At 37.7% G+C, this 72089-nt stretch overlaps 2 protein-coding genes across 7 annotated transcripts; one reads left to right on the top strand and one right to left on the bottom strand.

The window, feature by feature from the left end:
* Positions 1-37012: 37012 nt before the first annotated feature.
* LOC112193107 (S-sulfo-L-cysteine synthase (O-acetyl-L-serine-dependent), chloroplastic) lies at positions 37013-42918 on the top strand. Of its 6 annotated transcripts, none has more exons than XM_024333140.2 (11): positions 37014-37340; positions 37651-37760; positions 37962-38019; positions 38252-38515; positions 38610-38747; positions 40000-40051; positions 40144-40193; positions 41146-41205; positions 41384-41464; positions 42431-42606; positions 42712-42918. In XM_024333140.2, the coding sequence occupies exons 1-10, from the start codon at positions 37104-37106 to the stop codon at positions 42518-42520; spliced, it is 1140 nt and encodes a 379-aa protein (XP_024188908.1). In that variant the 5' UTR covers positions 37014-37103; the 3' UTR covers positions 42521-42606; positions 42712-42918. The 6 variants fall into 6 exon arrangements, with proteins under 6 accessions (XP_040371782.1, XP_040371784.1, XP_024188908.1 ...); XM_024333138.2 differs by having other exon boundaries at positions 42707-42918; XM_024333139.2 differs by having other exon boundaries at positions 42702-42918.
* Positions 42919-51892: 8974 nt separating this feature from the next.
* On the bottom strand, positions 51893-53430 carry LOC112193465 (transcription factor MYB60). Its single transcript, XM_024333618.2, has 3 exons — positions 53184-53430; positions 52948-53077; positions 51893-52821 (listed from the first exon to the last, which is right to left on the bottom strand). Exons 1-3 carry the CDS (start codon positions 53314-53316, stop codon positions 52056-52058), a joined length of 1029 nt encoding a protein of 342 aa, XP_024189386.1. The 5' UTR covers positions 53317-53430; the 3' UTR covers positions 51893-52055.
* Positions 53431-72089: the final 18659 nt, after the last annotated feature.

The raw sequence follows: 72089 nt of genomic DNA, 5'->3' as shown, positions 1-72089 counted from the left end.
GAAATGGTTTGATAATGCTACCATGCACATTCCTAAACCTCGTAGAAGAAAGAAGTCATCTAAAGGATCTCAATCAAGTTCTCGCACATCAAAGACATTTGAAACTCCATCATTTTGTGTTGATTTAAATGCAGATGAAGACGAGCAAGAGTACATCAACACTGAAGTTGCTTCACATGATCGTCCCATAGGAATGAAGATGGCAAAGATGAAAAGGAAAGTCGTCGATCAGAAAAAAAAGAATTATGATAAGATCATGGCCGACAACCAAACAATAAAAGAGTTACTTGAAAAAAGTATGTAGGAGAGATCAAGCTTCGCTTCCAAGTTTGACGAGTGCACATCAAGCAAACTCGATATTCAATGTCAGCATGATGAGAATAAAATCATGCTGACCAATTTGGTTTCCATAATAGACCTAACAAACCGTGAATTCTTAAATATGAGAAAGACAGAAGTTATGCAAAGAAGAGCTCGTGAGTCTCAATCACAAGGATCACCATCTATTACATTTGGCTACAGTAACTTTAGTAACCTAAACCAATTTCAAAGTGGTTCTGAAGCTACTTTTAATTCTAGAAATTTGGGTAGTCCCTTACAATTTTCAAGTGGATTTGGAAGAAGTGGTGGGAATGGAGTACCACATACTAGAGGAAGTGGTGGGTTTAGAACAAGTAGCGGTGAAGGAGTGCTTAAGTATAATGAAAGTGGTGGCATGGATTCAGAATAAGCGATGGTTATGGAGGAAGTGATGCTAATCTACCTGAATATTAGGTAATTTTTTTTATGTGTATTTCAATAATTGTTGTAGTTTATGTTGTTGTTTTTGTTTGTGTTTTAGTACTTCACATTCTATTACTCTTTCTCCCAGCTCGGAATATATCTCCGAGTATGGTATTGACCAGGCTATCAATAAAACTAGTCGATTTACTTAAATAGAAATAAGTATATCATAAAAATTAATGATTACACATTTATTTTAAAAATTCTAAACATATCAAATATTGGGCTCATATTGAAGATCTCAACAAAATATTTACAATGATATAATTTAATATTTAGTAACATTATAAATAGCACATGTATATAGGAAAATTGATTTCCCTTAAATGTATAATACATATTCTTAAAGGAAAAAAAAATTAGTGTGGCCCACCATTTGTCTTACCAAAACCAAGCCTAAATTTGGCTAAATTTTTTTCTTGATCCTTAGGAAATAGCTTACTGTGGGAGATAGTTTTGGGCTAAAAATGGGTTTTTGGCCTATCATGGGAGATGCTCTAATGAGCTTGATGAAGGAGAAGTGAGATTGAGTTGGTAAAGCTTTAACTAAATAAAACTAACAAAAAAAAAACTATCAAAACATGAGCCCAAACAACAAAATATACCTTCACTTGCAACCGTTAATCTAGATTTCACCAGAGCGGATTTAGATCTATATTTGGAGGGAATGGAGACCAAGAAGTGTGGCTAAGGTTTTTCTTTTTCTTCTTTATAGAGACAGGGCCGGCCCTGTGAGTTTAGAGGCTCAAGGCAGGAAAAAATTTGAGGCCCCAAAATAAATGCTCAAACATTACAAAAGAAAATAATATCCCAATTTCAAAGTATCACTGAAATATGACTCGTCTTGCATTTTTAGATGCAAAGGTACTAATCAAATTTACATAATCAAGTTTTCCAACAATATCTTTTTCAATAGATATCATAGCCAAACCACTCAATCTCTCTTGTGACATAGTAGACCGAAGGTAAGATTTGATCAATTTCAACTTTGAAAAACTTCTTTCTGCAGAGGCAACTGTGACTGGTATAGTTAGCAAAATCCTATAAGCAATCCAAGCATTTGGATAACAGCCATCAACTTCTTTTATGTAATTCAACACATCAATAGCTCTTTTTGTTTCATTGGGTAAATCTTCACTCAACATTCGTAAGTCATGATATAGATCATCTTCATTAAGATCAGAAATCTCGCCATGCTTCAATAAATTTGTAAGGTTAGCACAAAAACTCTTCAAACTATCTCTATCTGCAGACCTTAACTTGTCCAAATCAAACAAAAGCCCAAAATTCTCTTCAAAAGTCTTAAATTGCTCAAACCTGGTTTAGAAAAAAAGAAGAAGATGAAGTTCAATAAACTATATAAACATGTCTCACCCAAAACAACGGCTTCTCTGCTTGGATTCTCTTTGCTATAATCTGCTTAGATATCATTAAGTTGGATAAATCAAGTGGTAGGTACAGAGTTGTTCAATTTGAAGAAACTCACAGCTATGATCTTGTAATACAAGAGTGTGCTCACAGTTACTTGGTCAGTGACATGGTCAGTTACGTGACCAGTTACATGACCAGTTACAGTTACTTGGTCAGTGACATGGTCAGTTAAATGGTCAGTTACGTGACCAGTTACATGACCAGTTACTTGGTCAGTGACATGGTCAGTTACATGACCAGTTACCTGACCAGTTACTTGGTCAGTGACATGGTCAGTTACGTGACCAGTTACATGACCAGTTACTTGGTCAGTGACATGGTCAGTGACATGGTCAGTTACGTGACCAGTTACATGACCAGTTACTTGGTCAGTGACATGGTCAATTACGTGACCAGTTACATGACCAGTTACAGTTACTTGGTCAGTTACATGGTCAGTTACGTGACCAGTTACATGATCATCAGCTTGCTCAAAACATCATGCCCATTAACTGATTATATTAAATTTGAATGAAATTGTGCTAACCTGGTTTTGAATGAAGAAATAGCTTGATCAACTATGTAGAGAAAATAATTGACTTTAAAGGATTCTGCAGCTGATTGTGTCACCGCTTCGCTAGAGCTTTCACCAAATTGTCTCTTTTTGTGAATTGTCCGTTTTTCCATGAATACCGGTTCAATCCCCATCTCACTTGCAATCTCTTTAGCTTCAATCAAGGACTCCTCAAATCCAGTTTCTCTAAACTTTTGAAGAAAGGAAAGAAGACGTTCCAATTCTTTGATGGCAGTATCAACATGCATATCTTCAGTTTGCAGAACTTTGCTGACATTGTTAACAGCATGTAACAATTCATACCATATAATCATACCGAACAAGAACTCAAAATTCTGAAGATTATATGTTGCTAAAGTCTCAGCATCACTTTTTGTCTTGACATCTTCTTTACCATTCACCAAGTGAATCAAAGCTTCTCTTATTTCTGGAGCTTGATACCTTATTGCTTTAACACTCTCCACACGACTTTCCCAACGAGTTTCTGATAATGGCTTAACGGTAAAACCTGTCACATGCTCTGTAAAAACCTGCCATCTCTTTGTAGAAGCTGAAAACAAGGAATAGATTCGTTGAATTACACCGAAAAAGGACTCGGCTTTGGGACAACAATGAGCCATATCAGAAAGCACAAGATTTAGAGAATGACAAGCACAAGGTGTGTAAAATGCTTTTGGATTTATTTCAAGTAGTCTACTTTGCACACCTTTGTTTTTTCCTTTCATGTTGGATCCATTGTCATACCCCTGTCCTCTTATATCATTAACATCAAGTCCAAGAGTCTTCAATGCAGTTAGAAGTTCATTAAGTAGTCCAAGACCTGATGTGTCAGATACCTTTAAGAATTCTAGAAAATATTCTTCAACCACAATAGGAGTAGCCGAAACATTGACACTTCTTAATACAAGAGACATCTGTTCCTCATTACTTACATCTGGAGTACAATCAAGTATAACTGAAAAATATTTGGCTTCTTTGATTCTACTAATAATTGAGCTTTTCACCTCCCCTGCCAACAATTGAATCATCTCATTCTGAATTTTGTGACTCAAATAATGATATTGAACCTCATGTTTATTAATACGTCGAACATGTTCTTGCATAGTCGAATCAAATTCAGCAAGCAGTTCTATCATCTGTAAGAAAATGCCATTGTTCTCCTCATATAGCTTTTCACTATCTCCACGAAAAGCTAAATTATTTTTCCCAAGTCTTTTCACAACTGCAAGAATTCTCTCTAATACTTGCTTCCAGTGTTCCTTTTCTTGATTGATTTGTTCTTGTAGACTTGCATCAATTGTTAACTTCAATTTCAGCCTTTTTGCCAACTCCATCCAACTTGTCATTGAGCCAATGTGATACCTACTTCTTTCATGACTTTTAAGTCGATCAGAAATATTGTGCCAATCATTCACACCTTCATCAGCTAATTGCCCCACAAGATGTTTCTTTGCAAACAATTTACAACAAAAGCAAAAAACTTTATCCAAAGAAACCGAATATACCAGCCACTTTCTTTCTTGTTTCTCTCCATTTGGTAATTCTCTGAAGTAATGCTTTGAGGAAAAACATCTGTCACATTTATCTCTCGGAAAGATGACATTATTGTCTCTTTTCGGGCCTCTTTCAACCAAGAAATCTGTAATATTTTGGTCTGTCCTGTTCCAATTCCCTGGATCATCCATGTCAAAAAGAATTTCCTCAGTTGAATTTGTAGTGTGAACATCTTCATTGATAATGTCATTAATTTCCTCATTCTCTGACTGATTTGGCTCTGCATTGTGAACATCTTCATTGAGAATTTCATTATTTTCCTCATTCTCTGATTGATTTAGCTCTTCTGCCTCTTCAATATGATGATCATTCACCACCTGCTCTGGTTCCTCACTTGTATTCTCATTCACAGCTTGACATGCCTCTTCTTTGTTGCTACTAAAATACTTATTAAGAGAACCAACTTGAGTTTTACGTAAAGCTTCTCTCCTCTCTTTCTCTTTTCTTTTCTGCGCCCCGGACTTAAACTTTCTAGTAGGAGCCATGATAACAACTTCAAATCCAACCAACAATCCAACAAATTCAACAATTGAATGATTTGAACCCCTAAAGAATATCATATAGAAAGCCTCAGGCATATAGCAAATTTTCAACAGAGAATGAATGAAACAGAGACGAAAGTTGAAACATGCATAACTGATAACTCTAAAATCCCTAAAAACAAAGATGAAACAAAATCATTGTTCATTGTTCTGCAATATATTAAATAGTTCACAAGTCTTAAATTTTCAATAAATGTTATAAATCATGATTTCATAATTACATGTTTCAAACCAAAATTGAAAAGGAATGGAATACAAGAGGCCAAGAGCATCAAAAACACAAATAGAGAACGAAAAAACCAAAATTTCTTCAAAATCGAAAATAAAAACCTTCAAAGATCTTACCTTTTTGCGTTTTTGGAAGATAAAATCAACTCTTCAGTCTCTTGAATTTACTTTTTCATCTGATCCTCTCAATCACAATTGGATTTTCGATAGCCACCGAGGAAACCTTCCGAGATGTTCAATCATAATTGGATTTTTGTCTTGGATTGAGAAAGAGCTTCAAAAACTTGAACTTAGAAAGAGGAAAATCATCTCCTCTCTACTGCTTTGCGTCTCAATCTGATGGAACTATGGAAGTATTGAAAACAGAGGGTCATGTTGCGTGTACGAAGACACAAAGTGGTTTAGATTGATTTTTTTTTTTTTTTTTTTTTCTGCAGGCCTACATAATAAAAATTTTTGAGGCCCCTAAAATATGAGGCCCTAGGCTTGGGCCTGCTTCGCCTAGCCTCAGGGCCGGCACTGTATAGAGAAGATGCACTTTCTTTCTCTAGCAGCACAAAATATCTCTTAAATTATAATTTAGACAAAGCCAAAAAGAAATGCTTGAAGACGTACTAGGCTTTTAGGTCATCTCCAATACAGAGGCTATGGACCTCTTTGAGCCCTTCAATGTCAATTTACCATCTCCCATAAAATGGTCAAACTAACCAAATACCTTTTTCAGAGTCCAAAGGGCCGGAAACTGGATACACATAGACCTTGTGTTTAGCCCCCAAGTGATAAGCAAAGCTAACCCATGTGAAAGGATTTGCTTGCAGGAAGAATTTTCTCATAAACCATGTGGCATTTTGCCTTTTGACACAAAGCAAAGTAGATTTTGAAAATAAATGGATATATAGCTGAAGTGGATGTACTATAGTTTTATGTAGTTTCATTTTTGGGGTTTAGTTATATCAATCTTTTCTTGTGTTTCTTAGTTAAAGGGTTAGTGTAGTCTTTTCCTAAGTTGTAAGTTTTTTTTATGTTGGAGGGTTTCCTCTTTGTATATATATTATCTCTTTGGGCTTCTGCTATGATTAAGCAAGCCACCACTTTCTTCTCTCTCAGTATTTGCTTTACCATAATCTAACATGGTATCGGACCCAATCTTCTTCTGCTTTCACTTGGCATAGCAAGTAAGATATTCCTCCTCTGTTACTTCCATTAGCATAAGTAGTAATTTATTTCTCTCTTCAAGTCATATTAGTTTCCCTTTACTTCTCTATTCAAGGGACGAGCTGTGTTTCTCTAGTAAGTTGCTACCTACTCTATTAAGTTTCATTCCCTTTCAGCAATTCTTTTTTGGCTGCATAATAGCTTCAAATGATAAGATCTAATCTATAAGTATTAGGTTAAATAGAGATAACTATTCATACTAGTCAATTGTGATGGAAAATTTTCTAGTTGGTGGAGGTAGATGAAGTCATGTTCCTAGCATAATAGTCAAACCTTCATATCCCAAAATTCAAACTTTGAAAAATCCATTGCCATATGAGAAATAGAGAATGCTCAGGTGCTTACTTGGTTTCATAACTCTGTTGAATCAAGTATTGGTCAAAAATTTTCAAAGTTTGAAATTGTAAAAAGAGTATAGGAGTATCTGTAAACTATTATATCAAGAATTTAGTTTTTCTAAGTAATATCAGTTGGAAACAAAAATTCGAGGCGCCCAGCAAGGTGATAAGATTATTTAAAACTTATACAATCATGTGACTTGTTTTTGGGATAAATTAGCACTTATGGAACCAGCTGACCTTTTGGCATTAGATAGTTAAGAATTAAATACTATTTATGTAACGTCCCGAACCTAAATTTACCAGTTTACAAGTCTTTCGATAGGTAAACGACATTTACATTTATTTTTTGGCTCCGTTTCGACATTTTAGGGGGCCCTAAAAGTTGACTTTTTGTTCGGGTCAAAATTTGAGAAAATTTCCTTCATGAAAGTTGTAGTGGATGTTAAACCGAGCGCGTGCATATGTGGTACGTAAAAATCGGAGCTCATATGCTAAAGTTATACGCGAAAATGTGAAAGTTACTGTTCACGGTAAGTAGTATATATTTGAATTTCTACTGTTGGCCGGTAACTTTTCTTTTCTCTTTCTCTCTCCTTCTCCCCCCGCATTTTTCTCTCTTCCTTCGGCGATCTGCAACTCCGGTTTTCTCTCTCTTCCGGCCACCTGACGGCTCAAGACTGGTGGCTACGGACTCGTCTCGACCTCCTCGTGGCGCCTACGGTGGTATCTTACGATAACTTGGCCGGAAAATGACGAACCAAGTCGTGGGAGTTTACTGTAGCAATTGATCGTTGACCTCAATTCCGGTCACCTTCGGCGACAAAGCCAGACTTTTTAGAAGCGCCTTGAGGCGTACTTGAAGCTCCCCAAATACCTTGAGGCGATTTGCAGCGTGGAGGGAGAAAGCATAATTAGAAAATTTTACTCTACTTCGGTTTGCTTAATTGTTCGGCCACTTAGAGGTATTTTCTGACTTGGCCACAGTTATGAAAGACGCTTGGAATGTTGAGTTGTTGATGCTGGTAAAATTTGGTAGCCAGATATGGTGGTTGACCGGCGGCGCGTGGGGTCCAGGCGCAGCTGCCTGTGGCGGCGCGTGAGGGCGCGTCCGGCCGTTCCTGGTGAGTTGTTTTGGTTTATTGGGTAGTATATATTGTTACGAATTTATGGATAGGTGTTTGGTGGAAATTGGAGGAGGTTTGGATATTAATCGGAATTTCCAAAGTTCAATAGTTTGGTTATTGATTTATGAGAATTCCACTATCGGATTTCTCTCAGCTTTGCCCTAGAAACCTTCAATTAAAGAATAGATGCAAATGATGAAGTTTTGGTTTAATCAGAGAAGAAATAGAAATGTTTATTTATGAGAATAGGACATTAGAATCGTATTTTATTCCAGATTGTTATTCACGAATTATAATTGTGTACAGGGCGATATACCGAGTTATTGCTCGACGAAAGAACTTGTATGCGTGATCGCCTCAATAGTACAGTGAGTGGACATTTATTTTAAATTAAATGTGCATGCAGTATGTTATTAATTTCCGATTGAGGTTTAATTTATTATTTGAATTATTGAGTATTATGAGTTTATGAGCTTGATTTCTTGAGATTTATTATGCTCTATGAGTCACGGGATTTTTAGTGGATTTCCTTCCCGAGAGCTTTCAATAGATATTCAAGCTATTTATTTATGAGTTATTGAGTTGGGAAATGATTTTCGGGAAGTGACTGATTCAGAAAATATTATGAGAATTATTGATTTCGAATATCAATTTTTATGAAGATATACGAGTACGAAGGATTTAGCAAATATTTGAGCATGATTGAATTATCGAGATTTATTAAGCTTTGAGCTCCGCACTTATCAGCCTTGAAGTTAGATTGAGTTTTCTTTCCGAAAGCATTTATTGATTTACAGAGTATTTGATTTATACTTTCGAGGATGCTTTCGAGGATTTATTGAGATATTGAGGTTTGATTTAGCAAGATAATCCTGAGTTATGCTTTCGGTGAATTTTTAATGTTTTATTGAAGTAATAGCGAGTTTCTTTCCGAAAGAAAGTAATTGAAAGAGGTTGTTACTAGTTTATTGAGGAGGCTATCAGTCAGCGCATGCATACATTACCTAGTTGGCAGTCCCTTCTAGGTAATAGTCTGGTTGGCAGTCCCTTCCAGACTACAGTCCGGCTGGCATTCCCTTCCAGACTACAGCCCGGCTGGCAGTCCCATCCGATGCGTCATCTGGTTGGCAGTCCATTCCAGATGACATGAGGTAGTTAGTTGGCAGTCCCTTCTAACTGCCTGTGGTTAGTTGGCAGTCCCTTCTATCCATCGCCTCCTGTTCTGGTTGGCAGTCCCTTCCGATGCGTCTTCTGGGTGGCAGTCCCTCCCAGATGGCATGAGATGACTAGACAGCAGTCCTTTCTAGTCATCAAACGAACCTCTTGAAAATGATGTTTTAAAAGGGATTGAGGATGAGTTTTTAAGAGATTGCAGTAAAGATGATGATTAAAAGTATTTTCCAAGATTGTTACTGCATGTGAGATTTTAGAGAATAACTTGGGAAAGCATTAAGTTTTACTTATACGTTCGAAAGTACTTATTTTTCGTCCACTCACTCTAACGGTTTTTAAATGTTTTTTTTTCCTGGGCCCTTAGGTTTTAAATGCCCAGTTTGCAGGCCAGCTTAGCTTGAGGTCGAGCATACTTGGGGTTGAGGCATAGCTGTCATAGCTTCCGCATTATAAAAGTATTGGTCGTTTATCTTGTATTCTACCTTCTTGTGCGCCTAAGAAATAGATTGCTCTGATAACTCTAGAGATTAATATTCTTAAGTATCAGAATTGTTTGTGAAATGGGAAATGTTGTGATATAGGAAGCATGGTGGCTCCAGGAGAATAAGGATGGATGATTTAGAAGTGTAAAGGTTTTTCTACAGGTTTTGGGTTGTCCATTTTTAGGGGAAGTTTTGTCAAATTTTTGGTAGAATTTCTTCTAAGGTGGGCCCCGCAGGGCCTCTTTGGATTTTAGGGTGAAACCTAGGGCGGGTCCTGTCAATTTAGTCCTTGAACTTTTGGCCTAAAAACACTTCAGTCCATGGCCTTTTAATTTCACACATTTAGTCCTTAATACTAGAAATTTTGGACCAATAGGTCCACTCCGTCCAATCTCTCGGTTAAGTGGGTGATGTGCTACACACATTGACACCAACTACGCGTTGAGTATGCCAGATAGATGGCAAATTATCCATTATGCCCCTGGCTTACCCTCGATTAGGACCTGATCCTAATCCATTTCTCCCAAAACAACCCTAAATTCAAAATCATCGATCAAGCTCTCTCATCTCCTAATCCTGCCTAACCCAGAAAATCGAAAACACTAAAACCAAAGAGAAGAGAAAAATCTTCTAAATTGGGGCACGAAACCTCAATCCCAGTCATTTCGAAGCAGTCTAAGAAGCTGGATATAGAGGTGGCGACATGGTTGAGGATGACGGTGATGTTTGGGTTCCGAGAGTTGAAGACCGCAAGAAAGTGGACATCCCTAAATATTTTCAGTTTTATTTCTTTTTTGAACCACATGATGATAATTTAAACTACTTGACAGACTATTTTGGATGGTTTCTAGATAAACGGTTTTGCACAAAAATTGAGGGTTTCTTCCTGGGCGGTATCTGGGTTGTTTTGGGTAGTTTCAGTGTTGTTTCCGAGGTTTTGGTAAAGGTTTTGTGTTGGAATGGGAGTTTCGAGTTCTAGGGTTTGAAAATCAAAATTGGGTTTTATGGGTTTCTGGGTTGCGAATTGTGAGATTTCCACAATATTTTGGGTTTGTGGTATTTGTGAACTTGCTTACTTCAGGTTCAGTGCGTGTTGTATTTAAATGCTTCAAAAATCCTAATTGTTTGTTAAGAAGGCTGGGTGTGGCTTTTAATATTGTTTGAGTAGTGGGTGAGTTTTCTGCTTTTGCTTTTAATATGGTTTTGAAAGTGGTCCATTAGAGGCAGTAAAGAATGATTTTTTTTTTTTTTTTTTGTCTTTGAGACCCATGTGTGAAGAATGGCATTTGTGGTCTTAAACAATGTTTGAAAGTAGGTTTGTTTGTCTTGTACCTCTTTATGGAAGCATATATTTATACATTTGTGTTTTGGTTCATGCATGCACAGTGACTAGGGTTTAGGGAGCAAGTTTATTTCTATTTTCTTGCTTTATGAGTTTATGACTAATGTTTAGGGTTTAGGGAACAAGTTTATTTATGTTTTCTTGCTTTATGAATTTATGACTAATGTTTTTCTAATTCTTATATAGCTCACCCGATTATTTTACCGTCAAAGTGTACCATGAAGGCTGCATACAGAGGCAGTCTTATGTTGGAGGGAAGGTTGAATACTACGATAATGTAGATAAAGATAGGATGTTATTGTTGAAGGTAGATAACATGGTGAAGCAACTTAATCTGGCTTATGCATCGCAAAGAATCGACTACTGGTATAGAGTAGGTGATGAGCAAGATTCACTTATGAAGCTGGAGACAAATCAGGATGTGGTTGTCATGTGTAATGCAATACCTACATGGAGGCTTATCATATTGTTCTTGGACCATATGGAGCTTCATGATATATTTAGGGATTCAGATGATGATGTATTCATGTACGAAGATTTGTTCTTCAGTCATGGTGGTAAGAGTGGTGTTGTTGTAGAAGAGCTTCGATACCAAACTGTCAGGCTCCGAATTTCGAATAGAGAAATTCAAATCCAAAATGCGATAACCTAACAAGCCCAAAAGAACACTCAAATTTTTTTTCATTTAAACTAAGCAACAAACAAACCGAGCTCATAATGTCAATACGAGCTTATTCTTTAGAGTCATATATTACATTACAAAAGAGTTTACAAATTAAACCGGATAATAATTCAATGAGTAAGCACACATACCCTAACTCATTACACAACGGAAGACTAAAACTAAATTACTTCTACAACCAAGCTACGACAGCAACAAGCCTCAGCTTCAACGACAGTTACTCGTTACTCTAACCTGCGCAATAACCTCTGCACCATGGAATAGTGCACTGGGTTGAAACAACGAACCCGGTAAGCTTTTGCAAGCTCATGTGAGTAAACCCAAATAACCACAAAACACCTTTCTGTCTCAAGGAAAACAAATCAACTCAATGATTACTTCAAAATCAAATCCTTTTCTTTTTAAGGAAAACACAAGTCACCACCGTGACAAACCAAATCAGTTGAAATCTCAACAACGAATCCAAGAAATCACTTTTCTTCCTCTCGATAGGAAGCATTTATCACCACAATGACATGATCAATCATTTCTCAACTCACTACGTGTCTCAAACACAACTACACTCACAAATTAAACTAAATAAAACTAGTAATCCCTGCATAGAAAATTAGTTTAGGAGATCACCAAAAAGCACACAATCCAAAACCATAGTAATCACTGCATATAGTTTAATTCAGGAGATTACATTAAATTCAAACAATAGAAATCATATAGTAATCCCTCCATATGGTTTAGTTCAGGAGGTTACATTAAAATCAAATAATAAAAGAGAAAAAGAAAAAAAAATAAGGAAATCAAATAACTCACGCTAAAGCCAAGAAATCACCCTTTTTTTCAACTCAAGTGAAAACTCCCACAAATTAGTAAGAACCCAAGTCCCTCATGGGCAATGAAACAAAGAAACCACCTGAAACTCTCTTTTACAAACATGTACTCATGAGAACGATAACACAAAGTTATTCCCCAAACAGTACATTGGCAGACATACAAGAGCTCTAACTGATCGTAACCACTCACCCGGCCAAAGGTGTGGTTTCCGATTTCCTTACCTCGATCACCAATGTTGACAATAGGTCCTCAGACCGGAAACATTTAAAAAGTCTCACATAACTCAAAATGTTACACTCAACTCAATCACCACTATGATAATAGGTCCTCAGACCGGAAACATTTAAAAAGTCTCACTTGACTCAAAATGTTACACTCAACTCAATCACCACTGTGATAATAGGTCCTCAGACCGAAAACATTTAAAAAGTCTCATGAATCAAAATGTTACACTCAACTCAAGGTACTCTTCAACACAATAAAAACCAACAATTACATGATATATTGCATTCTCGAAAAGTGTAAATGTTTTAAACAATAACCCAAATAACATCACAATTATTATACTTTTCACAATGTCATACCATCATGATATATATTTCATGTAAATATATATATATAGACACACACACACGTAGTCATCCACTCAAAAATGCCACTAATACCAACTATAGTCCACAATCACAAAACTCGAGAACAATTATTTTTATAATAAAACCTCATTTTAACTTACTTATGAACTGTAGACGATCAAGTTGATATAATTTAAAATAAATATTCTTTTCCGAAAACGATTTCACAATTTAACAAATAATTCCGAATAATAAAGTGACTCCGTTCATACACTACAACAAATATGGCCTTTTTCCGACTAAATTTTTTTTTTTGTCGGAAATGACATTATTTCCGACCAAAAATATTTTCCCGTCGGAAATACAATTTTTGGATGCCCATTATTTCCGACGGTAAACAACCTCTCGGAAATAATTATAATTTGGTGGCAAAAGTTCCCACTAATTATTTTTCCGACCAAGTGTGATGTCGTCAGAAAATAAATGGTCATTTTCCGATAAGATTTTGTTTCGTCGGAAAGTCGTCGGAAATTATAGGGTTTATTTCCGACCACATATTCATCGTCGGAAATACAAAAAAAGGGTTAAAAGTAGCCAATATATAGATTCCTGCATTTTTTGTCTTCATATTCTTGCAAATTTGGTCATAACATATATAATGAAAAACCAGAAATAAGTTCATCATCATTCAATGCAACAAAGTATAGTCACAATTAGAAAGGTCATATATATAACAGTAAAAAAGTACACAGTAAGTAGTAATCCTTTTTTTTTTGAAGAAGCGAAATAAGAGCTAACTCTTCGCCCTTATTCGAAATTTTATTGATAAAAAAAAATACAAAAGAGAAGGGGGACTAGACTAAAACCACTCCCAAGAAACACAAAACAACAAAGAGATACAATTCAAATTTATGTGAACACCAACATATACATTACAATGCACATTAATAGGCCTAAATTTTGCCAGCTGTTTTCAGATGTCTAGACTTCAACCTTGCCAAATGGACAATACTGCAATCACAAAACAATTCGTTATTTTGTTAACTTATATGTGAAAAAAGAGAATACACACATACAAATCATCAATAGGGACTTGAAGCACAATACCTCATTCTTCATTATCTTCTTCCTCGTTACGGTTTGCATATTGTGACTCGTCTGAGATTCTTCTTCTTGATACAGTTCCTCTTCATCAGTAGGCATTTCAAAAACATTTCTAGGTTTAGTTTCCACCATGACACTCCAAGCACTGTTTTTTATTCCTTCAACATAATAAACCTGGGTTGCTTGGGATGCCAGCACAAATGGCTCTTGGGTATTCAACTTACCCTTATTGTTGACACTTAGTATGCCGTAACGATCTTCCTTATAACCTTTGCCTTTGGTAGCTGTGTCAAACCAATTACAGTGAAACAAGACAACTTTATTGTGATTTGTATACCATAGCTCAACTACGTCTGTAAGGGTTCCATACCAAGGCACACGGTTAATCTGGTTCTCTCCTTTGACCATAACTCTACTATTTTGTGTTTTCTTAGTAACATCATGTTATACTGTATGGAATCGAAATCCATGGATATTGTAACCTTTGTAGCAGACAGCTTGCTTTCCAGGACGTTGGGCCAAAGAACACATTTGAGCGCTCACTTTTCCATCTGCATTCAATTGCTGGATCTGAATGTGAAAAATGTAACACTTTTTAATAAAAAATATTAAATATAACTATTAACAGTTACATCTTAAATTAAAATTGTGGTTACCTTTTCAGAAAACCATTCCACAAAATTTTTTTTTGTGCAACTCATCCACCCGATCATCACCATGTTGTATACAAAGAATGTCTTTATATTCTCTGCACATAGAACACCTTATTAATTAATTAATATCACATACATATATAAATTTAAAGAATTATGGTGATAGGATTTCGTACTCAATAAAAGGCAAACACTCATCACAATTTGTTAGGACATAATGGGAAGCAGCATGATGAAGCTCGTCAGTCATTACTGTCAATATAGCTGTGCCAATAGTTTTACCCGGAAGTGAGAAGATAGATAACTGAGACTTGTCTTGCAATGGTTGACCTCCATCATAGTTTCTTTCTACTCGGTTAAATGTAGTCTCAACTTGACATAAATATCGTGAACAAAATGTGATACACTCTTCTGCCAAATAGCCTTCTGCAATAGAACCTTCTGGACGGGCCTTATTACAAACATAAGTATTTAACTTATGCAAGTACCTATTATCAAGAAACCCAATATTATATTAAAAAAGTGTCAATTAAGCATCACATAATAAAATTTTATAAAAAAATTCAATATATAAAATTATATTAGTTACTTTTCAATGGGATACATCCATCTATATTGCACAGGACCACATACTTTTGCTTCCTATGCCAAGTGAATTGACAAATGAACCATGATGTCAAAAAATGCAGGAGGAAATATCGTTTCCTACTTGCATAGAGTTGTGACAATTTGATTTTCCAGAAGTTCCAAATCCGAGACCCTCAGTACTTTAGCACACAATTCTCTGAAAAAATAAGAAACCTCAATCAATGCTTCACAAGTTTTTTTGGGCAGTAACTCTTGCACCACAAGCGGAAGTAGTCTCTCTAAGAAAACATGGCAATCATGACTCTTAATGCCAGAAATACTGCGTCATTTATCATTGATCTAACTAGATACATTTGTACAATATCCACTGGGAACTTTCAAGTTCAGTAACCATTCACATATAGCTTTGATATCAACAGCTGAGAATTCAAAAGGTGCCGGATCATAAACTAGTTTGTCATCCTCCTCTCTAGGCCAGTAAGCTTTCCTTATATCCATAACTTGGAGATTAAGACGAGCATTTAAAGAATCTTTTGTTTTACCATCAATGTTCATTATTGTGCCAACCACGTTATCGAAAATATTTTTTTTGATATGCATCACATCTAAATTATTGCGCAACAATAGTGTCTTCCAGTAAGACAATTGGAAAAATATACTACTCTTTTTCCAATTGTGAGTCGTTCCAAATCCAGGGATAATTTGGGTTTTCTTATTCTTTCCATGTGCAACTGTCTTCAAACCCTGAAGTTCATCTAAAATTTCCTCACCAGATTGTCTTCTTGGTGCACATTTCTCTTCCCTTGTATTATCAAAAGGTTCCTATTATTTACACCATTCATGATCTGGTGCTAAAAATCGACGGTGCCTCATATAACAGTGTTTTGAGCCGTATTGTAATCTACGACTAGAAGTCTCTGACGCACATGGACATGCCAATTTTCCCTGTGTACTCCAACCAGACATGTAACCATATGCAGGAAAATCATTGATTGTCCACATGACCGCAGCTCTCATCTGAAAATTTTGTTTTGTAGAAATGTCATACATTTCTGCACCACATTCCCACAAAGTGTTTGTACATGCATAGCATCTACCGGCCATAATCAGCATCCAAGACTTGACCATGTCACACTGTCGGAATGACTTATATAAGGTAACCCCCGGAAACACAGCATGACAACCTCCACCGACAAGTCAACTCCAGGCCGAAACATGCCTCGACGCGCCGACATGCACCACCCAAAGTTAGCTCTGCAGAAAAATCCAAAATTCAGCAAACTGAGGTATATAAGTCCCACATCGATCAACGGTCTCAGGTAAACATCAATATCATTGCCAGGACCCTTCGGTCCTGGTATGAGTAAAGATAAGAAGATGTAAGGCTCTTTCATACACATCCATGGAGGAAGGTTGTATGGAAATAGCAAAACTGGCCAAGTACTATGACTAACACTCATATTTCCAAAAGGGTTGAATCTGTCAGTCGCCAAACCAAGCCTTACATTTCGATGCTCATTGCCGAATGATGGATGAATTTGATTGAAAGTTTTCCAAGCCTCCACATCTGCTGGATGCCTTAAATTATGTTCGAACCCAAGTATATGCAAGTGCCACCAGTGGAGATTCTTGTGTCCAGATCCCCAGCATAATCAGAGTCACTATAATCTGTTATGTGCAAGGTGCTTGGAGTGTAGAACAGGCCATATGTTGGTGTGTGTTTGAGATAATGGAGAATCCGTTTGACAGCCACCCAATGCACATTTGTTGGTGAATGCAGAAACTGGCATACCAGATTAACTGCAAATGAGATATCAGGTCAAGTGAGAGTTAAGTACTACAAGGCTCCGACAACACTCCGATATTGGGTTCCATCAGCAAGTGGAGTGCCATCATGAATGTTCAAACGTTTGCCACCAGCTGCCAAAGTTGAAACCGGCTTAGCATCTGTCATGTTTGTGCGGTGAAGAAGATCGAAAGTGTACTTGGTCTGAGCTAAAGCAAGTCCATGAAAGGACCACACAACTTCAATGCCTAAGAAATAGTAAATGATGGACCCAAATCTTTCATGGAGAAGAGTTTACACAAATTAGTAATAAGAGTACTGATGTGATCAACATGGGCTCCAGTGATAAGGATATCATCCACATAAATAAGAAAATAAAGCTTGATATTCCCAGAATTATAGACAAAAAGAGAAGAGTCTGCTTGAGAGGCTGTGAAACCCAAGTCCTCCAAATAAGCAGAGAAACAGGAAGACCAAGCCCGTGGTGCTTGTTTGAGGCCATAGAGAGATCGGCGAAGCTTACAAACATGTTTAGGAAATTGGGGATCAATGAAACCCTGTGGTTGCTGCATATAGACATCTTCTGACAAATATCCATGTAGAAATGCATTCTGAACATCTAATTTTCTAATTGTCCAACCAAAAGAAATTGCTATGGCTAAAATCAATCTGATAGAGGAGTGTTTAATTACCGGACTGAACGTTTCACCGTAGTTAACTCCTTGCTGCCGAAAGCCTTTGGCTACTAGGCGAGCTTTGTACCATTCCACAGAACCATCAGGTTTCCTCTTGATTTGAAAGACCCATTTGTTGGGAAGGACATTCATTGAGGAGGAATAAGGAACGAGTTGCCAGGTACCAACTTGAATGAAAGCATTGACTTCAGGCCCCATGGCTGAACGCCATTCTTGTTGCTTGGCTGCCTGAGAGTAACAGCTTGGTTCAATTTCGTGAGTCAAGGAAGTTACAACCATAACATATTTGGGATTGGGTTTCATAATTCCTTGTTGACTACGAGTGACAGACCCATAGTGATGTGAAATCGGAGTGGTTTGTACCAGTTGAGATGAAGAGGGTAGTTCAGATGGTTGGGGAGCCTCAGTCGGCGTTGAAGAAGAAGAAGGCGGGAGTTGTGCGAGCTGGGATGGTTGACAGTGGCGATAGGTGATGATTGGACAGGAGGACGGTAGTGGAGGAGGTTGTCATGGCCGGCGGCAGTGATATGTGATAATTAGATTGGGGGACGAGGTAGAGGAGGTAGAGAGATCGGGTGAAGGGAGAGGTGGAACTGGTGGTGAGATGGAGGGCGTGTTTTGAGGAGGTGTGGTAGATGGGCTTGGGTGTTGGGCTGGGGAATAGGTCTGGGGGTGGGAAGTAGTAGTGGTGATGGTTAGAGGAATGGAATTGTGATTTGGAGGAGCCGCTGCAGGGTGAGTAACAATGGAATTATGGAAAGGAAAACTGGACTCATCAAAAAGAACATGACGTGAAAGATAAATACGACCACTAGATAAATCTAAACAACGATATCCATTGTGATTGAGAGAATAACAAAGAAAAACACATTTTGTGGATCAGAAATCCAGCTTATCTTTGTTGTATGGACGAATGTAGGGAAATCAAGCACAACCAAAAGTACGAAGAAAAGAATAATTTGGAGTGCAATGAAATAATTTCTCATATGGAGAGGAGAAGTTTAGGACACGGGTAGGCAGACGATTTACCAAATAGAAAGCAGTGTTGATGGCTTCGACCCAGTAAGATTTTGGAACCGAAGAGTGAGCAAGGAGAGTTAATGCTGTTTCAACAAGGTGGCGATGTTTACGTTTGGCTAGACCATTTTGCTCAGGGTGGTGTGGACAAGAGAGTCTATGATGAATACCTTTTTGACGCAAGAATTATTTAAAGTCATGACCGGTGTATTCACCTCCACCATCAGTTTGAAAAGTTTTTATTTTGGTGGTGAATTGATTTTCAATATAGGTGAAAAAGGCAACAAAGGTAGTAAAGACTTCAGATTTGTTTTTCATTGGAAACAACCATGCATAATGTGTGAAATCATCGACAAACACAACATAATATTTGAAACCTTTTTGATAAAGTAGGAGAGGTCCATACATCACTATGTATTAGTTCAAAAGGAAATGTAGTAATAGACTCAGACAAATGAAATGGCAATTTGGTGGACTTGCCCAATGGACATGAATGACATTGGGACAGATTATTATTGTCTAAAAAAGAAATTCTGGACGCAAGACGATGAAGGATTTGAGTGGATGGATGGCCTAAGCGTGTGTGCCACACATCCGCAGAAACTTGATTTGCTGCAAAGGTATGAAAAAGACTAGACTTATTGAATGATGATGGACCATGATTGATAGGATAGAATCCATTGTTACTCTGACCCTCCAAAAGCGTCCTCCCTGAGCTCAGATCCTTGACATAAAAGGCATTGGGAAAGATTAGAATATAGCAAGAGTTATCAGAAAGTAATTTATGAGCAGAAAGAATATTGGTAGAAGCATGTGGACAATAAAGAACATCATAAAGAGTTAGAGGAGAGTGGGAAGAAGGGAAGGATGTATTTCCAATTTATGAAATATGCAAACCTTTACCGGAGGCAACGCCGCCAACTGTGTCAGAACCATGGTATTCTCGAGGATGTGTTAAGGTATGAGGATTATTGGTGATGTGTGTATTGGAGCCGGTGTCGAGAAGCCAAGCAAAGGGATCATGTTGAGAGGATGTAGCCGCAGCCATGGCAGATAGATGGGTGCTTGGTGGTCGACCTTCATAAGCCATGTTGAGGCGATGGAAGCAATTAATAGCGGTATGACCGTTGTGGTTGTAGATTTGGCATGGGCCGCGTGAATCATAGGTAGGTAGAGGAGATGGAGCTGGACCAAGAATAGAACCACCACAAGAGGGAAAGCAGGAGCGGCAACCACGACCATATGTGGTAGGACCAGAGAAGGATCCATAGCCATGATTGTTAGGGCGACCTCTTTGAGAGCCAGAGAACATGCTGCGTCCACGAGAGCCACCAGTTTGGAGTGGTGCAGTTTGGCGGTTGTTAGTGAAGAGTGCAGTGGGAGTTGACTCCATTCCAATAAGAGCTTGATTTTGTAGACGACTTTCGGCACCTAAAAGCAATGCTTCAAGAGCATCATAGGTGATTGGCGTGTCACGTGCTTGAGCAGAGCTGATGGAGTTCTCATAGAGAGGGCCAACGTTGTTCATAATGATGGAGATTAAGTCGAACTCATCAACCGGGTACCCAGACAAAGCAAGTGAGTCGGCAAGCTGACTAATCTTATCCAAGTAATCAGAGATGGAAAGATCACCTCTAGTAGTGCGGAGAAGCTTGCTTCGAAGTTGGAGAATATGGTTGTGATTCTGGGAAGCATAGAGGCATGCAAGAGATGTCTAGGTAGTGTGAGAAGCAACAAAGTGTGAAACGGTTGCCAGGACAGAAGGTGTGAGGGAGCCATTGATCCAACCAAGGATCATTTGATCAGTAGCGATCCATTCCACATATGTAGGGTTCATGGTTTCAGTCAATTCACCATTTTCATTGTGAAGAAAGGCCGGAGGACATGGTTTTGTTCCATCAACAAAACCCATGAGATTTTGGCTTTTGAGGAGAGGGGTTATCTGGGCTAACTAGAGGGAGTAATTGGTGCGGTCTAGTTTGATAGTGAGGAAGTTTGATGTGGTTGTGGTGGTGGTGGTGGTGGTGTTGGTGGGGGTAGCCATGGGAAGGGAAGGAAACAGATAGGAGAGTAGAAGGGAAAAAAAAAAATAGGAAGTTGTCGTTTAGACAAAGGCTCTTGATACCATAAAGCAGATTTTGGTATAGTGTTCTCCACAACTTTCTCATTGATGTATTACAAATATATACATGATTGCTGATCAGTTTAGATCCTAGAGATCAGCTATTACAATGAATTGAAATCATGGACTACTGATCAGTTTAGATCCTAGAGATCAACTATTACAATGAATTGAAATCATGGACTACTAATCAGTTTAGATCCTAGAGATTTGCAGTTTATACATAAACGTCCTAAGATGAAGCAATGTATAATCAAGAAAAGCAAATATTAAGAAATGTATAATCAATGCAGAAAGAGAAATCAAGGTGAATCAATTTCATTGCCTATCATCTTCAAGACTCACTTTAGTGAGCCCTAACAGATTTAGGCCAAAATATATCGTTTTAATTATCCGATTCGGGATTTAATATTTTTAGGCTAGTTTTACATTTGTTTTAGGATTCTTTTTATTTAGGTTTTTATTTTCCTTTTTAAATTTGGATTCTTTAGGATTTCTTATTAGATTATGATTTTAGGTTTTGGATGCCTATATAAGCACCATCATGCTTTGTATCATGATAAGTTTATCATATCAAATTTAATAAAATTAGAGATTTTTCTCCCTTTCTCTGGTGGATTCCAGAACTATGTCTTTTAGGGTTTATTGCTTGTAAACCCAGGTTACTTCCGACTGCGTCAGGTGGTATCAGAGCAGGTCTTTCCTGTTTCTCTTATTTACCTCGATTATCCATGGGTGACGAACGTACTACCCCAGTTACAAAAGCGGATTTGGATGCCCTTACCGCTCAGATGACCGCTATCGTGAACGCTCAAATGGCAGCCATGAACGCTCAAATAGCATAATTTCGTGGGTTGTTGGAAGGAATGAACAACAACTGTAACAGAGGTGGAGAAGGACAACATGCTAGAGCTCTACGTGGTGATGGAGGTGATATTAATTATGATTTCGAGGATCTCATAACCAAGGCTGATATTCCTTATTTTTCTGGTCACATGAGAGTGGAGGATTTTCTAGATTGGCAATTGAAGTGGATAGATTCTTTGAGATCATGGAGGTTCCAAAACACAAGCAAGCTAAGATGGTTTCTCAGAAGCTAAAAAAAGATGTTGCTTATTGGTGGGATCAATTGCAGAATTCTCGTCAGAGGCAAGGAAAAGAGCGTGTTCGAACATGGTGGAAGATGAAAGGTCTTCTTAACGAAAAAATTTTGCCTAGAGATTTTTCGATCAAGAATTTCCCTCTTAAGGTTTTTGAGAAGAAGTTAAAGTCCAAAGAGTTTTCTTTGCCCGTTGAGATTCATAGTTTATCTGAAGAAAAGTAAGAAGAATTTCTAATGGAAGATGCTTCACAAGAAATCATCCGTCATGACCAAGAAGAGGTTAAAGATGAAATTGTTCATGTAGACATGGTTATTAATAATGAAGAAGTCTTGGAGCCTGAAATTAATCATTCAGAACCAGATGTCATTCAAGAATACAACCTTGAGAGCCGAGACGAATCTACTAAGGTTGCGTATGAGAGCCAAAATTCATATGACAGACTCATCTTTGGTGTTGGGTTCATGATTGTACCATCAAAATTTACAGAGGATCAGGCCAATAATCTACAGGTTCAATTGTCTAATTTTTTCTCAGGTCTTTTATCTACCTATTCTTGTTCTTTATTCAAGAGGAACTCGAGGGCGAGTTCTTTCATAGTGGAGGAGAATGATGTAGGACAAGAATGAGCCTGGTTTAGCCGGAAAACTAGAAAAATAAAGAAGCGGCATGGAATCAAGAAGAGTGATTGGAAAATAGGTAATTCACGCATAATGAGGTTACTAGCCGCTGCAATATCCAATAAAATTTGGTTTTGGACTTTTTAGGTTTCTCGTGCGAAAAGTCAGGTCTTAATTGTGAATCAGATTTGGGCTTAGTTTGGGATTGCTGTGCTGTGAGGGGAAGCACTTCCAAACTTGCTGTGAGAGGAAGCACTTCCAAACTTGCTGTGAGGAGAAGCAGCTGAGGTGTTTGGTAAACTGTTTTTAAAAGTGTTGTGAGGTCCAAAAGCAATTTCTAGGTGTTTGGTAAGTTGCAAGGCAAAAGTGCTTTGGCTGAGTATAATTACCAAAATGGTCATACATGCTAAGATATGCTACTAAAATACGTAATTTTGTTTTTTTGATTATGTAACCATACCAAATTAAAAAAAAAAAATTCTCATGTATTATTCTTGTACCCTTGGTTAGACCGAATAAAAGATTTACTTGAAACCCTTCAATATGCATATTATGTTTCACTATTACACAAAATCTCATCTAGAATATTTGGATTAATTTTCCGACCATAGTTCAACGGGAACCATTACACAAATATATTAAAGTCACTTGAAATTTGCAACTAAATGCTAAATAGATGCATTCATTAGACTTTGTGCAATTGCATTTCTTAACACCTCAATTTCTTGTCTTCCTGGACCATGTTCATTATCCTCCATCTCTTCACTAGTCTCTTCACTTGAGTAATTTCCACTTTCATCAAAATCAATATCTCGTTGAGCATATCTTCTTATGTAATTATGAAGAGCCATAGTAGCAATAACTATCTTCACTTGTTATTCATAAGGAAAATGTGGCATATCACGTAAAATACTCCATTTGTTTTTCCATACTCCATTTCAAGGATATGCCATCAACTATCCCTGAATCCCAGAAATTAGGTCCCAGGTACAGATCAAACTTTGGCAATTGATTAAGGCCATCATAATTCCCATGCACAAAAGTTGCTCTAATCAAATGCTTTGTACCACTTGTAATGCCCACTCTGTAATACTTCCTAATCCGTTGAGGAAAGCTTTTGACATGAGTTATTTGCTTATGATGGACAGCTTCACATTCAGGCGCTATGCGTTTACTACTTTACTTACACCAGTATCAATGAAGGGTTCATCTGACATGTAGTAAATCTGGTTTATGGGGCCAGAGTAGCTTGAATTTGCTGGTAGCCCACAGTCCAAGCTAATGAAGCCTGATTCGATCATCACAGAGAAAGCATTTATTCAAACAGTTGGCTAACATTAATCATCAAGTTCAATATTTCAAGTTTTAGATAATCAATCAAAAAATACCTGATTGATCAAATTGTGAATGAACTAGAAGTATAATAGCAAAACTACAGAACAATGCACAAAAGAGATGTTTGACTATAAGCTTCATCTCTCAAATTCTCTTATTCTACAACTAAGTAAAAATATACATATCCACGAACTTATCTTCTAACAGTGACGACATCTGATTAAATTGAAGTGGTATATTATAGCTTAGTATGGCACCTGCGAAAGAATAATACAAATAAATAGAGAATGATCCTAGTTTACAAAAATAAAATCAGAAAATCTACGGACTTAATTTAGCATAAGAGCATGCATTATGTAGAAATTAAGCAGTACTAAATGTTTGAGACTCGACGTGTCAGGTGATAAGAACTGAACTGCTCAAATTTGTATCATCATCGCTCTCATCGATCTCTGTAACTGTTGTTACTTGATCAGAAGTCATCTCAATTTCCAAACATCCCTTCAATTCAACATATACAGAGAGCTTATTTCTGGCCTTTGGATTGCTGATGAATGCACACATGCCATGGCGATTTCTATAGCTTTCTAAGCAGAAAAATTGTTGTAGGTACCCTGTATTCTTGAATCAACTATCTTTTCAATTTCTATGTTCTCATATCTAAGGGTCACTCATTGACATATGTGAATAGGAAAAGGTTCTACATCTCTTATTATGGCTGCTCTACAGTTTATTAGCTCTAGCAACACAATCCCAAAGCTGTATACATCACTCTTTCTGTTGAGCTGTCCTGTATTGCAATATCTGGCTGGCCAGAATGACGGAAAAAAAATGTCAAGGTCTAATAACAGAACAATTCCATGGATAGGAATATGTGTAAGTACAGGTTTCAAAACACAAATATGAAATGCTTAGAACGTAAATGTGATCCAAAAACAATCTCGGAAGTTTGGAAAACATGATATGTAGAAAACTTCTTTTTGGCAATTTAGTACTTACCCAGCATCAAGGTACCCGAATGTTCCTTTAGCATCAGTTGATATATGAGTGGCGCTTTCAGTTGTAAGAACTTTAGAAAGACCAAAATCAGCTATCTTGGCTTGCAACTTTTCATTTAACAAGATATTGGAAGCCTTCAGATCTCCATGGACTATAGGTGGCTTGCAACCATTATGTAGATAATCTAACCCTGCAAAATAACATTTCAACTATGGTAACTGATGATGATCTACTTAATTAGTTCTTACGTTGATGCTTTTATTAAAATTTCATTGCAATTTAGTGTTAACCTCGTGCTGCATCCACGGCAATTTGAAGTCTTTCCTTCCAAGTCAAAAAGTCCAATGTTAGATCTGCACCAAAGATTGGTTAGATATGGTCATGCACTAGTTACAAGTTATAGAATTCAACTAATTTTCTTAAGATAATCCTGGATTAATGAAGTACACTAGATACGCACATAGTACGTCAATCTAATTAACCAACTCATCTTAATGATCATTAATTATCACCTGATAAATGTTGCTGCAAATTTCCATTGGCTACATACTCCAAAACAAGTGCCATAGTGTCACCTTCATCGCAGTAACCAATGAGAGAAACCAAGTTTCGATGATGAGCTGTCATCAATAGTTTAACCTGCAAATCGTTATGGCCACGACAGTTAGCAATATGGCTGCAATGCGTATATACTAGTTAAGTATAACAGAGTACTAGTTAAGTATAACATAGTTAAGTAAACAAATCAAACCCACCTGATAATTCAGGTAGAATCAACAATAAGAATAACAGAGTTCATCCACCAAAATTAAATTTCTCCTCATTCCAATCTCTATCTTAAGCAGGACAATTATACTTCACAAAAGTTAAAAATTTCAGCTTTGTATCCCAAATTAAGCAAGACACAAGCTTCAATCTATCTTAAAAGCACAAACCAAACTCACAGAAGAATACCAATTACATGGGTACGAATTAAAAAAAGACTGAATCTGAAAGAGTAAGGTAAAAGATTGAACCTTTTAGTGACAGCAGAGAGAGAAGGAGGTGAAGTTCGGTGAGGATCAAACTATCCAATATTGAGATGTACAAGAATTCTCCTATATAACAATTCAATGAAATATGATCAATTTCTCGAAATAAAAAGTAAAGAGAAGCAGTCAAGCAAACTTTGGGTTCTGAAAATCTGACTGAGTGAAGCTCACATACCTTACTCCTTTTTGTGCAGCTATGGAGGAATCAGAGGAATTGGGTTCCGTTTGATAGATTATCTTCAGAGAAGAAGCATAACCCAGAAAACCCAAATTGTAGCAAGAATCCACAAATTGAAGAAGAGGAAGGAGGAGATGTGGAATAATAATGATAATGACGGCAAAGAGATGGAACCCACGAATTGAAGGAGGCGAGGCCGGCGAGAATCCACGAATTGAAGAAGAGGAAGGAAGAGATGTGGAATGATAATGATAATGACGGCAAAGAGATGGAGAAAAGATAGGGTTCTGTTGTTTCGATGTAATTATCAGAAAAGGAGGAGGACAAAATTGGCAGGAAGTCAAATTTCATTAAACTCTGCACTGTTGCTGCTCCGTGTTTTCCCAAAGCAGCTTCTCAAAGCTACAAATTGTAGCTACCCAAATTCAGCTTTACGAAGAAGCCATTTCAACCAAAAGCAGCTTTCAAATATTTTACCAAACACCATGCTCTTGGTCTAAAAGCAGAAGCAGCCCCAAAAGCACCCTAGGCTAAGCCTTGATCAACTTTTGGCTAGAATGTCCATTTGAGACGCACTTGAGTGAGCCCTAACAGATTTTAGCCAAAATATATCGTTTTAATTATCCGATTCGGGATTTAATATTTTTAGGCTAGTTTTACATTTGTTTTACGATTCTTTTTATTTAGGTTTTTATTTTCCTTTTTAAATTTGGATTCTTTAGGATTTCTTATTAGATTATGATTTTAGGTTTTGGATGCCTATATAAGCACCATCATGCTTTGTATCATGATAAGTTTATCATATCAAATTTAATAAAATTAGAGATTTTTCTCCCTTTCTCTGGTGGATTCCAGAACTACGTCTTTTAGGGTTTATTGCTTGTAAACCCTAAACCCTGGTTACTTCCGACTGCGTTTTCAAATATTAGAGAAGTTTCTCTATGTTTCTTACGGCTGTGCCCGTAATTGCTAGTGGATTCTAGCTTATCTCATATGGCTTTCAACGCTTGACGGAGCCTCTTGTTATCGTGTTCACACTTCCCGCATCATTTGGTATCAAAGCGGGTATCGCCCGCTTCTTAGCAGACGACGATTCAAGGGAGAAGTTCACTTCCACCAACCTCAATGACGTTGGTCGTAGAGTATCTATCAAATAAAGTTTCATTGAAGAGGAATATGTCAAGGGATTCGCCCTAGGACAACCTCATCAATCCAAAAAACAAGAAGAAGAAGAAGAAGAAACATAGAACATTGGATATTCACAACGCTGGATTACGACGACTTCCGAACTACATGTGTCATCAAAGACAAGGTATGCTCTGTAATAATTGACAGTGGTCTACGAGAGAACTTTGTAGCAAACAAAGTTGTGGATTATTTTCAATTTACCGACAGTGAAGCAGAGTGATCCATACTGGATTCCGTTTGGAGAGGATGAATATGCACAAGTAACAGAGGTTTGTAAAGTTCTTGTCTCTATGGGAAAAATTTTTAAAGAAAAGATTACTTGTCATGTGATTGACATGGACGACACTGATGTGCTTTTTGGAAGACCATGGCATGAAAGCGTCAAAGGTGGTTATTGCAAAGACAACACATATTTATTTAGGTGGGAGTCGCACAAAATTAAAATCAAGCCTGAAAGAAAGAACATCAAGAATGACCATCTTGAGGTGTGTGAAAAGGAACATGAAGAAGTCACTTTGAAGATTGAAGAGAAACTCATTAAGGACAAGGAAGCTGATTCATTCATCACATCGATATCCATGTCATGCATGCCTAATTGTGTTCAAGATCAACCCAAGGAGAAGTCAGTGCCCATTCTTTTTCAAGTGGAGGAGTTCATGTTTCAAGATGCTTATTCTAAACTTGTCTACGGTATTGGATTCATGGTAATACCTTTTAATTTTGAGAATATTGAAATTGATGGCTTATCATGTTTTATTCCTACTAATGATCGAGCTGCATTCAAGAGGAACTCGAGGTCGAGTTCTTTTCAAGTGGAGGAGACTGATGTAGGACGAGATTTTAGCTAATTTCAACAAAGAATCTCGAAAAAAAAAAACATCTTCACATTAAGAAGAATGATTTGAATATTGAAAATTGGTATTCAAATAGGCTTCTTAATGATGGAATTGATCATAAATTACTCTTTTGGATATATCGGGATTCTCAAGCAAAATCTTAGTTGAGATTCCAAATACATATGTGCGTAATATTCTTTAGTATCTAGGATCTTATTTCCGATTTTTATTTAATCAGGTTTAATTAGGTTTCCTAGTTTTAGTCTATAATAAATTGTTCCTTTTGTTTTCTAGTTGCATTAGGTTTATGCTATGTGCTCTATATAAGGCACCTCTTAGATTGTAATTTTCATTCAAGTTATCAGTAAAAAAACCAAACATTAGAAAATAAAAACCTAAATAAAAAGAAGGGAAAACATCACAAATGGTGTATGAACTTTAGGCATTTCTACACTTTGGTGTATGTTGGTGTCGAAAAATTCCGTTGAGGAGTTTGACCCACGAATTAATGCAGACTGGAGCGGGAGTTGACCGGGAATAACCGAGAAGCTTCCTTCGAGCTTTGACCTGGAGTTTGACCTTCGGCTCGAGGAAAAGGGCGGGTACCTGCTAAACCCTCCGATGCCTAAATCAGTACCTTTCTTAGTAGAAGAGTAGAGATAGTCGAAATCAGATATCTTACCCGGTCAGTATGCCCCCTATTTATAGGTGAGGGAAAGCTTGCACCATAAGTGGCGTTTAATATTGTTTTGATAACTATGCTTATTATCGCCATAATTTCGCGTTATTTAGTAACGCCATCACTCCGCGTTATTTAATAACGCCATCACTCCGCGTTATTCAATAACTCCATAACACCACCCGCGTTATTTAATAAAGCCATCACTCCGTGTCATTTAATAAAGCTATAACACCAACTGCGTTATTAAATAACACCATGATGCCAACCACGTTATTAAATAATGTCATCACTCCTCGTTATTTAATAACGCCATCATGCCACGTTATTATGACCGTCTTTAATAGCCTCCTTCATTGTGGTATTAACAACGGTAGTTAACGTCACATTTACGATCGTCATTACCCGCGTACTAATGGCGAAGGTGAACCGTCACAATGGTAGGCCAAAATCGTTGACTACCCCCACAATGCCCCCAAATTTTCTCTTTGGACGCTCATCCTAAGAGGAAATTTCTAAAATCTGGTCTGATGGGGCTGAAATAGCCTCACAATTTAACCCTGCAAAATGTAGTTGTTAGTATAGGATAAGCAGGGATCGTTCAGTCCGGGGATTGTAGGGTACACCTAAACAAAAAGGTCAATTTAAATTAGTAATTAATAAAACAAGTATTAACAAGTATTTATCTACAAATTTACAATCATAAAAAGGGGGGATTTAACTTTTGGTTTCTAAGTTCCTACGAAATAAAACAAAAAGATAAATATATATATGTGATCGACTTCCTCACACTCAAATCAAAATTTCCAAACCATATCAACATGCAATGAATTATTTCAATCTAAATAACCTAAAATTGTGCCAACACTAAATATCAGAAATGAATTCGAAGTACAAGTCTGAAGAGATCGAATACCACTTTAATTCTTCTTTAATCTCCTAAGTTAGGAAAAGTCTATAACTGAAAATATTTCATATAAAACATCATGTTAATACTGAAGAGCATCCGTCAACATTAAATATGAATCATTAAGTGCAATTAGAATTCTGAATCCAAACATGTATGCATCCATAAGAAGTTATAAACACACAAACATGTAGCATATAATTTCGACCATTGTACGTAGCCTTTACCACTTCAATTTATGCCCCAAAATGATTAGGTGAATTAGAACACAAATTTGGCTTTATTAACCTGCAGATTAACGTCATTATTTAACCAAAATCATATGCTTAAAGATATAAAAGGATGGCATAAAATCAGATTATAAAGATATCATAAACAAATCAAGAACATAAAGAAACAAGTCTGAAAATTACTAACATAAACTCATTCTTAACAAAAATCCAATTCCAATGATAAAGTTCATAAACGAAATCTGAAATTCAATACTAAAGAGTACGAAAACAGAAATAAGGGTCATGGATTACACTTTTTGATCTTCAAAGAAGCTTGGAGAAAGTCAAGTGAACACAAGGCTTGGCCTTTAAGAACACAAACAGCCTTGGAGAAGTCCTAAAGCTTTTCACGACAAGAGGCTTTTTTCTGAATATTTGGAGAGGGTTTTGGAGAGAAGAGAGCTAAGCTAATGAACTGAATTTTGTATGAAGAAGTGATGATTTTGGAGTAGAGAATGACTGCTATTTATAGTGGAATTCTCATCTCTTGTGATGCAATCATGGCCAATCATCTTGAGGTGATTTCTCCTCCAAATTTGCTTGATTTTCTCATGACAAAGTCTTGATTTTTCTGATCTCTTTTCCCCTTAATGACTCATTGTATATTCCTTGAAAAGTGACCAGATACATCCCTTATTCCTCTCCTTTGAATTGCACTAATTTCTTCTTCCAATTGTGCACATAATGAACTCTTGTCCTTAATTTATGCTCATTTATGCTCTTTTTCGCTTGTTTTCTCCATTTCAGTCCTTGAAGTACTTAAAAACATAAACTGTGTTATAATTATTAATTTTAAGAGAATAACTTAGCCAAATGAGGGAAAATACATATTAAAAACGTCACACTTTGTGCTCTTATCATGGCCCCGACCCGAGCCTAACTCTGAGGTTCCTTCTTTCAGAGCCGTATGATCTCCTACTCCTCCTAGCCTTGATGCAGCTATCACCATCACCTTGAACCTCGACAAGATTTGACACTCGACAAGGTGACGCTTAATGCTTTTCGAATTTACGTATCCTTTAGAGTTTGCCTCCTCAGCGATAGCTTTTTCCCTCGTCGAGAGCCTTTTTTCTTGCAAAGAGATTTTTTTTCTCATTGAGAGCATTGTTCTTCGTTAAGAGCTTTCATTTTCGTCGTTGAGAGCTTTTTCGTTGACGGTGTTTTTTCTTTTATTGTGAGATTTCCTCATCAAGAGATCTTCCTCGTTTATGGTGTTTTTCCTTCGATGAAGGCCCTCCTCATCGAAGACATCTTTTCTTCACTAAAGGCTTATTGAGGGCTTGCTTTTCCTTCATCGATAGTCCTTGTACTCCTCATATTGCCCCCATGTTTTTCTTTGTTGCGTTCTCAAAAACATAGGAAGAGTAACAGTTTGTCACCTATATATCAATGTCGTTCTTACCAAGAACCGGCGCTTAAGAAAAGTTCAATAACAATGAAAAAACAAAAATTTACTCAGAGCAACAAGAGTTCGAAATCAAACCATATATGATGAATTCATGGATTGCCCTCAAGGTGAAGAATTAGTTTTTGTATGGGACACAGAGTTGCCCCCATTTCCTTCAAGTCTAATAAACAATATATTATTTATTTTGGCCACCAGCCTCATACATTCCTTTTGGCCACCGGCCTCACACATACATTTTGGCCACCGGCCTCATGCATTATTTCGGCCACCGGCCTTACACCTATATTTCGGCAACCAGCCTTGCGCTTACATTCCTGCCACCGGCCTCATGTATTTATTATGAAATGAGATTCGGTTATAGCTATCCCCGTTTGTTCGGCGGGCAAGGTTTACCATTAAATCACATGAGTTAAGCAAATAATATTTTATTTATTCTGGCTACTGGCCACAAATACATTTCAAACACTAAAAGAAGTGAAAATCAAACAAATGATTATTAAAAGGAAGAACATCAGTCTATGTTACCTGGTTTTTGCCCCCTCGACCCGGATTTCACCCTCGACCCTTATAATAATATCATCCATGTCTCTTGGCGGGTTGCGTAATAGATTTTCATATAAGGGTGTACCTGGGAAGAGTCCTTCACGGAAGGCGATTGCCGCGCATTGAGGGTCACAATTGATGTGCATCATCTCTGCCTTGAATCTCTTGAAGAAACAATCAATTTTCTCTCCTATACTTTTTTGCTTGGTGTTGAATAAGGTCGCTATGTCCTTTTTTTGCTTGCGACTGCAGAAATATTGAGAGATGAAGGTTTGGCTCAACGTTTCAAAATCTGGGATTGATTGGGGCTTGAGGTCTTGGAACCATGTCGACGCAGTCCCTGTGAGGCTTAAAAGGAAAAGTTTACACATCAGTTTCTTGTCGGTTGTCTCGATGGACATTTGCTGTTTGTACCCCTTAATGTGGTCTACCGGGTCAGTAGTCCCATCATACTTCTGGAAAACGGGGGTGGTGAATCTGCGAGGTTTCGCCACATTGAGGATGTCATTGGTGAATGGAGACACACCGACGTCTCTTGCGATTTCGGCATCCAGTTCTCGAGGGCCGGCACGCTTACATGCAATAATCATTTTTTCCATCTTTTCGTGCCACGATCCGTTACGTGTTCTCTTGGATTGGCCTAGTCTGGCTCCGCCGTTTTCCCCCCCATTCCATGTGTCTCTCAGCCCCTCGACGAGGGGCGCTCCAGAGACTCCCCAGGTGACGCTGACGCCACTGGCACCCGCATTTGCTATTACGTTGTTGGTTTGGGGATGGTCACCGCTAGTGTTGTCATCTGATGAGTCACTGTCAAGTTGTAGAATTTTTTTGATTTTTTGCCATCTGCAGGCCTCGCGGTCCTGCTTTTCCTTCCTGAGTTGCTCGAGCTCTTGTCTCAGCCTTTGCGTCTCGTCAACAGGAGGCAAGTTCATAACACCAATTGGGTCTGGGATGGACCCATTTGAGGGTTGGTAGGGCAAAATTTTGTCACTTCCAGTCCTCAATGACAAAAATGGGATCCCGTCAAGGGCAGCTCCCGCCATCACTTTTTAGGGAAAAGTGCTTCCCACAGACAGCGTCATTTGTTGGTGTTGAAAAATTCAGTTGAGGAGTTTGACCCACCAATTAATGCAGACTGGAGCAGGAGCTGACCGGGAACAATCGAGAAGCTTCCTTCGAGCGTTGACCTGGAGTTTGACCATCGGCTCGAGGAAAAGGGGGGGGTACCTGCAGAAAACCCTCCGATGCCTAAGTCAGTACGTTTCTCAATAGAGGAGTAGAGAGAGTCGGAATCAGATATCTTACCCGATCAGTATGCCCCCTATTTATAGGTGAGGGAGAGCTTGCACCATAAGTGGCGTTTAATATCGTTTTGATAACTGTGCTTATTATCACCATAATTTCGCGTTATTTAATAACGCCATCACTCCGTGTTATTCAATAACGCCATCACTCCGCGTTATTCAATATCGCCATAACACCACCCGCGTTATTTAATAACGCCATCACTCCTCGTCATTTAATAAAGCCATAACGCCAACCGCGTTATTAAATAACACCATGATGCCAACCACGTTATTAAATAACGTCATCACTCCTTGTTATTTAATAACACCATCATGCCACGTTATTATGACCGCCTTTAATAGCCTCCTTCATTGTGGTATTAACAACAGTAGTTAACGCCGCATTTACGATCGTCATTACCTGCGTACTTATGGCGAAGGTGAACCGTCACAATGGTAGGCCAAAATTGTTGACTACCCCCATAGTGTACCAACTTTCATAACTATTAGAATGGTGTATCAAGTTTGCTCCAATATTTCATTTTGGTGTACGCAGTTAAATATTCCATTATCTTTACAAAAAAAAAAAAAAAAAAACTGACAAAGCTAAAGGAAAGATAACGGAATTTTTTTTTTTTTGCAAAGATAACGGAAAATTTAACAGCGTACACCAAAATGAAAGATTGGAGCAAACTTGATACACCATTCTGATAGTTATGAAAGTTGGTACACCAAAGTGTAGAAATGCCTAAAGTTCATACACCATTTGTGAAGATATCCCTAAAAAGAATCCTAAAACAAATGTAAAAGTGGCCTACAAATATTAAATCCGGAATCGGATAATTAAAATGATATATTTTGGCCTAAATCTGTTAGGGTTCACTAAAGTGAGTCTTGAAGATCTTGTCGTTCCCATTCTGGAAATGTATCATGAGTCTCAAACGGGCATTCTGGCCAAAAGTTGATCAAATCTGATTCACAATTAAGACCCGACTTTTCACACTAGAAACCTAAAAAGTCCAAAACCAAGTTTTCTTGGATATTGCAGCGGGTAGTAACCTCATTATGCGTGAATTACCTATTTTCCAATCACTCTTCTTGATTCCATGCCACTTCTTTATTTTTCTAGTTTTCTGGCAAAACTGGGCACATTCTTGTCCTACATCATGGGGTCGGAAAAAATGCGTCAGAAAATATTATTGCAACCAAATGAGTAGTTGAAACTAAGTCGTCGGAAATAGTTATTCCGACGAAAAAGATGGTCGCAACTAATTCGTCTGAAATACAATTATTTCCGATGGAAAACTTTAATTCCGTCGACTTTTTTTTGGAAGAAACAAACATTACTTTCGACCAAAATCCGACGGCCGTTTCCGTCGGAAATGTCCAAGAATTTCCAACAGTTGGTCGGAACCAAGGCATTTCGGACGACACCTTGTTCGTCCGAAAAACGTATTTCCGACTAAAAGACCCCATTTCCGACCATTTTTCGTGGTCGGAAATTACTATCTGTGTTGTAGTGATAAATGAACCTCGTGAGATTTACTCACCTCTAAATCCCGCTGCGTTTTCTCATAGAACCAAGATAACACAATCACAAAATAGTCGACCAAAACAACTTCGTCAAGTATCTAATCACATACGGTCTCATCTTAGTGCACGAAACACACAACGATTAAAATTTGAAACCCCTGTTTGAACTAAAATCTGAAAGTAACCCCAATCAAGACGAAACTTCATCCGAGACCACCCAAAGTCTCCGGAACACTTCTAAGATCAATATGTCTAATGACAAGTCGATCCAACAGTCGGATCCTCACAGATCAAAAATCGAGATAATTGAAATTACGGAAAAACCCTAACATTTCAAAAGATCTCCAAATGCTATAAATCATATATCAAAACACTTGTATCGACGAGTAGATGATAAATGACAAACAACTGCCCCAAAGGAGGCTGGACGAGCCGACACAAGTGGCTACATGTGAGCTGCACGCACCACCAAACCGACACCTGGAGGATCAGCTCCTACCAACCTGTAAAGCGTAACAAGGGGACTAACTTTCATGCTTGGGACTTTGGCCAATTCGACCTATATCAAGCTAGATCAAGCTCAAAAAATCTCCACCGTTGAAATTCAAATGGTGTTCCGACCACCACACTTCGAATTGCCTTGCAACGTTGGTATAGATGTGATCAGGAGGAGGAGAGCGTCAGAAATTGACCGGTTTCAAGCTCAGCCACCGCCGAAATTGAAAAATCAGACAGGGTCCACCGCCACCAAAACTTCGGCTTCGATCTGTTGGTTCCGGTGGGAATCGATGCAGGAGAATGCCAGAGGAAGGAAGAGGAAGTGCTGGTGAACTGATCTGGGTTGGTAAGCCGGGTTTAGGTCGGGTTAGGGTTTTCTGGAGGAGAGAGAACGAAGAGAAAATTTCCATTTCTGGAAATTTTGAGAAATTATGAAAAAATCCGGAAAAATCCATATGTATATAAAATTTTAAAATTTCCAAAATTAGAAACTTCTTCCTCTGACCATAACTTTCTCATACAAACTCTGATTTCCCTATTCCACATATCCACGAACTCGTATCGGCACTCTCTATGACTTTCGTGAAGGAAGTTTTCAGAGAAACCTAATGAATAATAATTCAACCCTTTGACCCCTCGAAAATAAAACGTTTTGAGTAATTATTCGTCCGAAAAACTTTAGCTCCACCCTCGAGCCACGAAATTGTACTAACAAACACTTAATAAATTTCAAGAAATTCTAAGAAATTAATAACAAATTTTCGGCGTATTACAACCCGGTTCGATTAAGCTCATCGAATCAGACATGGGAGCGTTTTGGTCAACGGAGTTGCAGACTGAGATTGAGCCATGCAGCTATGGAAATATACCGGTTTAGATTGAGCCCAGATAAATTTTTTGTTCAACCAAATCCAATCAGCAAAATTCATATTAATCCCCACCAATCATATAGAAGTCTACTCAAACAGAAAATTTCCATGACCTCTACACATTATTGAGAGGACTTAGGAGTTGAAAGGGGTTGAATGACTTGGGAGTTGGCCATCTTTCAAAGCATGGTTTTATTTCTCATTCTTTTTTATTCTTAGTAGTTCCCAGATCTTCCAATTATGTTCCAAAATAGGTTTGTCGAGTTTAAGAAGATGAACAAGAATGGGTTCAAGAACATGAAGAATTGCTGGGATTCCCCCCCTCCCCCTTTTGCTGGGTTTAAGAAGATGAACATGAATAATTGTTAGGTTCATACTTATTGGATTGTTTTTTCTTTTTTTTGAGAATATATTGGATTGGGATCTTGATCAATAGAACAAAGCAAAAAAAATTTATTCATCTTTATAATAAATTGTTCAGTTTTTATTTTCAATTTTGAACTTATTCATTTAATGTTTGATGGAGTGAAAAAGTCTTTTTTGTCCACATTTCGGCCTCACGTGCGTCACACATAGTCAAAATTGACGGTGCCGTGACAGAAAGTTGACATAGGTATTATGTTGACAAGAAAATATAAGTCCAGGTATTATATTGATAAGTTTAAAGTCATGTTATCACTTTGACAGTCCTCAAAGTGTCCATACACTGTTCGTGTATTTTTTCAAAAATTTCACTTATTTGGACTTAACATCAAATGAATTTCAAGGTCCGGCATTGGCCTGAAATTTATAGACATCGGTCTTGGGCCCATAAAAACTTGTAAGTTTTTCTTAAAAACTCGGACCGAACAGACCGGTCTGAGCCAATTTTTCAGGATGGGGTGGGTAAATACTCCACACTATAAAAATTGAAGAAGTGTGACTGGCGGCCTCCGGTCCACACCGTATGCGTATAGTGTATCTGAAATGCCGGTCTAAAACCCCTCAAAAACCTTCTCTCTAACCAATGGCTACATTATCAGTTCCTCCACTTGTTCCTCTTCCCCTGTGTATTCTTCCTCCACGGCAACCATTCGCATCCTTCAAGCTTCCCTCATCCACTAATGGAGCTCTTCTCCCGTTTCCCATGCTTACCCTCCTACCCACTAAGCGCTCCCGTTTCGTGTTCCCCAAAGCCTCCTCCTCTGTTTACGCCACCATTGACGAGCTCGACACTGTCAATATTGCCGAGGACGTAACCCAGGTTCTCTTTTGCTCTCTCTCTTTCGTCTCAATACATATTTTTGTGGGTATGGGTTTGGGTTTGAAATTGAGATATATAAATATGGTAATTCATAACAAACATTTGCAACATTTTCTCTATCTTTTCAGTTTGAACTACTTATGGGCATCAGTTTCTGTCTTTTTTTTTGTTTGGATTCCTTTTCTGTATTGCTTCCATTGTCATAATTTTTTTTTGTTCTTCTCCTGTCTTGATGAAATTTTTGTTATCTTCTAAAATAAGATTTCTCTTACTTTTTGTTGACTTTATATGTTCTGGAAAATTGATATAGTTAGTTGGGAGAACACCCATGGTATACCTCAACAAAGTTAGCGGAGGTTGTGTGGCGAATATTGCGGCAAAGCTCGAGTCTATGGAACCCTGCCGAAGTGTCAAGGATAGGTAAGCTGGTCAATTGTCTACCCCATGTTCCAAGTCTTACTAATGTTGCCACTCCACTCTTTGTGTTGGAATCAATTCTATCTTTGTTTGCCATCTCGATGATCTACCATACTAGAATTTCTACATCATCAACCTTTCCGTCTGCTGAGTGGAGATTCATTGCAGATGAACTCATTTCGTCTTTTCTTGTTAACCTTTCAGAATTGGCTGTAGCATGATATCCAATGCAGAGAAAAGTGGATTAATATCTCCTGGGAAGGTAAGCTGTCTTATTATCATCATCTTAATAATTTATGTATATTTAATTAACCCCTCGTTTGGTTTGATTTTTTTTTTTTTTTTGCAATGGATAATCGAATATGATGTTATAGCTTTTGGTGAACGCAATGGCGTTATTTTTTATATATTATTATGATTCTTATTATTTTTCTTTTGAGGGTGGTACTTTCAGTTATATGTAAGAATTGTATGTTGTTTCTGTAACCATGCAGAATGTATTGGTTGAACCAACTAGTGGAAATACAGGGCTCGGAATTGCTTTTGTTGCTGCTACCAAAGGGTATAAACTCATAGTGACCATGCCTGCATCCATAAATCTTGAAAGAAGGATTCTGTTACGGGCATTTGGAGCGGAGGTTGTTTTGACAGATCCAGAGAAGGGTTTGAAAGGGGCTTTAGATAAAGCTGAACAAATTGTTCTCAGCACGCCAAATTCATTTATGCTTCAACAGTTTGATAATACTGCAAATGCAAAGGTAGTTTATGGAACAGAGATATCAGGTATCCTAATCTTTAAATCTTATGGTATACTATTGATGTTTAATCAAGATTCACATCTGTAAATTACAGATCCATTTTGATACTACCGGGCCAGAGATATGGGAGGATACCATGGGAAGTGTTGACATTTTTGTTGCTGCTATTGGAACTGGTGGTACTGTTACAGGCACTGGGCGTTACCTGAAAGCGATGAACAAAGAGATAAAGGTCAGTATAGTTCACACAAAGACTTCTCGTATAAATGTAATGCATAATACTTGTATATAATGAAGACCTATATCACAATAATGTTGAACTACATTCTGAAACACACTCATTGGAGATTCTGGAAAAGTACGTTAAATGCAAATATTGCACATAATAAATAAAGTTAGATGTATTTCAAAATATTTTCCTTGGTCTCGGGAGGAAAGAGATAAATGCAAATATGAAATCTGTCTTTGGGTGCTGCTTTGGTCAAGTGTTTTCAGTTTTCATTTTGCCCTCTTAGTGAGGTACACTTTTTTATTGCTTTTACCTAGTGAAGGTGATATGCAGCACCTAATTGACAAGATTCGTCGTAACAGACATAATATTATGATTTCCAATCCCAACTTTTGGAAGCTCTTCTGTAGTTTTTCTCTGTAGTTATGGGTACAAGAGATGGTTACACAGAAAATTGAACTTTGTCCTGCAATTGCTCAGTCCTGAAACTCTAAAGATACTGACACTCATATAGGTGTAAAGAATCAGACTCTGTCCTACAATTGCTCTACTTCGTCAATCCTAACAGCATAAAAAATCTCCTGTTTCTCAGTTAACCTAAAATTGGCCAACAAAGCAGATCTACCAAGTTCCTGGCCCTTCTTTCTTCCTCTAAGAAACTTTGTTTTTCACTTAGTAAAGCCTCACAAGAAGATGACATCACTCAACTCAAGCATGTCTTGCTGGCTAATGGTTCAGCCTTCGAAGACGTCCTAAGTCAATGATCTCAGAAGAAGACATGAATCCTTTGATAATGTTGTCTTGGAGATTAACTTACATATCCAGTTAGGATCTAAAGATGTGTTGGGCTTGTTGTATCAGTGGCAGGAAACCATAAAGCAAGAGAGGCTTTTTCTCCAATGAGAGTAACAGGAGGCAAGTCCAAGGTGAGTGAGGGTATAGTAGTCCAAGACGAGTGTGAGGAATTGTAGACCATCCTAGAGAGAGAGAGAGTAAGAAGAGACACAGAGCAACGAGAGAGGTTCCTTGTTTTCTTATTCTTTCTAGTTGTTCATCATCTTGTTTAATTCCATAATCTATAATGATATTTGTACGTGCAGAAGCATATTTTTTACCCATTATTGATATAGTGGAAAGTTTATTGTTGCTGCCTTGTGAACACAGGCACATCGCCAGGCCATGTTATTCATGGTGTTGTTTATCTTTGTTTCTCTTCTCTTGGTTTTGTTGAGCTTGTTTTGATTTCTGTTTCCAGGTAGTAGGTGTAGAACCAGCAGAGCGGAGTGTGATCTCCGGAGAAAATCCAGGTGAAGAATCCTGTTGGTCTGTATTGTTAATTAGATTCATTTGCTGTTGCAGTATGCTTTTGATGCATAACTCAGGCAAGTCCTTCATGCAGGTTACATGCCAAGCATATTGGATGTTAATCTGCTTGATGAAGTCATCAAGGTAAGTTCATTTTGGTTGTCCTTTATTGTTTGTTGGCATAGGACAATGGGGACACAAGTTTTAGACTTCGTGTCTTTTATTCTTCTCTTGCTTTTTTTATTTTTTTTCCCTTTTGAATTGGTTGAAGGGTTGAGAAATTAGACTTAGAGATTTGCTTATTAGAGACATGTCTTCTTGCGAGTTTGATGGATTCTAACGTTATTGGGCGGTGAATGGGATTTCTTGTTTTTAAGGAAGCCATTATGATTTGATTGGGTGGACTTTAATCTGGTTTGAAGAGTATTGCACTCTAAACTAGCAAGAAGAAATTTAAGAAAGAAACATAGCTAGTCAAGGACAAAAATGGCTAAATAATTAATCTCGGACCACCCTGCTTTGGACACTGTTCCATTGTAAATCAAAAGACCTGAAATAAGATTAAGGATTATACTAGAGTATATTCCAACAAACCGAAAAATAATGCAAATATATTGGACTCAACAACTTAACTCATTTGAAATGTGGCTGAGAACATAATGTTTAAGTAAAGCTCAATACATGACCTGAAGTTGAGTGGGATGTGCTAAATTAAGGGTTGGGGATGCAGGGGCATCTGGAAAGCCTTATCAGCCCAAGCAGGAAGCAGGCCTAGAAAGCCTCTTATCTGCCTAGTATTCATTTGTAGCATAGATATTTTAAACTACGATTACAGTCAGAATGCTTCAATCATGACTTCGACTAAAAGAGAGTGATCAAATACATTTAGGCAAAGAAAATACTAGAATCAAATAAAGTCAAATTAAGTAGACTGATGGATATGTCCATTTGGCAGAAGCCTGGTCATATTCGGTAGACGGATTATGGATGTAACTATTTACCTATAAGTTTAGTTGAATGATCTATTTGGTGTTACATTTGTCTTTTGACTCTTTTCAGATTTTTATTTTCTATTTGTTTTTCTGTAAAAATGTAGGTTACGAATGATGAAGCTGTTGAAATGGCCAGGAGATTAGCATTGAAGGAAGGTTTGCTGGTAATATTGACTAATTCTTCCACCTGAAGCATTTTTTATTTATTTATTTGTTTTTTTTTTTTATAGAAATCTTGGCATTTTAACTTTGTCTAGCTTCGTGCTACCTATTGAAATGGCACATCATAATTCCCAATTCTATCCTTCTGAATCTGCTGATCCTGATAGTTCAATATGCAAGGTTGGTATTTCATCAGGAGCTGCTGCAGTTGCTGCAATAAGTTTAGCAAGAAGACCTGAGAACGCTGGAAAACTTATTGCGGTGAGGTTTCTGTCTAGTTTTTATTTTAATTACACACACACGCACATATATATTTATGATATTTATTCTTTTTTGAAAATGATTATTTATGGACAGGGCTTGGTGTTGGTTAAATCATAAATTAGTAACACAGAATGAGATAACTAACAAATAGTTGTTTTGTTAGATGATATCAATTGTCTCGAAGAAAATATGATTTGTTGTAATCAAGATATAAGGTGATTCAGAATGCATCCTAGACTCGAGTAAACTTAACTGAAGCATTGCAGATGCTTCATAGTTTGACAGAAAACAAATTGAAAGACATATATTGAAAGGCACCAAAATGCTTACATAGTTCTGTGTATTTGGATCATAAAGATTGGGTTTTTAATATGTTGGGAGTAAACATGTGAAGGACAGAGTCTTAAACAGCTCGGGTTCAAGTAATTTAGCATTTGTGAAAAAAATTCCGGATTATACTTTTTTGGATAAAGAAATTCCGCCCCCATTAAATATAGAAGTAGGACCAAGATCCTTATCAAATTCATTGTGGCGATGAGTACCCTATATTGACATAATCTCATCACACTGGACAAGAGAATATGTACCATAGATTGATTTACAAATTTCATTGATCTCTAATTCTCTATTCTTTGATGGAAGGCTGCTGGGTTGGAGAATATATTTTGTTTATATCCCCTATCCAATCAAATTTTTTGTTTTGTTCTTGAATATCTTTGTCGTTGGATTCATTTCATATTAACTGGCAATTGGCCTATGTTTCCAATCTAGTGAGCAGTAGATTTGCTGCACTCCTACTCATGAGTTTTCTGAATGAGTTAAGATGGAATGCATTTATGCCATTGCAAACAGTTTATATTGATTTGTTTAATTCTGTTGCCTGTTGCTCTACTCGGTACTTACAGAGTGATATTCTAACCTGACGTTGCATTCTTTTTATTGAAAAACAAAAATTTTTTAAAGGTTGTATTTCCTAGCTTTGGTGAGAGGTATATTCCAACTGTACTCTTCCAATCCATATATGAAGATGTTCAGAAGATGCGAGGAACATGAACAAACCATTCAGGGTAAATGAGTTGGGCAAAAGATTGGCAGCTTATATAGCATCAAGCAAGCAGTAACGAACACGTTTTTCAAAGGTAATAGATTTGAACTGTCATACTGGATAAGTATTTTCTGCTCTGTAACACGTTAATATATTTATATTGTTCGATTTGTGATTTACTGTGGGCAGTGCAGTTCAGGTTAGGTGTTAAAGGAATGCAGAGTAGCTGAACAAATATAAAGCTGGCTGATGTTGTTTCTCCACTTTCTACCCACTTGCAAATTTGTGAGTTATGTGCTTTGATTCAGATGTAGGACAAGTTATCTTTTAGTATCCTGCATTGTTTTTTGTAAGTGACAAACATCATTAGGATGTATATTTATACAAATGGGTCCTTGATATCTGATGGAGTTGGACTATTGTACCATATCATGTCAAGAAATTTGTGGTAGTTTAATCTGGAGCCATGAGGATAGGTGCCATACTTGATTTCACGGTTGTGGTAATGGTTTCCAGAAACGTCCAATACTCATTTCCACCCATGAGCACCATCGTTGTGCATAGGTGTGAATTTGAAGCTTACTGTATAAAAGAATTTAGGGGGGTGAGTATATGGAATTAGTGGAACTTTTAAAGAAATCTATGGAATTTAAAAATCTAGGTGTATTCAATATAGATTTTTAGCAGTTCATGAAAGTCTCGGGGTATTCAATTAGAATTTTCAAAGACCTTATGAATTCTACCAAAGTCTAGGGGTATCCAATTAGGACTTCTAAAAAAGAATGAAAATACAGAAGTATTCAAAATATCATTCATAGTTATGGAATTAGAAAATCATGAATAATTATGAACTTTGAAGTGTTAAATACCAAACTCCAATAATTTTCCAGCCACTAGATCAAAGATTTAAGAAGTATATCAAAGTTCTTCTTTATGCGCGCAAAGAGGTTGGTTGTCCATCATCTTTCTTTCTTGGTTTTTTTTCAATATAGATTTTTAGCAGTCTATGAAAGTCTTGAGGTATTCAATTAGGATTTTTAAAGACTTCATGAATTCCATCAAAGTCTAGGGATATTCAATTAAAACTTTACTTATGGAATTAGAAAATCATGGATAATCATGAAATTTGTAGTGTTAACTATACATAACAAACTCCAATAATTTTCCAGCCACCAAACCAAAAATTTGAAAAAGTCTATCAAACTTCTCTATGCGTGCAAAGAGGTAAATTGGTTCTCCATCATCTTTCTTTCTTGGTTTCTTTTATTTTCTCTGATCTTTTATGATATTAACGTTTTTAATACCCAACATGTTCATTGTAGTTGTTAAATGTGAATTTTTTTTTTTCCAATTGTGATACTGGGAACTTTAATAGCAATAAAAATGATTTATGAAACCCTAAAACCCAATATTGTAGTATACCCCTAAAATCTTGAATAGTGTTGCTATGAAATATTGGATTGTGTCTTAGTAATTATTATCATCAATTTGAATTTATATTACAGTTCAAAGAAAGCTTGAACAATTGAATTTCAATGGATTGATTATAGAACAAGACATTGACCACCAATATTGTTATGATGCAGTTAGAATAACTTGGATTTAGAAGCAATAAATCTTAAAACAGATAGTTCTGGAGTCCACCAAAGAAATTGAAAAAAGCTCTTGTTTTGATTGATAATAATATGATAAATAATGTCTGCAACCGTTTAAGGTTGCTTAAATAGTACACCATAAACCCAAGGTCTCTAACAATAATCCTAATAAGCCCAAAGATGCAAATAAAAATAATACCAAATCAACTGAAAGTCCAAAATTCGGCAGAAATAGAAGAACCCAATTTTTAGGCCCTAAAAGACTCTGGATGCCCGAAAAAAAAAATCCATATTTCATGGCGAAACGATGAGTTTTGCTCCTAGAGCTGTTCCCTTCTCGAAAAGGGTATAATAATTAGCAATTGGACACCGAACGCCAAATCTGCATAGTATTAGTTGTGCCTTTTCTACGCTCAAGCTGCAACAACAAGCAGCGGTGTCAGCCTCGGTTGCCCTGATCTGTAATATTAACCCCTATACCATCAAATAGTGCATCGGGTTACAATAACAAACCCGGTAAGCTTTTTAAGCTTGTATGAGTAAACTTTTTTTTTACTCCATCAACAAATGCTTATAATTTTCTCTACTCAAGAATAAATTAAAGCGACCATAATCAACTCCACAAAATCACATTTTCAACTCAAGCAAAACAATTCACACCTTGATTCCTTTCAAAACTCAACATCATTTTCTCAAAAGGAACAACACAAGTCACCATTGTGACAAAATTATATTAATTGTAACTCACAATTTAAATATGAAAATCAAGTCCCTCATGGACAATAAAAGAAAGAATACACTTGAAACTCTCTTTTAAAACCACGTATTCATGAGTCGCAAGTAACATCGCTGTTACCCCATGAGATATAATGGTAGATATATTAGAGCTCTAACTGATCGTAACGACTCACCTGGCCAAAGGCGTGGTTCCCGATATCTATGTCTCAGTCACTATTGTGACACCAGGTCTCTACAGATCAGAAAATATTTTAAAATGTGCCACACAACCTAAAAATGTTACACCACAAAGTACTATTTCAACACAATATAAATCACAATCTCAGAATACATTGATTTCCCTCAAAGAGTAATGCCTCAAAACATTATCATGAATAAAATTACAAATATTGTACTCACCACAATACCACACCACCAATATATATATATATATATATATTTCACGATTTACGTAGTCATCCTCTCAGGAATGCCATTGACACCAACTATAGTTCACAAATCACAAAACCCGAGAAGAATCATTTTTATAACAAAACTTCATTTTTACTTACCCATGAACTGTAGACGATCAAGGTAATATAATTCAAAACAGTAATTATTTTCGAAAATGATTTCACAATTTAGCAAATAAACCAAACAATAAAGTAACTCTGTTCATAAATGAATCTCAGGAGATTTACTCACCTCAAAATCCCGCTGCAACTTCTCTCAGAGATGAGATAACGTACAGAACACACTCGGTCACACACCTAAGTAAAATAGAGTTTCAACTTAGAACACAACTAGAAATGAAACTGTTTACGGTTTGAATCATGCAATTGAACCAAAAACTGAAGATTTCGTCAATTGAGACAAAAGTTTTTCCGAGACCTTCCTCCAAGGTCTCCGAAACACTTCTAGGATCAATTTGTCAAAATTATACAATGATCCAACGGTTAGATTCTCACGAATTGAAACCCGAATAAACTGAAACTACGTAAAACCTAACACGCTTCAAATGATCATAACATGACATAATAATATATCAACATGCTCGTATTGATGAGCAGAAGACAACAAAGAAAACAGAAGCTCCAAAAGTGGCCTGATGGGCTGCCATGCGCGCCATATCTACCTCAAAACCAGGTTGATCCAATCTGTCAAAATGAAGATCTTGATGAGAGGAACAACTTTTTTATATGGAGCTAAGGTCGATACGGCCTTGATCGTCCTAGGTTGCCGCCAAAGGCCAAAATCTTTAAACGGGAAATTGGATCCCCACACTTCAAATCAAGTTGCAAGGCTTGTATGGGTGTGATGAACAAGAAGATAGCTTCAGAACCCGGTAAATTTCAAGCCTAGTTGCCCCCAGAATCAGAAGTTCTGATTGGGGCAGCGTTGCCATGGAGATCGGCCTTCGATCTACCGCTTCAGGCCTGATTCGGTGGAAACCAGCCGGTAAAGAGGACAGCGAGGTGGAGGCAAGTTGGTCTGCTATGGTGGTGTCGCGGGAAAATGTCAGACGACAGTAGAAAAGTCGGGCGAAAACGTCAGACGATGGTAGAAAAGTCGGGTCTGGTCAGGTGGGTCCATGTTAGGTCTAAAGTTTACGGAGAGTTTGGAGTTTCCGGAATTCAGGTTTTTGGATTTGGAAACTTGAGTTTTATGATTTCTTTTTCGGATTTTTTCTATTTATAGAGATTTCCAAAAATAGAAGGTTTTTTCGTTGACTATAACTTTTTCATACGATATCCGATTTTCACGTGCCACATGTCCACGAACTCGTATTGACGTGCTCTACGATTTTTGTGAAGGATGTTTTGCACAAAGCGTAAAAGTCAACCTTTGAGCTCTTGAAGGAAAGCTTTTTCGAGCAATTAATTGTTCAAAATAATTTTTGTTTCACAATTAATATACGAACAAGGCATAAGCTCCCAAAGGACCCAGAAAATAACGCATAAAAAACCCTAAGACAACGCTCTGTGTGCAACCACCCAACCCTAGAAAACTGAGCGACGTACGTTGCTCCCCTTTCGATCTCAGTACTACCAACATGTCCAACATCGACGCCGTCACCTCCTCCTTTGCTGCGTCGCTGGTGCTTGCTAGTAGCGACGTCATTGATGTTTCCAAAACTTCCGGTGGAATCCAACGACGGGCCACGCAGTCTTTTCTCTTGGCACGTCCTCTAGTCAAGAAGCCGGTCGCCTTGAATGATCTGAAACGTTTTCTCCGGCGAGTATGGGTCTTGGATAAGGACTTTAAGATTCAAGAACAAGCACCAAATCGTTTCGTTCTAGCTTTTGATATGAGAAAGGATCAAAATAAGGTTCTGAAGGGTGGACCTTGGAGGTTCCACCAAGCCCCGATCGTTTTTCAGGAATATGATGGTGTTGCGCCTATTGAGGACATTGCTCTGACCCTACTCTTCTTCTGGGTTCGCATCACCAATATCCCACCGCTGTTTGAAGAGCCTGACATGATTAGAAACATTGCTTCGGTGGCTGGTAAGTTCCTTGAACTAGATGATAAGCTTTTTGCGAATCAAGGCAAGGTTCGAGTGCATGTGGCTCATGATATCTCAAAACCTTTTTTTCTGAAGAAAACTCTAAGACTTGCATCTAGGGTTGAAGCTGAAATTTCATATTTTTTTGAGAACTTGGTGGGAAAGTGTAATCATTGTAATCTGATTTATCATGAGGGTGATCATTGCCCTTTGCTTGGACGTCATACTACACTGTATACGGGTGATCAGAGAAAAGAAATTGTTGGTCCTTCGTTGAGTTTTGCTGCTAACAAGTTTGTTGACGAGACCTTTCGTTTTCAGGGTGTGCAAACACCGATTCTAGCAAATATTTGCAGGTCACTCTTCCAACCCAAGGAAGCAAGCAAACTACGCAAGCCTATTATACTGCATGAAAGAGACATCACTCCCTCTGAGACTGACAGGGAAGTCCACCAACCTTTGGCATTGGCAGTGATTGCAGCCCGGCTAATCGTGTACCAAACCCTGAGTTGACAACTCTAGATGAGTGCTTGGAGCTTGAGAAGGTGATACTATCTGAACAGGCAGAGAGCACTCAAAGCCTGCAAACTTCTGAAGATAGGTATACCTGTAGGGGTGGAGGCAGTGGCTAAGGAGAATAGGGGCGACAAGTGTCAACTACCTCCCTCTCCTACAAAATCTCCCCAAAAGCTCAAGTTCCTACTTTCGGAGCTGTTCAAACCTCTCCTCCCCAAGGTTCAAGCCAAGAAACAAAAGATGCCAATGTTCACCAGCAGGTTCTCTGCTAGGTCCATAGGGATGGTTGAAGTGCCTGGCAATATTCTTGTACCCAAGGAGATGGTCTTTGCATACTCTGAAGCAAAAAAGAAAAGAGGAAGGCCATTAGGGGCAAAGAATAAGAACCCTCCAAAGTCGAAGAAGGTGACTGCTGCACAAGAGACTTGCTCTGCTTATCTTTCTACACCTCCTAGCCCAACTATTAAGGGCAAGGAGCAAATTTAATTTTGTTATTTACTTCTAAACTTTGCCTAATTACTATGCGCTAGTTTTCATAGTTCTTAAGCTCGATTTTGAATAAGTGAGCACTGGTTGTCTAATGGGTGGTGCTAGCATACAACGTCCTAAACTTGTCATTAGTATGACAAGAGAAGGTATGTATCCGTACCATTTTAGCTTGAGCATGAATGAAATCGATGTTGGATTCAAAAAAAAAAAAAAAAAAAATACAAACAAGGCATAAGAACAATAATTTGTGCCAAATGGGACTTTAATAATTTCAAGAAAATTACAATAAATCAATACGAAAATCTAGGTCATTACACTGACATGATGAATTTGCCCAAGAGAGAATCGAAAGACAAAAAAGGGGAACAAAGGAGAGTTCCTATAGGTGGATCTTTTAAAATTGGATTTTACCAGAAGCTTAGTGAAGCTGCGTCAGAGAACACCATGTAATCGATGTCGGTGTATGTGGTTATCCTACCACTCTCCATAAACGATCAGAATCACCCTTCGTTGCTTGACCCTCGCTTCATGCTCCAAAACTTCGTTCATCAGATCTGCCAATTACGGTGAGTTTTAATTTTATGGGTTTTGTGGGTTTTATGCAGGTATGAGATATTGTGTGAGTTTTTCAATTGTTTTTTAGATTGTTCGATTAGGTTGTCGAGATGTAAGGGATTGAAGACGAGCTTCAGGATGCGATTGAGAGAGAAGACGGGCATCAGGAACGCGTTGAAGAAAAAAATAAGCTAGGGCCTGAAAGCCCCTAATTTTAGGCTCGGATATTTTAAGGTTCAGGCTCTGTCCGGGCTTGCAATGAGAAACTTTGATTTTGGGCCCGGCCCGAAAGTTTCAGTCTCGGTCCCGGGCCTGATGAAAAACAGGTTGAGCTCCTTCTGCCAGCACTCCTAAAACGAAAACCTAGATAGGCTGCCTAAAAGGGAGCTCGCTTTTTTTTTGAGACATTCTCTCATAATTTACTCGGAAAATTTTACAAAAATTAAGGTTGTGACTAATTACACCACACGTAGAGCCCACTACATCCCATAACCAACAATTAATTCAATCCTAGTAAAAAAAACACACACACACACACATTTTCCTATCACCTCGAACTCGAATTATAAGATGTATATTGATTGATGAGACTGAAAATGTTGTTGGGTTCTGAAGATAGTTTTGTTATGATGGTTTCTGAGCTTCATCTTGATTAGTATCTCTTCATCCCCAATAAGTAAAACAAATTTTGGTCATGCCTATAACTTTATGAAAAAAGCTATATGTATCATTGTGAACATGTGGGTGCACCTCAAGATGAAGGCGGCATTTTGCAATAGGCACAGGCATGAGCTGAGAGTCGAGACCTTTCGTCCTGTGAAGGGAAAGGCGTATGGCTTTTTGATTGATTGAATCTGGGCACCGAAAGGTTAAACATGTTCACATGTTTTTTGGTCTATTTTGCCCTGAAAATGGGTTAACCATTTACCTCATTTGGATGTCGAGACTTTCGTGATATCCTACCTATCTTATTTACTTGTATATCTATTTCTTTATCTTTTACTATGTATAAGTTCAGTACTGAAACCCATATATAAAACTATTAAAAAGGTATGTACTGTATGATGTCGAGAATACGGACCGTAGTTTTTTAAAATTAATTAATTAATTAATTTATTTATTTTTAACAATATTTCAGGGATTCGTCATTCCCATCCTCATTAGAAAAGGCCTCCAAACAATTCTATATATTTATTCCAACAACAGTTTATATAATGTGATAGCAATCTAAATGTTAGGGGACAATTTTTTTTCAAAAAGAGTCGGGGGACAATTTATCAAAATATATGTCTTGTGTAAATTTAAAATTATAGAAAAAGTTAGGAGGCAACTTCACTATCTAGTCTATATTAAATACTAAAGGTAAAAGAAAAAGAAGTAAATACAAATTTTGGTCTCTAGGTTTTAGCATGTGCCGCGCTCAAGTGTTGCGGTAGAGAATGAGTCCTCCATCTGGCGGCGTGCCTTTAGGGTGTGACCATCAGATGAGTCATGTTGATCTAGTTGCAAGGTTGTGTTGCCCTCGATCTTGGTGGTATCGTTCTAGACTGCCGAGGTTAAGGGAGGGGATCGGGGAGTTCATAGTGATTGGCCAGTGGTCGTTCAACTCTTCTTGGCCAGGTTGGTGGATGGAGTGGAAGTGGGTTGACGGTAGTGGCTTAGGGTCGGAGATTGGGCATTTAGCGATTGGGTGCGATTGGAATTGTAGCTGGATTGTGATAGGATCTTGGGTTCGAGATCTAGAACTTTTGAAGCTTTTTAGACGGTCACTTGGTCGGAGAGAGTTGGGGTTAGTGGTATTGGTTTTTGCCGCGGTCTAGTGCGACGGAGATGATGGCAGGTTGATTGAGGCTGTTCGACGGCAGTGGTGGCGACGCTTGGGTGGTGGCTTGGATGGGCCTGTGTTGGACTTGGCTAGTGGACCGGGATTCCTTTATCTCCTAGGGTAGTACTTGGGCTTGCCTTAGCTGATGTTATATTTTATACTTTTATTTATTTATGTTGATTAGTTTTGTTGGGCTTTATGCGGGTAATAAGTTCCTACATCTATAGTGTAGAGCTAATCGGGCTCTATGTCTATGTGTTCACTTAAAGTGCCTTGTCTACCCTAGGTATGCGGCGAGTTTCTTGTTTTGTCAAATGGTCACTACACCTAGTGACAAGGTGAAACTAAGCGACGTCGGATTTATCCTCCGGTGGCAACATAGTAGGAAAGCTGTGCTTTTGGTAATTTTGCTTCGTTGTAATCGAGTTAACTTTTCGTTATGTCATTGCTATGCCAAAGCAAATGGAGGAGCCGGTAGAACACTCTTTGCTAGTTGGTGCCTGGTTGAATACATGTATTTGGTAGAGACTTTTGATATTATTTTCGGACGTTCTCTATATGCTTATTGTAATATATGGGTTTAGGCTTAATATTCCCCCCTTGTATTAAGCAGTTTCATTAACCAATTAAGACTTGAGAGCAACCGCACCGGCCTTTTATTAAAAAAAAAAAAAAAGGTATTAAAGGAATCAAGTTAAAATGAAATATCACAAATAGGCCTTGGCGGAGTTGACGTACCTGCGGTTAGCTCAAATTATGAAGGAGGGTGAGGATCGAGTTAGGAGAGTTTGATTCTCTCTAAGGTATCAAAAGAACGAAAAATAATCAATTTTAGAAAATAAAATATAAGTGGATATATCTCATTAAAAAGAAAGCAGGTGTCCAGTACCATTTGGTCTAGTGGTATAAATTTTCTCTTTATAAGTGGGACGAACTCATGAAATACTAATCGTTGCATATGAGTTGTTTATGTGATAAAAAAAAATTGTAAAAATCTTTACAATTAATTAGCCTATCGTTTTGGAGTCGAGATCTACATGAGATAGATGTCTAAGCGCGGATTGGAGAAGAAATTGGTATATTGGAATGTAGGATTTTATAATATTCAATTACCATGGAGCAATTACTGTACTTGTAAGCTGGAATAGCAGTATTAACTAAAGAAAAATGGTGGAGCTTACTTGAAATATTCCATTCAGTTTGAACAAGGTTACAAATTAGCAAATTAATTAAGAGATTTCAACTTCTTGAAAGCTCAGCAGAAATTAAACACTAAAAACCCTAAAGAGATCAATTGAACACTTCTTTTTTGACTGAGTTCAGACCATGGGTAGGTTAGTTCACACCAGGGAAATTGGAGACAATTCCATCATTCGATCCTCTAGTACTTGTCCAGCAGCACTTTCATCCAGAAGCCATTTCTCAAGAAATGATAATGGAGGAGTGTTCGTGCTTTCACAGGCTCTAATAATGTGCTTATCCTTCTCATTTGCAATGGCAGCTGCAGTACTACATTGGGTTTGAGACACCTGCTTGATAGAACTAGAATCACAATTAGTAGTACTAGACCTGTCCCAGGAAGCAGCATTAACATTATTCAAGTTGTCGAAGGACAAAATCGATTGGAATGCTTCATGAGATAAAAGATCATGATCACAGCCTTCATCTTGGTCTTGGCCACCTTTTGGGTTTTCTTCACGATCATGAGATGGTTTGGTTACAAGGTTAGCGTAAGTACTCTTTGGCGAGGTTCTCATCCATCCTTCAAGAAGTCGCGAAATGTTCTCGGTGCTGGAGGCATATATACCACCGGAGGAGGAGGAGGAGGACTGGTTTATGGACCTGAGACTGAGAGTTGTTGTCGAGGCATGGCTTGTGATGTCATTGACATTATTCCTGTGAGGATATTGATGATGAGTAGAATTACTTGTTGTCGAGTCTGATATAGATGATCCCAATATATTATTTTGAGCCTGAGGTTGCTGCTGCTGATGATGATCAACAGCTGACTGAATCTTCTTGAGCTTCTTCTTCAAGTGGGTGTTCCAGTAATTCTTTATATCATTGTCTGTTCTTTGTGGGAGGTAAGAAGCTATAGCTGCCCATCTATATGTCATAATTATTAAATTGATATTTAGTAAGATATATAGAAAACTTGATTGAAATTAAGTGAAGAATAGCATATAATTCAGATATAATTGTAAGAGTAGCATTTTGAAGATTGGTGATTACTTGTTACCCAATAAAGCTTGCAAATGAATTATCATCCCTTCTTCATGAGGTGTGAAGTTCCCTCTCTTGATTCCAGGTCTGAGATAGTTAGTCCATCTAAGCCTGCAACTCTTGCTGCACCTCAACAACCCTTTCGATTTGATCCGACCATGACAGCAGCAAATTAAACTTCAAGAACGACATCCCAAAAATTTAATTACGTACAACAATATTAATTTAGAAGATAATTAAATTACCAGTGTTGGCTGGCACTGCTCTCCAATTGCCTGGACCATGTTCTTGGATGTAAGAAACAAGAATGATATCCTCTTCAGGTGTCCATGGACCTTTCTTGATGCCAACCTTCTCACAGCAAGGAGGCCTTCCCATCTCCTTCTCTCTCGATCTTCTCCTCTTCCTAGCTACTCAACTTTTCAAATTATACTGTTTGTCATAGACCATATTTATATATACATACATACGTGTATCACATGCTCACTTAAGACTAGCTTCAGAGGAACTAACAAGTCTATATTTCCTGTTTAATTTATTACACATTCATATTCATGATCGATCTAGCTACCTTGCTGACTCATCTGGCCTTTTTATTAACTTTAGCTTTCAATGATCAACCAAAAAAGATCTGCAAATAAAAGTCAGAGCAGGATCGAAGTGGACTAATGATATCTTTATTAACTTTCTCTTCCATCTGCGTCGATCCTCACGTGCCACTCTACATCACCAGAAATGGGAAACTTCACACACACACACTTTATTTCTATTCCTGTGATCCCCTCTTTACTTCTGGTCAAGTGATAATAAGGTGTCATCTCCTTTTTCTTTTCTTTTTTCATAACAAATAAAACAAGTGCTACAAATTAACAAAATCTCCTTGCACATCCTCCCTCCAACTGATCAAATCAGAGAGCAGTTGAGGCAGAAAGAGGAAAGGATTGGGGTTCCACCTAGAGATATCATGATAATGTCCCGCAGCTGCCAAGGAGTCAGTAGCAAAATTTGCTGCTTTGAAGATATGTTATAAAGAAATGAGTTAATTCGATTCAAGTCCTTTTTGTTATATAAAAATTAGATCTAGTTTGCGCATATTTTCTTGTTAATTGCGGTCAATTTGCTTTTTTTAATAGTCCAATTTGCCCTTAGAACCAAATAAGGTAAATAATTTCAAATTCACTAATTAGATCACAATTTTAGCTCAATTTTAAATTTTAAATTCAAATTCCAAAATTTACAATTCTTCAATAAATAATTTTCAGACAAAGAAGACTAAATGCCTTCGTATAAACTCAATATACCTAAGATGTAGGTCTAATACTTATATACCTACATTATAGGATGAAAAACATTAGAACAAAAATTCAAACATTATTGCTTCATTTGTATCTATATAATAGGTATTTAAAGTTGTATCGTAGAGATTTAATCTACCTAGACATACGAAGCAGGAAAAAAAAACATAGAATATATTCTCAATCTAATCAAAAGGTACAAATATGTATATATAGAACTTATACCTAATTAAAAGATAAAATGTATGAAAGAGAAAATGTGAAATAATGAGAGAACCTTAGATATAGAGATATAGAGAAACTTGATATTTTTTTTTAAACTTCTGAAATTTTACCTATAAATAAGGCATGTAAATATGAAATAAAAAAGTCTAATCAAATTCTAGGACAAATCTTACTTAGAACACCATAATCGATTCTATATTAAAGGTAAGCAAAAACTTCTTACCAAATCTATAATAAAGGTAGCTCCGAATTGAAGATGTCATGTTAGAAAGACATAAAAATGATCTAAGAAGGGTGAAGCCAAAAAAAAAAAATACTAATGTGAAAAAAAAAGCTAGAAATAAACAGAGAAATGAGAAGTATGTGTTGGAAATAGGATATGCATGGAACAATAAGAGAGAAAAAACGATGATTTGGTAGAAAAAAAGAGGAAGAAGAAGAAGAAGAAGAAGACAATGTGTGATAGGCAAGATCAAGGAAGAATAATATCTTAATATACATAGATTCATCTTTGAATTCAATCAAGAAACTAATACTATAAATTAAAGTCAACACATTAAATATCTTATTCAATTTCATATCAATTCCATAATTTTATACCAAATCAATAAGAATAATTTAAGAAAGATATGCATCAAATATGATATTAAATTACTAATCAGATTGCTAATTTTTAATCCTATTAATTCTTGCTTTTTATGTGCAAAGATATTCAATAAGGACATATTAGTCCTATAAAAAAGAAAAATCAATAACGATTGAGTAAGCACGATGGAAAAGGAAATAAATTTGAGGTGGCAGCTAAATCATTGGACCGCAATTAACAAGAAAAATTGATGCGGACTACAACCAATATGGAGTCTAGTTTTTGGACTTTAATCTAATTAACTCTAAAGAAAGTTGCTGGCAGATGTTTCATTGTTTTTGTGTTTTTCTTCTTGAATTTTTATTTTAAAATCATTAAAAAAAAAATTTTATTTTAAAATTTTTGTGAAATGGTAAACAAAATAATCACATAAACGATCGTAGTAAGGACTAAATAAGTGATTATTAATGTAAGAGCATCTCCAATAATACTTCTTAGTATGTTATCTTTTTGTTATATTTGTTGAAAATATAGCTAAAATCTAAATTATGAGTTACACTAAAGTTTATCTTGTTTTATAGGGTTGGGTTCTTGCGATGCAACCAATCTCCCTAATTTCAAATGGCAGCAGTAGGAGGATGCACGGTGGAGGCCATTGCCTCCCGTCTGGGGGAGGCGCTAGCTATTGCAGGCAAGCGCTCAGCTCCAAAGCAGGCGGAGGCAGAAGAAGACGCACGAGCGTCTTTCTGGTGGCTTGTTTTGATAGGAGCATGAAATATGGCGTTCATATTACTTATTTTCTCATATTTCTGTAAGTTATTTCCCTTACTTTATCATTTTTAACTTTTGTTTTGTTTTGTTTTATAGGTACTTTGGAGCAAAGAAGAGGCTAAAGTAGCTTAAAGAGGCGTGGAAATGAAAGAAATGACATGCGCAAGGCATAAGAGATGCATTAATGAAGAGAAATGGTGAAAATGAGGTACTCCTAATCCTAGTAGGAAAAGGAATCCTAGTTGGACAAGGATTCATAAGTGAATTCAAAGTCTTGAGGAATAAAAGTCCTACTTTGACTAGAAAACCTAAAATTGCTTGGATAAGGAAACCTGATGGCACCAGATGACCTAATTGGACTAGGAGAGCTTGAGAACATTCAAGAATCATCTAGAAGGTACTTATGGCGTCATATGCAAAGAAGACAACCTACTCGGATAAGAAAACCTGATAGCACCAGGATACTTGATTGAACTAGGAGAGCTCGAGACCATTGAAGAAGCATCTAGAAGGTACTTATGGCATCATATGCAAAGAAGACAAGAAGATGAATTCGTATCTGACATGGAAAGTTGAATAATCGTTAGTTTTGGATTCCCGATTCAATACAAGTTGCTTTGGCCGAAAATTCATGAAGATTCTAGAAGCTTGTGCCATTTAAAGGCTTCCCTACTCATACTTGGATATGAATTGGAGGAGATGATCAATGTGGAATTATTTCATTAGCTCTAAGGATATGGACCAATCTGAAAATTCAAAAGCAAACCTATTCTTATTTGGAGTTGGAAAACTAAAGCAGAGTTGATGACGGAAACTAGGGTGGATGTCTTGATAGGAGCATAAAATGAGACGTTAATAATGCTAAAACCCTATATTTTGCTAAGTTATTTCCTTTATCTTGATCAATTTAACTAAGTTATTTTTTTTCAGGTAAAATAGAGTCTCAAAGTCCAAAAATGGCTAAGGAAGGCACAAGTGGTGCAGAAATGGAAAGAAATGAAGAAATGGAATTCTTCCAGTTTGACTAGGAAAAGGAATCCTAGTTGGAGTAGGAATCAGAAGCTGCCTTGGATTCAAACTCTTAAGTCGCGGAAATTAGAAGTTCTACTTGGACAAGGAAACCCAATTCTACTCAGATAAGGAATACTAGTGTGAGAAGGAGTCCCTGTTGGATAAGGATTACTCAAGAAGGTTCCGGAAGAGTGTAGAAGAATCACAGAAAAGAAGTTTATATTCAAATAGGAAACCTACTTGCATATGGAGTTCTACTCGTACTAGGAGAACCTTGGAACATTCATGAAGTATCTAGAAGTTTCAGGAAGATCATATGCCGTGCGCATGGAAGATGAAGTCTCAAAGAAATCGGATTTCAAAGCAATATGGAGTTTGGATTTCTTGTTGAGTAAGGATTGGAGTTGCTGTGAGATTCTTGAAGGTTCTAGAGAGTTCTTGACGTTTCATTCTTCAACAAGGCGTGGAAGACATGTGAGAGGCACATGATATGAAAGAAAACCGAATTGGACTCAAGTTATGCTTTAAAAGTCAAATCCATTACAGATTCGGAAAACTGCCTGTGCAGATCAGTCAACTCCAACGGAGTGTCAAAAATCTTTCAGAGCTCTGATAATTATGATCTTTATATTGTTGGAAAGCTACAGATGTCTAGTTTCCAGAAATTTTTACAGCTCGTCTATATCTATTTTCTAAAAGAAGTTATGGCCGTTTTAGTGAACTAAGGTCAATCCTGCCGGAAATATGTTTTGTGATAAAGAAGTAGAAACGAATTGGGAGTGCCTTGAGATGTTCTCATATATATACCTTGTGTATTTGACGTCTCATGATAAACACTTTTCTCCACAAATTCGATTCTCACTTGCTTTCTCTCTAGTTTCAGGTTTTCGCAATCTTCAAGGAGCAAAGCCGTGCCATCACCCTCCACCACCGTGATCTTCACTTGTTGCAGTGCTAAGGAGCTGCTTTGGACCTTGGGACGTAACTAAGGGTTGTTCATACACTTTATCATACATATAACTCACGGTTTTGTGTAATTGTTGAATGGATTTTCTGCTTTGGATTTTCTATGTGTAAACCAAATCTTTTGAGTATGCAAATCTGTTTTCAAGTATAATTTTGATGTTCTATTCAATGATTGATGTGTTTATGTGTCCTATGTCTTGATTAATTGCCGATATATGGATTGTTGATCTGATTTTGTGCTTCATTACATGGAACGTTCTTGTGGTCCGGAACATAGGAAGACTTGCATGTAATTTGCTAGTAATTAGGTTTATGCTTTGTAACCCTAATTCAAATAAGTAGTAAAGGCTTGCTTTGAGTCGAAATCAGGTTATGCATGTGTTGATGAGTTTTGACATGCTTGGATTCACATGTCTATTGATTCTTTCTTGAACTTAATGATTTGAAAACAAGATTTTTGATGTCGCTTTTATCGAGCGACCAATTTAACCCTGAAATGTCATTAGTAGTACGTAATAAATAGGGATCGTTCTATTCCGGGGATTGAGGGTACACCTGTCATTGTCAAACAATTAAACAATTAAAATTAAAACAAAGTATAATATTTACAAAATATAGACATATTTACGAAAAGGGGGGAGTTTTTGGTTTTTGGTTTTAATTTCCGAAAATAAAATCTAAGTTACCTAAATAATTAAAATGCAAAAACATAAAAATACAAATGGAATGCAAGAACAAAGATCAAAGTCGAAACTCATGATTAAAATTAATTCAAGTTCATCATTGTTCATCATAGTCATGCAAGAGGAGTTGATCATGTGAAACGTTCAAAAGCAAACAATTTCCCATATTTTACTTTCAATGCTAATTAACCTAAGCGAAAGCACCTAGATTAATTCTATCAAACATGCAATCAAGCCCTAGAAAGCTAGTCAATCATGTCATGTTTAACGCAATAAACACCTAGAAAGGCTATCAACTCAAATGTGCAGCTTAGTATGAAAAAGTCCACCTAATTGCAATCTTCTTTGATTAAATTCGGTTTTTGTACAAAACCTTTACTACTTATCGATTCAAGAACACAAAACCAAAAAGTTGATTCATGTTCTCAAATTCGTAGCAACAATCACATAAGAACCCTAAATGTTTCGAACCATTCAAGATAATCATACAAAAGATTTCTATCATGCAAATTTAATCAAACACTCACACAAAAGCAACCATAAATCGCAATATATGAATCTGAAAATTAACAATTCATCATAAAATTTCAGAAAACAATACTTGTTCATACATATGTGTCAACTAAGGCAAAACCAACGAAAATACAAAGCAAAGGTACAAGGAGAATCGGATTACACCGTGATGGAGATGAGATGAATGAAGTGATGATGTGGTCTCTTGAATTTCGAAAGCAATCTTCAAGGTGGAGGGTGGATGGTGTGCACGGCTTGTCTTCTTCTTCCTTGGCCTTGCTTGCACTTCGTGGTTGCCCTAGAGGATGGAGAAGAACACGGCTAGGCTAGAGAGATTTCTGAATTATTTTCTCAAAGTATAAACGCAAAAGTGTGGAAATTCCGAACCCCTGACGTTGAGAGAAGAGAGGAATATATAGGGGACGGCTTCTAGGTCTTCAATCCGTCCACAACCCTAGCAAAGCTCACGGCAATCTCTTGCTTCCTCCACATAATTTTCTCCAATGATTTCGTGCCACATAAGCCCTATGAGGTGGTGCAACCAATCACAAAATTCCAATATAAATTCCCTAAATAATCTTGCCGAAATATATATAGATATTTTCTGATTTCCTTCACCAATTTCGGCAACAATATACTTAGAGAATAAAGGGGGACGAACCTAGACTCCTTTGAGAGCTTTTTGTGTTCAACACATATTCTCTTTCCTTTAAAAGCTCCCTAAGAAATCTCCACGAAATCTCTTTATTTTTTTCTGATTTTTCCTCACGGCAAAACCCTAGTTTTTCTCTTCATTATCTTTTGCCGAATTCCCTAGGGTTTGCACGGCATCCCCTTGTTTTCCTCTTGGCTTGGACGGCTAGGTCTTCTAGGGTTTTATCTCTTGATTTATTTCCATAAAAATAACCCTAGAAAATCTCCTTTTAATTTCTGATTTTCTTGGACGCCACCTCCTTGTTTCTCTCTTGCAATTTCACGGCAACAACAACCTTAAGGGTTAGGGTTTGCGTCACAAACCCTAATGTCATGGGCTTTGATGGGCCTTTATCCAATTTGCCGAAAATCCAAAGAGTTCTTGGGCCTCGTTGCTTCATCTTCAAGCCTTCTCATTTTCCAACGCAAAACACAATATTTTTCCATTTCTTTTTCATGGTTGCGTTGGAAACTTGCTAGGGAAGCCTTCCTCCATTTTGTAGGATTTCCTGGTTGGACTAGGAAAGCTTGTTTCTTCATTTCTGCTCAAATGTGTGGGCCATTTTCTCTCATGTTCGTTCGTCTTGATGTTCGCAAGCTCCTCTTTCCATTCGTGCGTTCATTTCCACTTTCTAGCTCGGAGGTCCTGAAAATAGAAACTATACTTAAAATAGAAACTTTCTAAAAAAAAAATGAAAATAGAAACTTACTAAAATGAAAAATAGAAACCTTCCAGAAATGAGAAATGAAAAATGAGAAATGAGAAATGAGAAATGAAAAATGAAGACAAAAATGGAAACTTTCTACAATAAGGAACTTTCCCAATCAAAGAATGGAAACTTTCCCAAACAGGGATTTTTCAAGGAAATGGCGCAGAAAAGTGTAGGGAAATGCAGTTAAAACGTCGCATTAAAATGCTCCTATCAAATTCCCCCACACTTAGCTTTTGCTAGTCCCTTAGCAAAATCAAACTAAGACACACACTAAGACTCAACGAAAATTTAAAGACTTGACAAAAACAATGACTCTATTGCCCTTCAACTATTTGTCTCAGCAATCTCTTACTTTCATAACACCAAGATTAGCACTTAACCAAAATTCAATGTTAGGCATTCGAGAGTTAATTAAAACACATAACTTACATATACACAAGTAGGACTTGGTTGAAACAATGGTGATGGTTTCTGTTAAGCATGTTTCAAACAAGTATGATTCAACTTCTCACAAGTTATATCCACTCTTTCTTCTCTCAGATCATGGCAATGCTTAAAAGCTTATACACTCAAGTATATGTGAAAGATAGCAAGTATATCACATAATTCAAGAAACGAAAGCACATGTATAATTTTCTTTAAAGATCTCATGAAGGACACCAACTACTTGCACAGATGGACCCAAGCCATAAGTTCAACTCTTGTAACTCATCTCCACATCAAGGGCTGTCCCATCTTAAGGATCAAGAAGGTCTTTTCAAGGGTTGTAATGGGTTAAGGCTCAAGGTTTTAAGAAATGAAGGGTAAGGATTTATCAAAGTGTCCTAAAAACCTAGCAGAGCACATGTAAATGTAGAGACCACAAGAAATCCACCAATGCATTGCAAAAACGTCACTTCCCCTAGAGGTAACATAAAAGGGGCCTAGTGTCTTCATGTTGGGCCCAATCTTCATTGTAAACTTCCCCTGAACTATAGTGAATGGACAAAGGTCAAATTTTTCTTTAATAGGCCTTCATTTCCAAGTAAACTCCAAAATCACTAAGTATGGGGGACTAAAATCCATAAATATTTCTTTCTTTTCTAGCCGTACATTTTTTTTTTTTTTTCTTTTCATTTTTCACGGCTTTCACATATTTTTTTCTTTATGGACAAGTCTACCCCCACACTTGAACTTTAACCTCTTCTCAATTTCCATCCTTAGCACCAAACCCATGTAGTATGTCTCAAAAGATAGCTCCACTAAGTTCTTAGAACAAAGGGTAGGGTTGTTACTATACTAAGCTTCATGGTTAAGGATTTTAGGGTGATGAACGAAAAGGCTTAATGTAGGCTCAAAGGGGCTTGTCTAGGGGGGTCCCACGACGGGCACAAATGGGGACACAGGTTTATTTGGCAATGGTGGTAATTCCTAAGATGCCTCTATCCCTTCCAGAATCAGGGCCATGTATTGACAAACGTCTCAACAAGCACAAGAGTGAATTCTAGCATTCTCTAGTCCATCAAACTTAATCTATGGCAAGCAATCAATCAAATGAAGAATAATGAGATCATCAAAATATCGCCAAGAAAATAAGAATATATTTTTCATTTCACTCCAAGAAAAAGGGACATGGCTCAATTATCTCACATGGGCTTATATGAATCAAAACTCATCCTAACATGCTCATATTCTGTACCAAAGTTTTCGAATCCATATCCACTACAAGGCACACATTTTTCATATATCTCAATTAACCAAAGAATACCATGTTTAAAAATCATCTCAATCTTGTGATCCTCTTTTAGTCATGATTTTAGAGATATAGAATCATCCTAGACAGTTGAAAGGGCATCCTAAGACTCAAAACAAAAACAAAAGCAACGAAAAAATTTTTAAATTTTTGACATTTTTCAATTTTTTTGTATTTTTCAATATATGACTCAAGATAAAAGTGTAAATCCCTTCCCCCACACTTAAATATTGCATTGTCCTCAATGTAATCAATAAAAAGCATGCAATGGAACACTTAAGCATATAGGGAGGAAATTTACGAAAATGACTACCAACATAAAGAAAAATTGGAGAAGTAAAAGGGAGAGATAAAACAAATCTGCGTTGATGACTCCTCCACAGCTACTTCAGAATTGGGTTGCCTCCCAAGCAGCGCTTAATGTTTATAGTCTTTCAGCCTAGACTTGTACCTCCTTTTAATCCTCAGGGTTTGGAACATTTTGGAGGGGTACATCCTCCACTTCATGTTCCACAAATGCCTCATAGTAAGGCTTCAAGCGATGGCCATTCACTTTGAACTCGTTGCTTGTATGTTCACTCTTTATCTGCACAGCTCCATGAGGAAACACATGAGTGATAACAAAAGGTCCAATCCAACGAGAACGAAGCTTACCTGGGAAGAGTTTGAGACGAGAATGGAAGAGAAGAACTTTTTGACCCACAACAAAAGTCTTTCTTCGAATCATTTTGTCATGGAATGCCTTAGTCTTATCCTTGTAAATTTTAGCACTTTCAAAGGCATCATTCCTTATCTCCTCTAACTCTTGCAATTGCAACTTCCTATGAAGCCCAGCTGCATCCATATCCATGTTGAACTGCTTCACAGCCCACCAAGCTTTGTGCTCCAACTCCACAGGTAAATGGCATGGTTTGCCATAGACAATTCGATATGGTGACATACCTATGGGAGTTTTGTATGCAGTTCTGTAGGCCCACAAAGCATCCTCTAGACGCAAGGACCAGTCCTTCCTGTTGGGGTTCACAGTCTTCTCCAATATCCCCTTAATCTGACGATTAGAGACCTCAGCCTGCCCACTAGTTTGTGGGTGATAAGGTGTAGAAACCTTATGTGTGACATCATATCTCTTCAAGAGAGCCTCAATCGTCCGATTGCAAAAATGGGATCCTCCATCACTAATGAGAACTCTAGGCATTCCAAACCTGCTAAAGATGTTAGACTTGATAAAATCTGCAACAACCTTAGAGTCATTAGTTCTAGTGGCCTTTGCTTCCACCCATTTGGAAACATAGTCCACTGCAAGTAAGATATAGAGAAACCCAAAAGATGAAGGGAAAGGTCCCATGAAATCTATACCCCAGACATCAAATATTTCAACAGTTATTATATTGGACAATGGCATTTGATCTCTAGGACCTAGATTTCCTGTTCTTTGGCACTTATCACAAGTTAAACAATAGGCATGTGCATCCCTAAATAATGTTGGCCAATAGAACCCAGACTCTAGCACCTTAAACGCAGTCTTCTTAGACCCAAAGTGTCCCCCACATGCTTTAGAGTGGCAAAAAGAAAGTATAGCATTATGTTCATGTTCAGGCACACATCTCCTAATCAATTGATCAGAGCAATACTTCCACAAATAAGGTTCATCCCAAACATATTGCTTAACAGTTTTCTTAAGCCTATCCCTATGAGCACGTGACATGGTATCAGGAATCTTTCTAGACACAATATAATTCACAATGTCTGCATACCATGGTTCACTTACCTGGATTCCAAAGAGTTGTTCATCTGGAAACGTCTCCACCAGAGGGAGACGGTCTTCTGCGTGCACCAAACGACTCAAGTGGTCAGCTACCACGTTCTCACTACCCTTCTTGTCCTTGATTTCCACGTCGAATTCTTGCAAGAGTAGGATCCATCTAATAAGCCTTGGTTTCGCCTCCTTCTTGGTCATCAAGTATTTCAAAGCTGCATGGTCAGTAAAGATAGTAACTTTGGTACCAAGTAAGTAAGAGCGAAACTTCTCAAGGGCAAAGACAACTGCAAGGAGCTCTTTCTCTGTGGTGGAGTAATTCATTTGTGCATCATTGAGAGTCCTTGAGGCGTAGTAGATGGCATAGGGCAGCTTTTCCTTCCTTTGTCCCAAAACGGCTCCAACTGCGTAGTCAGAGGCATCACACATTAATTCAAAGGGCAAGGACCAGTCTGGAGGTAACATGATGGGGGCAGATGTCAACAACTCCTTAAGCTTGTCAAAAGCTTCTTGACACTCCTTGTCAAAGTGGAAGGGCACATCCTTCTGGAGTAGTTGACATAAGGGTCTCGAAATCTGAGAGAAGTCCTTGATGAACCTCCTGTAAAAACCTGCATGACCAAGGAAAGAACGAATCTCTCTCACAGAAGTGGGAGAGGGTAAGTGACGCACAATATCAACCTTGGCTTTATCAACCTCTATACCCCTAGCAGAGACAATATGTCCTAGAACTATTCCTTGTTTAACCATAAAATGGCATTTTTCCCAGTTTAAGACAAGGTTAGTTTCCATGCAACGTTTCAGAATTATCTCCAGATTATTAAGACAATCATCAAAATTCTTTCCAAAAACTGAAAAGTCATCCATGAATACCTCTATGATTTTCTCAATATAATCTGAAAAGATACTTACCATACACCTCTGAAAGGTACCTGGAGCGTTGCAAAGTCCGAAAGGCATACGTCTATAGGCAAACGTTCCAAAGGGGCAAGTGAAGGTTGTCTTCTCTTGATCTTCATTTGCAATTGCAATCTGGTTGTAACCAGAGTATCCATCCAGGAAGCAGTAGTAGTCATGTCCAGCTAGGCGCTCAAGCATCTGGTCAATGAATGGCAGAGGAAAGTGGTCTTTCCTTGTGGTTGCGTTGAGCCTCCTATAGTCAATGCATACTCTGTGGCCTGTTACTGTCCTTTGGGGCACCAGTTCGTTATCAGCATTCTTTACCACAGTGATCCCAGACTTCTTGGGCACGACCTGAACTGGAGAGACCCACTTGGAGTCAGAAATAGGGTAGATTACCCCACAATCAAGGAGTTTGATAACCTCCTTCTTCACTACTTCCATCATTGGAGGGTTGAGACGACGTTGAGCCTCTCTAGTGGGTTTAGACCCCTCCTCTAGAAGTATCCTGTGGACGCAAGTTGTAGGGCTGATTCCCTTGATATCCGCCAATGTCCATCCTATGGCGGTCTTGTGTTGCTTCAACATTTCCACCAACTTCTCTTCTTGTGGAGTTGTTAGTGCAGAGGACACAATCACTGGCAAGGTTTCCTTGTCCCCTAAGTAGACATACTTCAAATGGTCTGGAAGAGGTTTTAGCTCAAGTTCTGGGGCCTGGACCACTGAAGGTAAAGTCTTGTTAGTGGATAACTGAATGGACAATGGAGAAACAGACTTACCTATAAAGGGTGATGCCTCAAGGAAGGAGACGTTTTCAATGATTTTATCCTCACAAGTGTCTTTCAACTTGTCCTCTGAGATGGTGACGCCTTCCTTTGTATAGCCTACCCCACTCTCAAGGGTAGTGACTAGGGTATCCTCATGCATAACATCAAACATTTTCTGCGCAAGTTCATCCAAAATGTCAGCAGAAAAACAATCATTAACCTCTAGGGGATACCTCATGGCTTCAAAGATGTTAAAGCCAATAATGTCACCATCGAACTCCATTGTAAGAGAGCCTTCATACACATCAATCTTCGTCCTAGCTGTCCTTAAGAAAGGACGTCCCAAAAGCAATGGAGTGGAACTTACAGGGGAGTCCTCCATTTCCAATACATAAAAATCAGCTGGGAAGATAAGATGGTTAACCTGTACAAGCACATCCTCCAACAAACCTCTAGGGTATGCATTGGATCTGTCAGCTAACTGAATGATAACATTGTCAGATTTAAGTTCCCCTAGACCTAGGGTTTCATAAACAGAGTAGGGCATAACATTAACAGATGCACCTAGGTCTAGCATGGCATTCTTAAATCTAGAGTTACCAATAGTACAAGGAATGGTAAAGCTTCCAGGATCCTTACACTTTGGAGGGATCTTCCTCTGAATTAGGGCAGAGACATTCTCACTTACCTTTACCACCTCCTTTTCACGGTTTACTCTCCTAGTAGTGCAAAGCTCTTTGAGGAACTTGGCATACTTAGGGACTTGCTTGATGGCCTCTAGGAGGGGTAGGTTTACTTGCACCTTCTTGAAAGTTTCCAAGATAGCTTGGTCACTTTCATCCTTCTTAGATTGGGCAAACCTGCGTGGGAAGGGCATGCAAGAAGAAGAAGGGTTAGCAATAACCGAATTTGATAAGTTAGAATTATTACCTTTGATTTCCGGTTTTGCCTTTAAAGATGAGGATGCCTTGGTCTCTTCTTTTGACGTTGCAGGGTCCTTCTCAATACCCAACTTGGTGGGTTCTTGGTCTTCCTCAATTTCTATGCTCATTTGGACCTTCTTGGGTTGCTTGGGTGGGTCCACAAATGGTCTCCCACTCCTCGTAGTCACAACTGATGCATTCTCCACATTACCCTTAGGGTTAGGTATTGTGCCACTAGGAAGCTTCCCAGTCTCATGAATCTTGCTCATGAAGTCCACAACTTGGCCCATCTGTTTCTTAAGATCTGCAATATCCTTAGTGTGGGTCTGTTGTCCTTGAATCAAAGCTTGAGTAGAGTTTGTCAAGGCCTGGGTGGAACTAGTCAAGGCTTCCAACGTTTTGTCATAGTGAGACATTGAAGGTCCTGAGTTCTGTTGAGGCGGAGGCATGTAGGGCCTTTGAAAAGATGATCCTTGGAATGAAGGCCCTTGAGGACGTTGGAAGTTCCCACCAAGAGGATTCTGAACGTTATCATTGTTGGTCCACTTGAAGTTGGGATGGTCCCTCCATCCTGGGTTGTACGTATTGGAGTAAGGATCATGTCTAGGACGTTGAGGTCCTCCTTGGTATCCTCCTTGATATCCTCCAATAGCATTTGCAGATTCCCATCCTCCATTCTCATTAAGTTGAGGGCACTGATCTGTAACATGCCCTTGCATAGAGCATACCCCACAAGCTATTGTTGCACTTGGTCCCTTGGAACTTACCACTTGATTCATGAGTAGAGTAAGCTTATTCAGTTGGTCCTCAATTGCAGTATTCTTGCTCATCTCATGCACCCTACGAGTAGAGTGTCCTACTCCCTCATATTGTTGGGAGTTCAAGGCACGATTAGCTATCAGCTCCTTCCCAACTGTAGGGGACTTATCCACAAAAGCTCCTCCAGCTGCAGCATCCAACATTTGCCTTTCCAAGGGTAAGAGTCCTTCATAGAAACATGTGAGTAGGGTCTCATCCTTCATCTGATGTTGAGGACATTGTGCAAGTAAGGAATTGAACCTCTCATAGTAAGCAGCATAGGACTCATCATGGGCTTGCTCTATTCCACTGAGCTTCTTTCTAAGTGTGATGACCTTAGAAGCTGGGAAGTATTTTTCCAAGAAGGCCTTTCGCATTGTCTCCCATGAGGTGATACGTCCTGCAGGAAGCTCATATAGCCAATCTTTGGCTCTGTCAGCTAAGGAGAATGGAAATGCTCTCATCTTAAGAAGGTTCTCATCTGCCCCTTGTGGTTGCATGTTTGCACAAACAGATTGAAATTCTCGAACATGCTTGTTAGCGTCCTCCATATTAAGTCCATGGAAGATAGGGAGCTTGTGCAACAAACCACTCTTTAGCTCAAACTCTGCTTGTCTTCCAGCTGCAGGGGGAGGGTATACTATGCCTGTAGGGGGTCCTCCTTCAACAGTTGCAGTGGAAAGTTCCCTAATAGATGCCATTCTCTCTTCTTCGACTTCTTCAGGTGGTGGTGTAGGTGGTGGTGTAGAGTTGGACGAAATCACCGGTGAAGGTGAACGTGAAGGAGGAGATGGACTTGGTGTAGGTGATGTAGACTCCTCAGAACAGTAGGTCCTCTTCCCTTGTTCGTTAAAGATGTACCCTCTGTGTGTCGAAGGGGAAGGGCTTGTCTGCTCAAGAAGTGAAGGACCCTTCAAGCGAGCGAGCCTTGCTTCAATTTCCTTTAGTGTAGAGGATCTAAAAGGCTCGGTCATTCATAGGAATCCTGAACATCATCAAAATTCAAAGAAGTTAGCAAAGTATAAAGTGAGTTAATTACAAATTAGTGATTTATACATCAACCTTACTATTCACGAGTCACTATTCACAAGTTACTATTCACGACTTTACTATTTATGATTTATACAAGTATAAAGAGAAGTATAAATTAAAAACTATCCACAATCTTCTCACAAATAAAGCACGTAAGAAGTTTATACAAGTATAAAATGTCCAAAACAACACAATTTACGAGTAGAGGTTATGTTCAAGTATCTTATTATCTTTACAAAATAAAGTTAATATCTCAATTGATTACAAGTTGTAAGTCGAGCCCAATAGAAACCACTACTATTGGTGAGATACGATCTAGGGATAGTCGCCTAGACATAAGTCACTTTCCTTTGTTTCAGAAGGCTAGATGGCCAGATTAAGAGGTAAGTGAGAGGGAGGACTCATTTTGGTGACACTACGGAGGCTACTCCCTCATTGAGGTTTAGGCCCCTATTGGCTACTCCCACATTGTGGTTTACGCACGGTCTATAGTATCTCTGAGATCCAATTTGAACCCATCACCCAGGGTCTCAACCTAAGACACCACCTATATGCCCCTTACTCAGCTTGAAAAGAACTCATGTGTTAGACAGTTCTCCAAATGTTAATAAAAGCCGCCCACAACCTCATAAGACCTTAGAAAGGCACTAATGAAGGGTTAAGGCCAATATTAACAAAAGGGCCCTTATCTACTCATACGATTTTACACACTTATAATAAATCAAGAATGTAACAATATTTATAATTAATTCTTTACATTTCCTTTGTTTAACACGATTAGACACCATTTACACAAAACTTTCACACAAACAAACAAAACGTCACTATTCACATCTAATTATTATTATTATTATTATTATTATTATTATTTTTTTTTTTTTTTTTTTTCTTTTTTTTTTTTTTTTTTTACGAAATTAAGTAAAATTACTTCTATTCTTTCCTTTTCTTTACAATTATTTTCAACACTTAGGTACGGGAACAGGGAGTCTCGATGTGCAATGGGACTGAAACAGTTACCCTTTTCAAGACTATGTTTAATCCAATATACCTTAGGTGCATCACAACATTTTCTTTTGTTATAAATACCATTGATTTCGAATTAAATTCCAAGCGGTAAATCAAGTGGACGTGCGGCCCAAGTATAATCGTCAAGACACTAAGTCCCTCCTACATCCTTTGGGCAACCTTACTGAAATGGCCAGGTAGGGGAGGGCGACCACGAGAGGTAGAATCCATTTTGGCATGAGCTACTCCCACATTGTGGTTTAGGCCCATTTGTAAGCACTTCTGGATTCAGGAACCTGTCATGAGCGTTGTCCCCTTTCCTAGACACCATCCCACATAGGCTATACTTACTTGGATGAAAAAGGTCCTAAGTGTGAAGACAGTTCAATGAATGTTAATAAAGGCCGCCCTCAACCTTAAGGGACCTGAACTAGGTACCAATAAGGGGTTTAGGCCAATATTAATAAACACGACTTCACCTATTCCTTCTTTAATTTACAACTCACAATAAAAATTCATATTCAACAATATAAATAACAACCTAAGTAATTAATTTACTAATTTTCAACAATTACAAAATAATTAACAAGTAAAAATTTTTTTTTTTTTTTTCTTTTTCGGTCACAATATACAAAACAAATATTCACAATATGGCAAATGATTTTTCAATCCCCGGCAACGGCGCCAAAAATTGATGTCGCTTTTATCGAGCGACCAATTTAACCCTGAAATGTCATTAGTAGTACGTAATAAATAGGGATCGTTCTATTCCGGGGATTGAGGGTACACCTGTCATTGTCAAACAATTAAACAATTAAAATTAAAACAAAGTATAATATTTACAAAATATAGACATATTTACGAAAAGGGGGGAGTTTTTGGTTTTTGGTTTTAATTTCCGAAAATAAAATCTAAGTTACCTAAATAATTAAAATGCAAAAACATAAAAATACAAATGGAATGCAAGAACAAAGATCAAAGTCGAAACTCATGATTAAAATTAATTCAAGTTCATCATTGTTCATCATAGTCATGCAAGAGGAGTTGATCATGTGAAACGTTCAAAAGCAAACAATTTCCCATATTTTACTTTCAATGCTAATTAACCTAAGCGAAAGCACCTAGATTAATTCTATCAAACATGCAATCAAGCCCTAGAAAGCTAGTCAATCATGTCATGTTTAACGCAATAAACACCTAGAAAGGCTATCAACTCAAATGTGCAGCTTAGTATGAAAAAGTCCACCTAATTGCAATCTTCTTTGATTAAATTCGGTTTTTGTACAAAACCTTTACTACTTATCGATTCAAGAACACAAAACCAAAAAGTTGATTCATGTTCTCAAATTCGTAGCAACAATCACATAAGAACCCTAAATGTTTCGAACCATTCAAGATAATCATACAAAAGATTTCTATCATGCAAATTTAATCAAACACTCACACAAAAGCAACCATAAATCGCAATATATGAATCTGAAAATTAACAATTCATCATAAAATTTCAGAAAACAATACTTGTTCATACATATGTGTCAACTAAGGCAAAACCAACGAAAATACAAAGCAAAGGTACAAGGAGAATCGGATTACACCGTGATGGAGATGAGATGAATGAAGTGATGATGTGGTCTCTTGAATTTCGAAAGCAATCTTCAAGGTGGAGGGTGGATGGTGTGCACGGCTTGTCTTCTTCTTCCTTGGCCTTGCTTGCACTTCGTGGTTGCCCTAGAGGATGGAGAAGAACACGGCTAGGCTAGAGAGATTTCTGAATTATTTTCTCAAAGTATAAACGCAAAAGTGTGGAAATTCCGAACCCCTGACGTTGAGAGAAGAGAGGAATATATAGGGGACGGCTTCTAGGTCTTCAATCCGTCCACAACCCTAGCAAAGCTCACGGCAATCTCTTGCTTCCTCCACATAATTTTCTCCAATGATTTCGTGCCACATAAGCCCTATGAGGTGGTGCAACCAATCACAAAATTCCAATATAAATTCCCTAAATAATCTTGCCGAAATATATATAGATATTTTCTGATTTCCTTCACCAATTTCGGCAACAATATACTTAGAGAATAAAGGGGACGAACCTAGACTCCTTTGAGAGCTTTTTGTGTTCAACACATATTCTCTTTCCTTTAAAAGCTCCCTAAGAAATCTCCACGAAATCTCTTTATTTTTTTCTGATTTTTCCTCACGGCAAAACCCTAGTTTTTCTCTTCATTATCTTTTGCCGAATTCCCTAGGGTTTGCACGGCATCCCCTTGTTTTCCTCTTGGCTTGGACGGCTAGGTCTTCTAGGGTTTTATCTCTTGATTTATTTCCATAAAAATAACCCTAGAAAATCTCCTTTTAATTTCTGATTTTCTTGGACGCCACCTCCTTGTTTCTCTCTTGCAATTTCACGGCAACAACAACCTTAAGGGTTAGGGTTTGCGTCACAAACCCTAATGTCATGGGCTTTGATGGGCCTTTATCCAATTTGCCGAAAATCCAAAGAGTTCTTGGGCCTCGTTGCTTCATCTTCAAGCCTTCTCATTTTCCAACGCAAAACACAATATTTTTCCATTTCTTTTTCATGGTTGCGTTGGAAACTTGCTAGGGAAGCCTTCCTCCATTTTGTAGGATTTCCTGGTTGGACTAGGAAAGCTTGTTTCTTCATTTCTGCTCAAATGTGTGGGCCATTTTCTCTCATGTTCGTTCGTCTTGATGTTCGCAAGCTCCTCTTTCCATTCGTGCGTTCATTTCCACTTTCTAGCTCGGAGGTCCTGAAAATAGAAAC

Source organism: Rosa chinensis, chromosome 3, assembly GCF_002994745.2.
Source record: "Rosa chinensis cultivar Old Blush chromosome 3, RchiOBHm-V2, whole genome shotgun sequence".
NCBI lineage: Eukaryota > Viridiplantae > Streptophyta > Magnoliopsida > Rosales > Rosaceae > Rosa > Rosa chinensis.
Note: the sequence above shows the minus strand (reverse complement) of the source record. Positions and strands in the feature narration are given on the sequence as shown.

What these genes read in the sequence shown, in the direction of transcription:
- LOC112193107 (XM_024333140.2), top strand. Translation starts at nt 37,104, where the DNA reads ATGGCTACATTATCAGTTCCTCCACTTGTTCCTCTTCCCCTGTGTATT. An exon ending in CATTGAAGGAAGGTTTGCTG is followed by an intron (nt 41,206 to 41,383) that starts GTAATATTGACT and finishes TCAATATGCAAG; the next exon opens with GTTGGTATTTCATCAGGAGC. An exon ending in ACGCTGGAAAACTTATTGCG is followed by an intron (nt 41,465 to 42,430) that starts GTGAGGTTTCTG and finishes AATTTTTTAAAG; the next exon opens with GTTGTATTTCCTAGCTTTGG.
- LOC112193465 (XM_024333618.2), bottom strand. Translation starts at nt 53,316, where the DNA reads ATGGGAAGGCCTCCTTGCTGTGAGAAGGTTGGCATCAAGAAAGGTCCA. An exon ending in AGCAGTGCCAGCCAACACTG is followed by an intron (nt 53,078 to 53,183) that starts GTAATTTAATTA and finishes TCAAATCGAAAG; the next exon opens with GGTTGTTGAGGTGCAGCAAG. An exon ending in CAAGCTTTATTGGGTAACAA is followed by an intron (nt 52,822 to 52,947) that starts GTAATCACCAAT and finishes TATGACATATAG; the next exon opens with ATGGGCAGCTATAGCTTCTT.